Raw genomic sequence first — 72089 nt, forward strand, 5'->3', positions numbered from 1 at the left:
TAGGTAGATAGATAGATAGATAGATAGATAGATAGATAGATAGATAGATAGACAGACAGACAGACAGGCCAAATTCTTTCTAGGGAGACTGTGATGTTGGTAATGAGGTATATGAGTCATGGAAACTCATGTTAATGAGGTAGGTTTGCAAAAGATGGGAACCCACTTGTGAATTTGGGTGCAGGAAAATAGCATTTTAAGGAAATATAGTTCTGCTATAGAGCTAGCAAATGACCTGCTTTGACACTCTAATCATCATAGCTTTGATTTCTGTTCCTAATGGCCTTTTCTACCAGGATAAGTTTTGAATGAATATTGTGAGCATTCAGTTAATTAGTCAGAAGTATGAACAAGGGTCAGTCATTTCTCTTTGAAACCTATTTCTTCCTTTTGCCTCTGAAGAACTGAATAAGATTTTTTTCCTCTAACACCAAGAAAAATCTTCACTTGAAAATAAGCAGTTTATTTAAAAAACAATGAAAGAAAGAAAGAAAGAAAGAAAGAAAGAAAGAAAGAAAGAGAAAAAAATGGGGGGAAAGCAGCTAACTCAGGATTAATACCCCATACATTAGACTATAGGTCAGTATTCTGGCTAAACCCTCCAATTATCTGCTGGGAGGAAAAAAGTTATGTAATTTGCTGCTCATAGTTTTATTAGTTATTACTCTTTTTCTTCCAAGTTGTGTAGACTTATTTTGTTTTGCAAAAAATAAATAAATACCATTTCCTTATGAAAGCCAAATTTTCTTTAAAATAACACAATGAATTGAATGTCCATTTTGCCCAAACTATTAAGACAACCAATTTCTTCTTCAGGATCATAATTTACTTTGGGCTTTATTCCAAACTCATCTGGTTATCTTCCTGATTTCCACCATCCCAGATCCTCACAACATGCAATTTCTTTTTAATTGATGCCATTCCACATCTTCTCATTTCTTGGTCTGACCTTTGTCAATGAGCTCATCATCACAGCTACCAGAAAAATGTGCACACCAAAAGATGCTAAATTATAGTGAGAATTGCCTACTAATGAACTCCCTGAATATTGTCTTTTTGTTTCATAAAGGGCTGGGTAATTCAGACTGACAGTATGTCCTTCAGATTAGGTCATCCCTGGTGATGTGCAAAACCTAGAGAATATTTCCATTGCCTATTTAATTTTTTAGCAAGTTCTGTTTGCTTTATTAATCTTTCAGATATGATCAATTCTTTGATTCACTTAAAGAACCCAGATGAATTTGTGCACATGTTGCCCCAGCAGATAAAGTGGTCATGGTGTTATTTTTATTTATTGAATGTTTATTCTGCCTTTCTTCCTTGGAATTCAAGGTGGCATAGTTTGTTCTGCCGCTCACACATATCCTTACAATAACCCTGAGAAATAGTGACCAGCTGAAAATTATCCAATCAGCTTCATGACTAAATGAAGATTTCATATGTGATCCCTCCAGTCCTATCATAGTATTCCGACAAGCACTTCACAAATTTTGCATGTTTTTGGCAATATACCAAAATTTATGAACACCATGGATTTCCTATCCCTGCCTGATTTTGGTGAGAATGCAAGGTCTAGTATGACATATCACTGAAGTTTCATCATAGATTTCCCTATCCCCAGCTCAGGCACAAGGTATATTCAAAAACTTCAAAGTGCTTCCAAAACAATGTAAATTCAGAAATGAATCATTGCCCTTCACATTGGTAGAAAGATGGGGGCAAGGATGACACTTAATAGTTCTTGAAATAATAGAAAATATACACACCATAATGATAACTAGATCCACCCACCCAGCTACACAGTTGGTACACATGAACTAGGGCTTTGAAGTAACAAGTTACAAATAAGGTATCAACTACATTGGGCAGTTAGGGCAGCAAAGCCATTGTACTTTTATTCCAGAAGTGTTATTGATATCATTTCCAGAGCAAACAGAACTATACCTGACAGTGCTTTACAGTTATCTCATTAGAGTGATGTAGCACTGCAAATTACATCATTGTCCCTACATAATTTCCTTGGCAAGACTTGAAAATGCATAATTCCCAAGGGAAGAAGTGTTCTGTTCCAGTGGCAATCTTGGGAGGAGTGAAATTGGTATCTTTAGGGAAATCCAATTCAATTAATTTATTTTCCTTAAGTGGCAACCAGGAGCATGCAAGCAACCATATTTACACATGTATATTTTGCTATAGATCACACAGCACCATTGAGTTTGTAGTCTTGAAGCTGCATAAATACTTTTCTGTTTGATGATATTAAAGGAGACATGTTATCAAAGGAATTCAAATGCCTTGATGTGAAAATGTTGATGTAGTGTGAACATTCATCATGTGAATTAATGATGGCAACAACAGAAATCTCTGGTCTAGCAAAAGGATCACAAAAGGCACATTTTTGAAATGACTAAGTATATTTTCATAACTGTTTGAGCGTATCCCAATCTCACGGCCATTAAAACTCAGGTATGGCTCAAAAATTATGATAGCCATATGAATGTGTTACATTCCCATCCCAAATATTAGGATGCTATGCAATGTATGGGATGATAACATTTGTTTTTTTATTGACTAAAGCATCTAAATATGATGAAATGTTACATAGTACAATACTTCTTTTGCTTTTTTAGAGTGGAAGAATGAATTGTTGAGTGAATCTTGGGACAAAGTCATCTGCCCTTTTATCTACGCTTTGCAAAACCATTTTTAAGACTAGTCATTGCAATAGAAATAAGAGGGTTCAGAGTGCTTAATTTAAGCTTTGTTTCTTGTAATCAAAGGACAAACACAATGAGATTAAATATTAATGGTTGTTATTTCTGTTACACAGCAAGTGAGGGAAAGAAGTCTTTTGTTGGTGTTTTTCATTTGTGAATTTCATTTGAGTGTAAACATTATCTGCTATGTAAAATTTACTGATGCTTTAATACTTTTTTTTCAGAAATTTCTGTGTATTCTCTCTCCTCCACCCATCCTGTTTAACTCTGTGATAGGGAAATAAATTGCGAAAACATTTGCCAAAACTGTAGGAAAATACAAGAAAGTTCACATAAGCACATAAGTACTCAGCAGATTAAATAATTTATTGCTTCTTGTCAATTCCCTATCTAAAAACTCTTCAGACTTTTTTTTAAAAAAAGCTCCAGAAGTAAAGCAGAATATTTGGTTTCATTTGTGTATGACTTGCTTGTGAGGTGGGATGTGATGTTAAAAATGGGTGCATCCATTCTCCTTTCTTCCTTCCCCAGATTTACTTCCAGATGTGTTGCCATGTTCACATGGTCTTCTTCTGTTTCTCTCCTAGTAGTCTGTTACAGGTTTAAAATACCCCCATTTTATTTAATTTAGGGCCTCAACACTCTGGCATAAAGAGTCTGCCTCAGGGTGGAGTGGCATCCACACGCCAGCCACCCAGACACCACCCGCACACTGTCCCCTTGCTGCCTGCCTGACCAGATGGCAGGTGGCATCATGCCACATCTTTGGTGCATCACTTACATGAGCTGCACCAAAGAAGCAGCAAAAAACCACGGCCATGGCTAGGATGCCCTTTCCGCAGTGCAAAAAGGAGCTACTTTTTGCAGTTATTTTTGGTGCAGTGGAAATGCTAAATCAGGGCCCAGTGTGTAGTTTCCACAGCCCCGATCCATCAACAAAAGAGGTGACTGCAGGCCATGCCTTAGGGGCAGTCTGTTCCTCCCCTAAGTCATATTCCACTTTTTCAGGTGGGTGAAAAACAATGATGGCCAGCAACGGTGTTGGTAGCCACCAGCTCCTCCCCCATCTCTGCATCAGTGAATAGTCCACATGCCAGTGAGATAGTTCCTGCTTCCTCAGTTAAAACAGAGCAATCTGGGATTTATTTTGCTCTAGTTAAGCACTAGAGCACAGCTTGGGGCTATTTTCCTGCTGTTTCAGGCATGTGCATTGTTAGCACAGATGAGTTTCAAAACATGACGGGGTCATTTCCTTCAGTCCATGTGAACAAGCCCTATGTCAACATAAAAGTGAAAAAAGTACATGCAGTTTCCCATTATTGCACCCTGGTCAGCCAAGGCTGAAAACCTGTTTAAATAAGGTCTTTTCCTGCCAGTGAAAAGACAAGAGCATGTGGGTGGATTGAACTTCTTTCAAAAGGGAGTTCCAAAACCTAGGAGAAACCTCCAAGAAGGTTCTCTCCCATATACTCACTAACCAGCAAAGCCCTCTCCTGAAGATCATAAGATGTGAGTCGGTAATCATGGGGGGAAACAGGCTTTCAGACAGTATGGATTTAAAGGTTGGGAACTGTCACCAGAAGGATCAGCTCATGGTTGAATGCCTCCTTATTGGCTGGGTTCTCCCAAGATGCATAAATCAGCAGATTGTCTTTATTTCCTTTCCAAAAGGGTGAAGGGGTAGTAAAAGTGTTTCTCTATCCATTCAAAAGCGAGTGGCAATCTGTATTTGTAAGCAGGAACATTTGAATTCCTAATATCAGATCTTTTATTTCTACATGAAGAGAAACATCTTAAATCAGATCAAAACTAGTTTATGGCAGAGGGGGGAGGCTGAAGGGAGGTGAAGTAGAGGTTTACAGTATCTTTGTGTCTGTATGTTTAAATGAAAGGCAAACAGAATAGTTCGGGAATAAATCAAGTCCTTCAGCCTGTAACACAGCTATTGGTCCTATTAAAGATTCCTGAAAGGGAACACTTGCCAAATTCCAATGTCTTACAACAGCCTTATTTTTAGTAAAATCTAGTTAAAACTCAACTGTGTTTTATGTATCTCTACCTAATTCAATCTGAAGAAAAAAATGTTTCTGCCCTTCTCATGGTGGTGGTATCACTTTCTAGAGGCAGAAAATACCACCTCCCCCAATCATTAAGAAACATTCATTGTCTAACAATGGAACAGAAACAATTTTGGAAAGAAAAATCATACAAACAAACTAAATTTTAACTAAAGTCACTCTTTTATATCAGAGCAAAAACTGACAAGTTTACTTCAATACATGAGAATATCTGCATCTACTTACACTAATTGTGTCAATGAAAATGCATCCATAAATGAGAACTGATTATCATCTTGAGATATGTAACATCTTCAAAGTGTCAATAATCTTATTAAGCAAGGGTAGAAAATACACTTAATGAAACCTAAGCATCTTCAAACTTAAAAGGTGGCTGTTGCAATTAAACAGCTCTACAAGTGTTTACACAAAGTTATCTATAGGGGCTAATTGATAAGACAGGCGTCTGAATTGAAGTATGCCCAAAATGTCCTTTAAGACTGCTTGGGAAGTTTTAAAATAGGTAATGCTCTGCCAGTACTGTATAGGGATAGAGCTGTTATTTCAACATATTGCTTAGCTTGTCACGTAAACCAATTAATGTACATTATTTTGGTTACCCTGGATGAATTAAGGATTTAAACACTTCTAACCAACCATGGCTTATCCTTTCATATGATAAGTGTTCTGAACTATATAACCAATAGCACTTTGCCAAGCTTCTTACAAGACATTGACACTTAAATGCACAGAAACCAGTGGTAGACAGTGTTGAATTCAAATTTTATTGCAACTTTTTAGATTTGACATGATGTTTTATCCTAATGGCCTTTATATTCCTAGTATACACTTTAATTAAACTATAAATAACTATCAGTGGAACTTACATAATTACTAAAGGTATGTTTGAAATGAAATGTACTCACTATAATGCTGTACATGAGCCAATGAAAACATTTGTTATTCTAAAAAGTGCTTCATAGAATTATTTACACAGACACATTTAATCAGTGGGAGTGTACCACTAACTAACAGAAAGAGGTTAATGATTTAAGGAACAGGTAGAATAGAGAAAAATTAACTATAAAACAGATTTTGAAAGCCTGCAGAATCACCGCTGTGAAAAATTTGATTTTTTTTCTTTGTCAGATCCTTGCTGCCAGATACTTTAAACATAACACAAAAGACAAATTTAAATCAGCTTGTGTTGTGCTGATGAATGATACAAGTATTATCCAGTCGGATGGTAGTAAATCCTAAAGTCTCTTTAAGATCAGTGAAAGTTTTCCCAGGTAAATAGATAAGAATATTGAAATACTAAGCTACCACCTCTGCTTGACTTCTCCCATTGTTTCTAGGACACACTCATCTCAGTGCTTATGAAATGGATTTTGAATTTAGATATTTACATAGCAGACCATAGATGTAAAGGATTTATCCCAAGAATATTTGTTTATTTTCAACAGCAGATACAACATTTTAGGATGAATTCCATCCTTTCAATATTATCCCTTAAAATGTTCTTCATTTGGATGAAGTCTTGGTGTGCTAAGGTACCCAAAGTGCATGGGATTTATCATTTCACATGTATAAGATTTTTTTTTAGATTACACCTTTCTGAAATCAAAACAATGAACTTTCTTCTAGATTCAAACTATCAGACAATATTAGCACAAGTATTTTCATTAATACTAGAAAGCAAGGGAACACCATAAGTCTTGTAATATAGACAGAATTTCTTCGCCCTGATTTGATAGCTCTAAACTAACAGAAAAGCTGTATTTTAGCTATGGAAGTGAAATGTTTTTGAACATTTCAGGACATAACAAAGTAGTCACTCTTCACTATTTATAGAATAAAGTTTTCAAAACCAACAGGAGTTAAGGCCAGACTGCATTGCTCTATTTTCAATGGACTTTAATAGGTAAGTGGCTGCAGTGGCTCAAGTGGTTAAGATGCTGACTATGTTTATTGCAAGATTGGCAGGTTGGCAGATCAAGGCCCAGGTGCTGCATGATAGGTTGAGCTCCTGTCACTAGTCCCAACTTCTGCCAACCTAGCAATTCGAAAGCATGCAAATGCAAGTAGATAAATAGGTACCACTTCAGTAGGAAGGTAAACAGCATTCTGTGCAATCATGCTGGTCACATGAGTACAGAGTAGTCTCTGACAACACTGGCTCTTCAGCTTAGTAACAGAGATAAGCACTGCCTCTTATGGTCAGACACAACTTGACAACCTTGTCAATGGAGAATATTTACTTTATTTGATGGGTAAGTATTCATATACTTTAAAGATCTGTGATGAAATTGTAAATTGTTACTCTTTCTACATATTTGCTGTGATCAGCTCAACAACTGGTGGCATTTCTTCTGACAAAACTCTCAATGCATTTCTAGGCTGTTATTTTGGTTATGGTTACACTGCTTCTAATAATAATAATAATAATAATAATAATAATAATAATAAAATGTATTTATTTATACACCGCTTTTCAGCCAAAAGGCTATTGGAGTGGCTTATAAATGGCTAGTTATACATTTCCCTGCCCTCAGGCTTACAATCTAAAGAGACAAGACACAAAAGGAGATGGGAATGGCAGTGGGGAAGGGGAAATTTTGGTAATATCTAGGCTGAATATCCTTTATCAAGAATTCCAAAACCCAAAATTGTCCACATAGGTGGCTGGGATAGTAATACCTATGCTTTCTGATGGTTCAGTTTTCACAAACCTTGTTTTATGCACAAAACTATTTTTTTAAAATATATATATAATGTATAAAATTACCTTTTGGCTACATTTATAAGGTTATACAAAATATACATCAATTTCATGTTTAGATGTGGGTCCCATATTTAGAGTGGGGTTCTAAGATGTCTCATTATGTATTTATGTACGTTTTAGTTTGAATTAGTTTGATTTTATTTTAAGAGGGGTGGGAATGATGGCTTGTGTATGTATATTGTAAGCCACCCTGATTGCATTTCATAGAGGGACAGGGGGGATAAGAAAATCTGAAAATCCAAAACACTTGTAGTTCCAATCCTTTCAGATAAGGGAGACTTATATACCTATAGCCATAGCTACAAATATATCTTAGTGTAAAGAACTTTTCTAATTTTAAAGTTTCTGTTTAAAATCCTAAATGCTTACTAGCAAGAATATCCTGCTGAGTTTAACAGGATTTACTTATCACTAACTATAGTATAAGCTAGCATGGTGTAATGGTTTGAGTGTTGGACTAGAACTCTGGAGACCAGGAAACCAATCCCCACTAAGCCATGAAAACCCACTGGGTGACCTGGGGAAGTTACACTCAACCTCAGAGGATGGCCATGGCAAACCCCTCTGAAGGAACTTGCCATGTAAACACCATGATAGATCCACCTTAGGGTTGCTATAAGTCAGAAACAATTTAAAGGCACAAAACAACAAGATACATTTGAGACGAATGTCTAAATCCAGTTGTTAGTCTCATGTTGAATTTTTCAATTGACTTAATTAAATATATATTGCGTTAATTTACCAAGTTCTCATTAATTCATTGAGTCTGCTATCAATGAGATGAACAACTGGACTGAGCCTCTTGTAATATGCTTGAAGTTTAAGGTAATTTTACTGAAATTTAATATAGGTGCAAATTGTTCCTGTAAACCTGCAATGAAAATATCAGTGCTCTTCCAAATGTATTAGTTGTATAAATATACTCTGAGGATGCGGTTTTAAAATTTTATTTGTTGTTGTTGTTAACTGCCCTTGAGTCAATCTTGAGTCATGGAGACTCTATGGATGAGACATCTCCAAGACTCTTTTCGCTTTTTCCAAAAGCAGGTTAAAAATCCACTGCCCACACGGTCCACTCCCATGGTGGGCTGAATACACATGGCCTGACCACACAGTGTGGTGTTAAACTATGCCACTGGGGTTTGTTGTTGTTGTTGTTGTTGTTGTTGTTGTTCTTGTTGTTGACTCTCCACCATATATGTTCACCATTGCACAGACACACTGCCTGAGACCTCCAAGTACCTCCTATGTCTGCCCAGATGTCATCCCATTGCATGGCCACTCCTTTGATCAGTCACACAATCACATGGGTGATGCTCCACTGTTACAGGGCATAGGTACATCAGTGTGTGAATGACACACTGGCAAAACACCATCTTGGAGGCCTCCCATACATGCCCCTTTCACCTCCCCTTCATTCCATGCCCCCCTGTTGGACTGTCTGGTTTGTGCATATTGTAATTACACCCATTAGAGTTGTCGTACTTTCATTTCATTGCTTTGCTGCAGCTCAACACTCACATTGGGGTGTTTATTTCCAGGAGAGAAGATGCACATTTTCTGCTTTGAATCAGACTATCCCATCTTCTCTTTGGTCCAGTTTTTAGCCCCAGAACGCTTCTTCAGTCTGGTTTCCAGACACTTTTGAGGTGTCATCTAAAAGCCCCACTTTCAAAAGTGTCTAGAAATCACTTTATTTTGCACATCTGTTTCTCCCCAATGTCATGTAAGTCAGCTGATATCTCTGCAGACATGTGGTGGCTTTCACTTGTTTTGACCACAGAACAATTCTCTTGTCTGATTCCCTGAAGCAGGTTGTTATTGCTAGTCTTTTGTGAACTGTTGTCCTTCGAAAAGATGGTGGTGATTTGTCCTTGGTTAAGGTGAATATTACAAAGGACAGTTCTATTAAGTACACTCTCTTTAGGTTTATGAAGCCTTGAAGTATCATCTGAACTAGGTCACTAAGCGGAACTCTTACTATGAAATTAGCAGCTGAAAAAGTTTATTTTTTAAAGGATATATATTTTTAAAATCACATGATTTATCTGGCATATTCTGCTTAAACACCTGCTAAAATATCACTATATACGATATTACCAGTCTTAGGAAGCAGTTCAGCTGTAGAAATTTTCCTTTCTAATAATACACCATCATATTAAAATGCACTTTCACATCTCATTGATGACAATAAAATATCTATGATGATTCAATAGACATACATTATTTTTGCAACAATGATATCACAATTCTACCTGTAAAATATACAGTCCATGTATTAAGTAATTCCGTGGTAATAAATCTACTAGTAGTAGTCAGGAAAACTTTTCCAAGAGCTGGAAATATTTTCATTTCAAACTGAAAGAAAATCATGTCAGTCACTGAGTGATAATATATTGCTCCATACTGACATTGTTGACATAACTGTAAGTAGGGCAGGGATCTGGGAAATCTAGGTTGAATTCCATAGGCCCTGTGCAGACAGGCCTTAAAGGCTAGCTTAGGGGCAGAGCTGGGGCATAGTGTCTACATGTTGAATGCCCTGCCTCTGCCTCTAGGGCTTTGTGATGCCGCGCGCTGCACCGCACAGTGCACAGCAACACAGCAACATGGTGCCCCTCTGGCACTTCGTCCACATGATGCAGTGCCAAAGGAGCACCATAAAGCCACAGCACTGCAGCTATCGCACTCTTTCCAGAGCACGAAAAGGAGCCACTTTTTGTGGCTCCTTTTCTACACCCTGAAAGGCCAGACTGAGGCCAAGCAGTGCGGTTGCAGTGTAGTAAATAAATAAAAAACATCAATAGGAAAAGAAATGATCTCTGAATTCCCAGTGTCATGTGGAAATATTCCACAAAATCAATCTCAGAGCAATGTCATGGCCCCAAAAATAAAAAAGGAAAAAATGGTAGTGTACAGTGAGCCCTCTGTATCCACAGATTCTGTAATCACAGATTCAGTCACCCATGGCATAAAATATATTTTTGAAAAGATATATATTCCCAAAAGCATTGAATTTTTATTTTACCATTTCATATAAGTGAGATCATTTTACTTTGCCACTGTGTTTAATGAGGCTTGTGCAGCCACAGATTTTGGCATATATGAGGGATCCTCAAACCAAATACCAGTGGATGCCAAGGGCCCATTGTGCCATTCTATTTGTTTTTGTTTTTACTTTTTTGGTCTTGGAATGATTCTGTGTCCCCCCCCCACTTTTTTTTTTCTGTTGTTATTTTTAGTTCTTTTGGGAAGAATGATAATTCCATAATTCCTGAGCTGCATGGTGAAAGCCATAATGGAGGAAAGGGCTTTGTGTTGGCCTCTATGAGAGGAGACCAAGGGCTTAGCCCATAGGGCCAAGTGATATCACATGCAGGGGATAATAGGGAGCTTATTTAAGGACTCATTCCCCTTCACACACCTTCCCACTCTCAGTGAAGTCTGAGCATTGTTGGTCATCTCAGGACTAGGTAGGATCCCCCCCTCTATCTCGGGGTTTTCACCTACGCCATACTGTATCTGTTAGGACTTTGACAATTAGGTAGTGTCATTAAATAGGTATCCATCTGGCAGGTAGTTTAGAGGGAACCTGTCAGATTGGTGTACAACATGACATACTAATGTGGTGGAGGGCTGGACTCTGGAGCTGTCTCCATTGGACACAGGAACAGAGGGGATTGTAAAAGAGTCAGCCCTTGGAGCTGATCTGGAAGATTACACTCTCATAAAGTTGTGGAGCTTGGGAGGCAACCCTCCAGGTTGCCATTTCAAAATGACCATCCAAGATAACAACCAAATGCATTGGATTGCCCTTGGGGTCTGATGTTTCACCAAGGAGGGCTGTGGAGGTGTCATAGCTTAATATCTGGGCCTCAACAAAACCTGCACCAGATTGCTCCCCACTTCATTAACTCATCCCCAGGCCTCAAACATTTAAATAGGGGTTGTTGTTTGTTTAAGGTCAATAAAGATGGGTTCTTGTTTAACCCCAATTAATATGCCTCATCTTATTATTTCATGGTTAGTCAACAATGGAGAAACTTGTCCACAATCTGAGCAGCTGTTACAGCAACACAATTCTCCTCTCATATTTTGCCATTCCTCCCTACTTTTTATTATGTGCTCCCACCCATTCAGGGATCATGATGGTCCACACCTATCCAATAGCCATCATAGTCAATGGCAAGGAATGCTGAGAGTTGGTGGCTGACAACAGGTGGAGGGATGTTTTTTTTATCCACCTATTGCAAGTAATGTTCTCATGATGTTCACACTACATCATCATATCACTTGTGCTAGGACCCCTTCCCCCAATAATTAGGAAACAAATAATATTTAGCTAGCTACACTTCAGATTAGTCTTCTGATTGAATTTCCCATTCAAGATAATCAGGGGCTTTAAACCTCCATCTTTGGAGACAGTACAATATTAGAAAACTGTGATGTCAATACACAGACTCGTTAATTGCATTTTCTGAACATAGGCACCAATGGTGCAAGACAGTGTTTGACACACTAGGTTGTAGGTTCCTGCCTAACATAGTGCCTGACACAGGTTGTCAGTATTTAACATTTTGACTTTGACAGTTACACATTTCACCTTAAAGAGAAATGAAAGGAGGTTCTTTCCTTAGAAGATTCTCCTGGAGGAGGAAGGAATCTAGCATGCCTGTTAGCATGCCTGTTATGAACGTGTGCTGGGATGTCTATTATGCAAATTTCAACTATATCAAAAACACTGTGTTGGTAGAGTTTATTTGTACCATGCTATATGTTAACTGCAGCAACAAATCCTATCTCTCTGATCCAAAGTACATGCAAAGGAGAACAAAATTTTTAACACTGAATGGTGAGAAGGAGAACAAATTTGTTAACACTGAATGGTGAGTGTAATGAACTCTTGTCTCTGCCACCTGCAGAATGATCAAAATTGGATGGGTTTGCTGGAGAATTTGTTAAGTTATCTTCCCAGAGTGGTGTTATTTCACCAGGCTAACAATGCAATTTGACTTGTTTGCAATATTTGTTTATGCTAGAAGATGCCATCTGCTTTTGACTAGTACTAGCCACCCCCCCCCCCCGCAAAAAATCTGTTTGTTTTTTTTTCCCCAATTTCCTTTTTCCTCTTTCTGGTTGACCTTCCTTTGCCTCCTGCAGTGGTAAATGGTGTCTTCTGTTTCAGTGGCTTGGTGAGTCTGGCCTGGGTGTGAATCCAAATTTTTAAAAAAGCTATATAAAATACTGAAGCCTACCCCAAATAGGTTCATCTCTTTGGATAGCTCCTTTAAAGTTTGGACAAAAGCTTAGAATGAATTCACACATGGAAGCAAAAAAACTATCATCACTCTCATATGAAGAGCCATACTTTCAAAACATTTCACTGTATGCCTGTGGCCACAACAAATTTCCCTGTAGCCATATATAAAAGAAAGCCTGATGCCCTCTGTCCTGAAAGAGATCTGTAGAGCAAAGGGAATCTGTTACAGGCCAAACAGATTTTAGTGGCAACTCTTTATCCTGTGCATATATCATTACACTATTTATATATCTTCAAGAAGAGACATATAACCTGGTAAAACCTATAGTTCATAGAATATAGAGGTCAAAACTCATGACAGTGTCTTTCCATTTTCCATCTTTTAATAAAAGAAAGAGAAAGGATTGTTTTTATTTCAAAGCTGAGAAGATGGTCCAATGTAATTTTAAATAAAAATTGCAAAGAATAATCTCAGGTCACCTGGTGAGTTAGTACACTAGGATGTATACTAAAAATGGAGTGTACCTTGACAAATGTATTGAATAAAAAGATATGATCTAAACTGCTGATTGGAAAAACAATAAACTGTATGGGTATCAGAAGAGAATAAAACTCTAAGTCAAAACCATGTAATTAGGTGGCTATTAAGCATGCTCCATCACGGGAAGAAGAGACTACATGTAACTCCTCAACAACAGAAAAGTTACTGATAGCCCTGATATGTGGCCCAAAAACATTGATTCTAGTAAGGCTAGAAGATACATGGTTACATGTGATTAATGCAGTTAAGTCATGCTTAATAAGTACTTAAGGTTTAACCCTTGAATGCCTGGGTTACACAGAAGCCTTTTAGAGGTGTACCTTTCCTTAAACAGATGAGATTATCATGGATAATTGGTTAAGGATAAAATGGCTACGAATATGATAAAAGATAAACTCAGAATTTGTAAAAGCTTTTAGGAATTGTCTATAAAATGACTTAACAGTAAGTATGGAAAACTGTATTTAGGAAGAACCTGATTATGATGGAACAAGAAAAATGTTACATGTTACCTGGTTTGGAAGGGTGATATTCTTACATGCATTACCTGCCTATTAAAGAGGTGAATCAAGAAGTATAGTCCCTATGAATGTCCTGAGGAATATGATGTGATGGTTATATGACATAATATAAGTTGCCTTATAGCATAGACTAGAAAGCTGGGCCAAAGCTAACAAAAATAAATTCAATACAGAGAAATGTAAGGTATTTAGGGCGGAAAAACGAAATGCACAAATATAGTATGGGGGACACCTGGCTGAATGAGACTAAGTGTGAAAGGGATCTAGGAGTCCAAGTAGACCACAAGTTAACAGTGTGATGCGGTAGCTAAAAAGGTCAATGCAATTTTAGACTCCATCAATGGAAGTATAGTGTCTAGATCAAGGGAAGTAACAGTGCCACTGTATTCTGCTTTGGTCAGGCCCCACCTGGAATACTGTGGATGGTCCTTGTGGTCTCTTCCAATTCTATAATTCTATGATTCTATGTAATATAATTAGTACACTGGTAAACAGTATAGAAATGTGCTTGCTATTGCTATTGCTAAGGGACACTGTGGTGTAATGATTTGAATGCTGGACTATGACTCTGGAGATCAGGGTTTGATTCCTCACCTCCGCCATGGAAAATCACTTGGTGGCCTTGGATGAGTCACACATTGTCAGCCTCAGAAAACCCCATGATAAGTTCACATTAAGGACACCATAAATTGGAAACAACTTGAAGGCACACATCAACAACAATGCCACATATAACAAAGTTGAAGTGTTCAGGTAAAGCACTAATGGAAATGTGTGTGTGAGAGAGAGATCAATACATGTTTATAATAAATAGACTAAAAGAGTACCAAAAGTATCTGTTCTTCTCATGTAAATATACCAGAACTCCAAGACTTGAAGATGTTTAAGTGGAGTGTTGATGTTAATCTGGCCTGTCTGGTTTAACCATTATCATACGCTGGGTGACCAGAAGTTGATAAAGGTGACTCCAGACAGGACTCAGAAGTAGCTGATAAATGGCAAGGGCCCTCAGTCTCTCAATCTAAAATATATGGGTGTGGAACTATGCCTGTTTCAGATCAGTCTGTATTAAAGTATAGACAGGACAGGAGTGCTCAACTCCTCAAATTACCTGCAGGTTGATTTTGCCACCAGTAGTGCCCTTGACAAATAATTATATTTTATGTTGTGTGTAACACTGCTACAGTAAAGCAGGAAGGATGGGAAGAACATTCAACAATATTATTTTTTAAAACACAACTTGTTTCTTGAGTGCAGGGAAACTGGATGAGGAGAATCCAGGACTGACAAGAAACTTTGCAGTTTGAGATTTATTGTGCACAAAATCTGTACTTTTGGGGGATAGAAATCATACTACTAAATTTCATGCAATGAACAGAATTTTTGGTGCAAAAATAGTTGTATTTCTTTATATTTAAATACCTTTTCTGTACAGAAAATTATTATTTTTCTGCACAAAAAAGTGGATTTTGCACAGAATCAGTTCTGAACCATGTGCAGTATTTGAAAACTCTGTGGCTTTGAAGGCTTTTTCATAACAGGAAGAAAACTGCAAAAAATACAAGTTGCTTACTTTAATAATGAAATTTCCCACACACAAATATTCTTAGAAAATCAGGTTGGGAAAGAGAAAACAAGATGCTATCCTTTCCTCCCTTACGTACTTCATAGTTAATAATGTTGTGTTGGGTCTTTCTCACACACAGCTCTAGTATAATGCATAGGTTTGTGCCTCTAGCTCTAAAATACTGCCAGAAAAGATTAACAAATGGATTCTGCTATTCCATTTGCTCCCATTAACAGCATACCGTACAGTTCTCAGCTGCAGTTTGTCAGTTTGGCATATTTGTGAGTTATTCTCTCCCCTTTTTCAAACAGGCTCACCACATTTGACTCATTAACAAGCATATAATTTTAAAGCTACACAATAGACAAGCAATCTGCTCTGGCAGAAAGGAGATAGAGGACAAGCACTTCAGTTATTTAGCATTGAGAAAATCGAAAATGCTCTCTCTCTCTCTCTCTCTTACACACACACACACACACACACACACACACACACAAAGACACATGCAACTCCCAGAATGATTGTTGCTGGCATAATAAATTCTAGTGCAAAGCTCAATGAAGTACTATAAAGTCCATTCAGATTGTAACAAGAGTATGGAAAAGCTACTGATTTCGTTCAAAGGGAAGGAGACACTATGCCTCCAACAAAGAAAAATGATGTTCAATAAATTCAGCATTTTGTAAGGAACAATCAGTTCCATGATTTTGAACCATTGGTTATGTCTTCCATTAAGCATGCTGCACCATTTATCAAACTGCCACATATTACAGATATTTGAAAATTGATGTTTAAATGGTTTATAACATGGAACTTAGCTTCATGTAGGTCAACACAGATTCACACTCAACTTTTCATTGTCAATATAACTGTATAGGCACTTTCCCACTGCCCCCCATATTCCTGAGCCAGGGTTGTACATACACACAAGGGTGAATCTGAAGTCAAGAGACTTTGGCCAAAATCTTTAGACATTTGTATAGCTCACCAGTTAGATTAGGGTCATATCATTAACTTGTCTCACAGGGTTTTGCAATTACTAGTTTCTATAATGAGATTGATTCTACCATGTAACATAGGATTTTCCAGCTCACAGGGCTGGAGATTCAGTCAAAGTCTTGTGACATTGTGAAACCGTCAGATTAATAAACATCAATACAATTGCTCCTAAGCATGAAGTTATGTGGGCCATGAAGCATGCTGGATGAAGGCTAGAGTGTAAGCTTGATCATTGCCCATCCTGACTGTTAAAATCTTGCAAGAGAAAAACAATTAGTTTTTTCCAAGGGGGTGGTGAACATCTATTTTGAGAGGAGGTGCCTACTGCTTTGAAGGCACAGGTGCACCCTCTTCAGAACAAGACCTGTCTGGATCCCAAGGCATGTGATAACTGCTGTCCCTTTGCTAATATCACCTTATGGAGCATAATGTTTTAGGATGTGGTGGTTGGACAACATCAGATATTTTGGAAAGAAAAACATATTATCTGGACCCATTTCATGACAATGAAATTGCCTCAGTTCTTCTGAGTGATGACCTATTCTAGGTGAAAAATATGGAGGGTATCTCTCTAGATCTCTCAGCAGATTAATAGACAAAAAAATATAACAAAGGAACATCACTGTTAATTAAACATATTATCTTGATGCTTGACCAAGGTGTGAGAATTTTTAACTTTACATCATTTGCAAATGAAATGACTGAGTAAGAACTTCAAAGGAAAATTTGATGCTGAGGGTTACATACTTTATGTAAACAGTCATTCAGACAGGATGCTGATATTAATTCTGCTTCCATAAAAACAACAAGCTGTTTGGTTTAAAACTTATCACTGATCATCATGTTACCCTTTTTCTTTGAGTCTCTGGAGTGATCTGTCTGTGCATGCAGAGAAATTGCATGTGGAATAAATGAAATCTTATCCATATTTGGCTAGGGAAATCAGTCCCACCGTGCTTATCTTTACAATATAATTCTCTTCTTCCCCTTTTAGCTCCCATACAGAAACTAAACTCTGTGTGGAAATCCCTGAACTGGGAGCGTATGTCACTAACAGTCCTTTCTTTACACCAAAGAAAATTTCACAATGAGTATTCCTTGTGAGTAAACATTACAAAAAACTGTATGAATGCTGATCTACTCATAATAAACCCTTTGTCTTACTTCTGAGTATACATATTTAGGGTTGTATTATATTATAATGGAAAGCAGAGCCACCTAGGCAAGTCAAATTATCTCAGCCTCAGAAGAAGGCAAAGGCAATCCAATTCTGAACTTATCTTGCCATGAAACCCCCTCCCCCATTTAAAAGGCAAATTGTTGCAAAGGTCAGATTGTATATAGTTCTACTTGCAAGCAAATTTGGATCATGCTAATAGAATATGCACGCTAATGGAAATAAGGCACTGACAATCCTATACATGCTTACCTGAGTTCAATGGGATTTACATCCAGTGTGTTTTAATTTGTTGTTGTTAATCTCCTCCATTTTTCCCAGTCTGGGACTCAAGATAGTTTATCAATGGCCTGAGACAGATGGGCCTAAAGGGGCGTGGTGGCAGCGATACTAGGGTTCCGGACTATGCAGCAACCACATGTAATATGTAATGACGGCAGCCTTATGGCGGCAGCCCATCCACATGGCTGCCATTTTCATATAATGGACGCATAGCATCTGCATGTCACAGTGCACTCATGACGTAACCTGGGCGCCAGTAAAAGAACCCAGAAAAACCAGGTTCTTTTAACTCCAGAGGGATGTCATGGGGTCTAGCAGCTGCGGCGTCCCTCCAGAGTTAAAATGGGTGCCTGCAGACTGCCAGTTTTGGGCAGTCTGTACCAGGCCAAAGTTCAAACAGACTGTGATAAAAGATTAACAGATACAGCTAAAAAACACCAAACAACAACAGCAACAACAACAACTTGAGAACTTTATGATGGAGCCCATAACTCTATCCTGTGGCAGTGAGTTCCACACTAACTGTATGCTGTGAAAAGTCAAAGGAATTCATGGACGGCATCCATAGTTTTTTGTGGATTTTTCAGGCTATTTGGCCATGTTCTAGAAGAGTTTATTTCTGACATTTCACCAGTAAATGTAGCTGGCATCTTCAGAGATTCTTCATTCACTGAAGATGCCAGCCATAGTTGCTGGTGAAACATCAGAAACAAACTCATGTAGAACATGGCCACATAGCCCAACCCCCCCCCCCCAAAAAAAAAACAACCACTATGTATGCTGTGACGATGTGCTAACTCTCAGCAACTGTTGGCACAGCAACAGAGGCCAGCCTGGTCCTTTATCCTAATGGCAGTTTCAGAGGGTGAGACTGCATTTGTCTGAAGCTGCAAAGAATGTCAGAATGGAATGTTGAATGAGTTGAAAAGGATGGGGCTTCTGAGAAGACTAGTCCCCAGGGCTTGCTTACTTGCTTGCAGTTCACCCCCTCCCCATGAATCAAATATGTGTGTTCCATTCTGAGAAGATAGGCACAACCTAGGAAAGGTCCTTTTCTTTTTTTTTCTGCACAGCCACTGAGCCAGGAGACTCTAAGAATTGTAGTTTAAAAAAGTAATGTTTCCCAAGCCATGCTAGCTGAGAGATACTAAGAGTTTCAGTCCCCAAAAGTAACTTTTCCAAAAAAGATAACCCTTCATGACATGCTAGTTAGGGAATTCTTAAAGCTGCAATGCAAAAAAAGTTAACACAGGGAATTATGTTTATTACAATCCAAAAACAAAACAAAATAAAACAAACAGAGCAGTGGCGCTGGGCAAGTGAAAAGGCAGCCATCCATCCCTGCTTAAAACCTACTGAAAACCAGCAGCAAAAGATGAGTTTTTCAAATTTGGGTTAGAGGAAGGAAGCCCTAAATCAGGTGTAGGCATTGTGAAGACAACCTGGGCCCAATTCAAGAGTTTGGCCCTTTGTGGGCAGGATACAATGTGTCTGGTGGGAACTAAGGTAAAATAACCATGTAGACAAGACCTTACTTCCATTAGTTCCTTAGTTCCATAAACTTCCCAGTTGCACTTTTGTAGGGGACACTATTTACGGCTGTTCTTTGGGATGATTTAGAAGCTACAGCTGGTACGAAGTGCAACAGCAACATTGCTGGCCAGAGTATAATGTAGATAATGTATAACACTAGTCTTAAACAAGTTGCATTGGATGTTAATTTGCTTTCCATGTGAATTCAAGGTCCTGATGATGACATTTAATTGAAAATAGCCAGCATGGTGTAACTATGCCAGCAAGGTTGACATAGAACCTTTACAGACCGGCGTTATACACTGACATGGGAGCGGCATGGGGGCATTCCGTATGCACACCAGCCACCCCACGCTGCCCCATGCCAGCATCATGCTGCACTTCCAACAGTATGGCAGAGGTGTCATGGCACTCCACTGGGACAGTGTTTAAATGTGCTGTGCCAAAGGAGAGCCAAAAAACCACCACCATGGCAGCCTTTCCACAGCACGAAAAGGAGCCACTTTTTTCAGCTTCTTTTTATGCTGCAGAAAGGCCAGATTGACACTGCAGCATGTAGTTCCCACAGCCTGGATCCAGCTGCAAGCCACTCCAAAGAGGTGGTGTGTTGAGCTCCTGTGACCTTGGAGACCAGGGTTTGAACTCCCGTTAAGCAATGGAAACCCACTGGGTCACTTTGACAAGTCACATGCTCTCAGCCTCAGAGGAAGGCAAGGGCAAACTCCCTCTTAGGCTCAAAACATACGGGCAAAATGATGTGGCTTCAGGCCCCATGGGGGCATGCCATTTACATGATGCATGCCCCAAACACAGCCTAAAGCCATGCTGAGGCTCTGCCAAAGAAGAAGAATCGGCAGCCTGTTTCAGGACCATGGTGGCAGCTTAGGTTAAGACTGGGCCTGCGTGGTTGCCATGATTGCAGCATGAATGGCAATGGAGCAGTCTTCATGCAGTCCTTTTGGACCATCTGCTTCGGGCTTAAATAAATCCCCATGATAGGTTTCCGTTATTGCTGGCATAAGTCAGGCCCGATTTAGACAGGCCTTTGTGGTGCCCCCGTCACGTGCTAGGGGTTGGCTGAGGATGCACTGTCCATATTGGCCTCACCCCTAGCATGTGACGGGGGCATCAAAATGGCGGCGCCCTGTACACACAGGCACTGCCATTTTGGCGCGATGGATGCATAGCATCTGCACATCGCATTGCGCTTGCAACATCATGAGTGCACCATTTGCGCACTCGGGCATTGCAAGCGTGACGCAAAAAGAACCCGCTTTTTGTGGGTTCTTTTTCCGCTGCTGGGAAGACTCGCCGTTTGGCAGCTGAGGCTTCCTGCCGGCGGAAATGGAGGTGGCAGCAGACCGCCCTTTTTGGGTGGTCTGTATCTCGCCTCAAGTGACTTGAAGGTACACCCAAGACTAAGACCACTAGAAGAACTGAGGTCTGAGGCAAGCACCCTGTCTCCGACCAGTGAGGGAAATGGGAAGACATGGGAGGGTGGTGCCATGATTATGGAATGCACAACCCTTGGAGGTAGAAGTTAACAGGTTTATTCAGAAATTCTTTGCACATCAATCTGAGCATTGGTGTGTAGCAGGGATTGGTTGAAATCCATGGCAGTTTTGAGGTAAACGGACTGAAATTAGAAGTCCAAAGTTTGATGAGTGGAATTGCATTCCAGCAGTATGACAGATTTTGACCACTACCACCCCTTCAGATTTCACTCAGGTTAAGTTATCAGACAATTTCTTTGTATGGAATCTTTTTGGTAATTAACCTGTTGTATTAAGTTAACAGGAAAGAACTGTTCACTCGACAATGATAATAATAGCAACAAAACCACTTTTACATTTTCTGACCTAAATTTCACACAAATAATTTCTCCTCCAAGAAGTTCCATGCCTGCAAATTTAATCTAATTCTAATGAAAGAGGAATTACAGGGTTTTTTTTAGATTTATAATGACAGTCAACAGAAAGTATGAACCTTCAGTTTTTTAATTCTAGACTTAGGTTCCAGAGAGAAAACCAGAAGGAATAGAATACTCATTCTGATGTCTAAACCATGCATTATAGAAGAGATTTCTGTCAATAACCTTCTGAATAGATTATGTCTGTTGTAAAAATTACATGAAATAAATGCAGCATTTTCCCAAATGAATTTTTACTTGTATTAAGCATATATTACCTTTTTATCTTGGCAGTCATTACTACTAACTCTTCTTCGTTACATATGAGAAAAATACTGTCCTTTGCTAAGTACAGGGCTAGCAAGAAAACTAAAATGTAAATAGTAAGTCATTAAGTTTTTACAGTTCAGAATGCCTGTTCAAAGAAAACACACTTTTTGCAAATCAGTTATTCCTACACTGTATTCAAATACCTAATTTGAACACAGCAAGGCAGGAGAAGCACTTATTATTTGATACCTAGGTAATTAAGGAGGAATCCCCAATTTCTATTAATATATGTATGAAAATTTACAGATTTAATGATCAATGAGACAATTGTATTAATGGCAAGAACATTACAAGGGAAATGATGCTCACTGTTCAGAAGCTAATAGTCTGTTGGTCTTCAAGATACAGATCTTCACTATATTAGATCTCCTATCTTTTAAGCATGGGACAATATAGGTTTATTTTGTAATTTACCAAATACTGGTAATTTAGAAGTAGTGGTTTCCCCCCCTTGATGTATGAGGAAAAATGCTAAATATATTTTCATATCAATTTGAAATGAAATATTCTCATATTTCCTAAATGAGGCAGGGTTCAAGATTCATATATTTCCAGGTTTACATGGAGAAATAATGCAGGCACAAAGCAGGAAGTAAGTGTCAAGGTGTGAACTGCTGAACTGAAAAACACATACAGAGACACAATTTGGTAAAGATAAATTAGATGGTATATTGAAATAATGGCATACACTTGAAAAAAATGTGTTAAAATGTACATAATTTTTTATAGAAAATATACAGTAAACAAAATCTCATAAATTATTTAAATAAGCATGGGAAGGAAATACAAGAAGGATTCTAAAAAATGCAACAAAATAAAAGCTATCAATGGATCATATCTCTTATGAGTGTGAGAAAACAAAATTAGGGTTATGGAATTTGGATTATCTGGACTAATTATGGCCCAGTACAGATGGACCTTTAAGCATGTATGGAATGGGTGCTAGGGTTGCCTCGGGGAATCACTTACAGATGCCCTGCAACCCTAGTACATATTCGTACATCAAAATGGCAGCGCCCTGTACACACAGGTGCTGCCATTTTGACACGACGGACGCAGTGCACTCAGGCGTCACAAGTGTGCCAGAAAAAGAACCCACTTTTTGCGGGTTCTTTTTTTGCCAGCGGGAAACCACATGGTTTATCTGCTGCAATTTCCCGCCGGCGGAATAGGAGGCACCGGCAGACCGCCCTTTTTAGACGTTCTGTATCCCATGTTAGATTTACCTAGAGGACTATTTTTATTCCCAGTAACAATCACCCCTCAAAAAATTCTGAAACAACTCATTTTTTTAATCACTGCGTGGTTGCTGAAAGGACTTTGCATATAGTCACAGGAGTTCACTTCCAGGATGTACGTTTCATGTGCCTTTCTATTCAGTTCTTTGCTTTGGAGAGCTTTTTATTTGCTCTTTCTGCTACATTGCTTGCTGAGCAGCACATGGATTTGTTAGATTATATGGATAATTATCCAGGCAGTGACATGTAGACATTTAGATAGTGACCTAGAATCAACGCATATTAATCTCCGCCATAACAAGAAAAGATTTATTGTCATTTAGAAATTATAGATTTATGGGCAGGTTTATATCTATAGTTCAGTTTCATCTCTGTGTTTTTTAATGAACAGATTAAAAGATCAGATCCATTATTATTGTGTTTCAACCCAAATTCTTCCAAGTGTACAAATAACTGAAAAAGAAATGAAAATTATTATTTCTCTTCTACAAAATTGACAGACACAAATATTAGCACTATCAGTGTCTAGTTACATCCAAGATTATTTTGCAGTTACATTCTGCAAACACATAGACATTGACTGGGCAGTAGGACAATAGTCAAGTTTGCTCTAGGTTAGCATGGTGCAATTGTCACTCACATCTGCTCATAAGTTACCAAACTGTCATCATTTTTGGCAAGTATTTACAGAATACATGGTGCATGAAATCAAAATCAGGCCATCTCTCTTTGTGGACCACAAACTGTGTGGAAATGGCAAAGAAGAATGCAAACCAGATTTTATTATACAGATTGTTGCAAGGCAATTACTGTTTCTACAGATAAACTGTAGAATATTAAACCTCTTTTGTGTACCTATCATTAAATATCATCCTACACTGAGCAGATGATCAGTGTAGTAATGCCCATTTTATCAGAACCAATGCAAAACCCTGAATAGTCAGTGACATATCTCTGCCTTGTACACCTTAGTTAACTATAACTCTAGGTTGATTAGTAGAATGTCTAATTCGCCTGCTTCCCAAGAATACATCCAAATGAATGTCTCCATAAATACTTACCCAATACCCTAGTAAAAGGTCCTTTCTCTATCAGTGATCAAAAACACTACTTGATTATGAAGTGAAGGTAGGTGATTATCAAAAGAAGACATTCTCATTGACAATGTCCCAGTTGGAGAATGATTTCCCCAAGGCAACTGGAACTCTTTAAGTGAAAACAAGTGGTTGTTAAAAAATATCTTAATTTTTTAAAAAAGCACAATATTTATGTATTTATTGTACATATATCCTGCCTTCCTCCAAAAATGGGAGCTTAAAATAATTTTAAAGATTCAATTAAAACAATAATTTTCAAAGGAAAAGCGGAATTAAATTTCAACATTATTAAAACAGTTAAAACACTAAAAACATAAAATACACACAGAGAGAGAGAGAGAGCACCACTTCACACACTGCAACTCTATAGTTAAAATTCAAAAGCCTGCCTAAATAACACATCTTCTCCTGCCAGAAGAAAGACAGGAGGGATGTTGCCAACTAGACCTCCCATGGAAGGAAATTTCACAGCCTGGGAGTAGTCATGAAGAAGGCTATCTCCTGAGTCCTCAGCAACTATGCCTGTGACGGTGGTGGGACTTCAGAAAGCCCTCCCCTGCAAATCTCAACACACATGGGGACTTAAAAGGTCAAAAACAGCACTTTCAATTCTGCCCAGAAATAGACCAGTAGCAAAGCAGCCATTTCAACAGGGATGGAGGGGGGAGCATTACATGATTTCTGTACTCAGGCCTGGCCAACAGCCTGGCTGCAACATTTTGAACTGAAGTTTCCAAATGGTTTCCAAAGGCAGCCTCATGTAGTGTACGTTACAGTAGTGCACATGGGAGGTCATCAAGGCATATATCACCATAGCCAAATCTGATTTCTTAATGAATGGGCATAGCTGGCACACTAGTTTTAGCTGTGCAAATGCACTTATGGCCACAGCTGAAACCTGGGCATCCTGGCTCAGATCCAAATATTGCAATAGCAATAGCAATAGCAAGTACATTTCTATATCACTTATCAGTGCACTTAAGCACTCCCTAAGCAGTTTACAAATTGTAAGCTAATTGCCCCCAACAAGCTGGGTATTCATTTTAGTGACCTCAGAAGGGTGCAAGCCTGAGTCAAGCTTTAGTCCCTTGGCTAGGATAGAACTCGCAACCTTATGGTTTGTGAGTGAGTGGCTGCAGTACAGGCATTTAACCACTGCGCTACAAGGACTCCTATTGCAGTACTAAATATGAATATTTATTATTACCAAATACAGAGAGCTAACAACAACAACAACAACAACAACAACAACAACAATAATAATAGGATTTATTTATATACTGCCCAATCACTGGGAATCCGGGCGGCTTACAACAGAGGGGATAATAGACGGTTCCCTGCCCTCAGGCTTACAATCTAAAAAGACATGACACAAAAGGAGAAGGCAATCATGGAGGGGGGGAGGGGAGCTTCATTAAACTTACTATTTTTGTTTCATATTATTGCTTGGGAGATAGGATGATGAGGGCAACACAATATAACTGCAGAGATTCAGGGCTTAGATATGGCTGCTGTCTCAATGTCGTAGGATGTGGCATAGCCCAAAGGGCATCATAACATATTAGCATAAATATGCATTTCCCTCATATGGGAGAGTCCTACATTGATTTTCTATAGGATGTATTACACTGTTTTAAATTATTATGGCAAGTCATTTCTTATTTCAAGACACTGCTAGCTGCTACATCAAAAGGATAAACAAAAGTGATTGTTCTTCTAACTTTATGCAGGTATTCACAGGACAAAGTATAATTGACAACTTATGTTTGATCACAGCCCTTTTAATTAGGAACATATTGCATCTGCTTAACATTGCTAGTGTTTGGGTACAAAAGATTTTCAGTGTCAATTAATCTCGTAATATCCCTAAGCAAGCTGGAATTGTTGAAGAAGATGGAAATTGGCTGATGAATGTATTGGTCACTTCAGAGGCATGTTCAAATCTATCTTCTTGCTGTCCTAATGAATATGGAAACCTGCCCAGTGTGTGATTGGATTTTAATGACTACAAGGTCAGGGACTTTGCAAGGTGTGAATCTGCTTGCAAGGTCGTAAGTGGCAAGCAGTGCATGGATCTGAAAATAAACAAGGAGCTGTCAGGGATATTAGCTTTTTTGTAGAAAACCCCATGGGATGAAAAGGTTAACAGGTGATTGCATTGTAACTTGTTTTGAAACTCAAAATAAGCTTGAAAGGTACGTGCATTATCCTTCATTATCCTTTGCATGAGAAATAGTGGTGATTTAAAATGCAAGCAGTGTTTGATTATAATAGCACCTTAGCTTATCACAAGACTGCATTTATCACTACGCTAACCAGTCCACTGACAGCACAATTTTCTGCAAGCCTACTCAAAAGTAAAAGCCACTGTGTCCAATGGGTTTTACTTGCAGGTAAGTGAGTACACAATTGCACTCTGTATCTACGAATAGGGTCACCTTTGAACTAACAGGTACCTGGTACAAACTGCCTGGGGGTGGGAAGAAAACATCTGCCTCCAACAGATAATCCAAGCTACAAATTACTCACAAAAATGCAGGTCATGTGCATTGCTACCCTAAATTAATTTGATTTTCAATGAGGAATAATTCAGATTGTTGGAAAAGAATAATAGGAAATGAGTTTAGAAATATTAAGGAAAATATTAATAGGTTGTCAGAAGGAGTATGAATTATTGTGGAACAATGCACAGAGGAGAAAAACCACTAAAAGGAAATAAGGGAAGATGTATAAACTAGTTCCTCCACCCCCACAAAGAACCTATTATTTTCTGCATATTAATATTTTTTTTAAAAAAATCATTACTAATGCTGGAGTCTGAGCAATAGAAGGAGCTGGGTTCTGGTTGCTCCTATCCTAACAGGCTAGTTTTAACCTCTAATCATTTATACACTTACTTTGAAGTAAATTTTACTGGCCTAAAAACCCAATTGTTGGTCCAACATAAAGTAGTCTACATTTACACAACAGAATTAATACATATTTACATTGTGTTAACTGTCATGGCTCCATCCTATGGAATCCTGGGGTTTATAGTTGGTTCTGGTACCAGATCTCTCTGACAGAGGATGCCAAATAACTCAAAAAACTGTAAACCCCAGAATTCCATAGCATTGAGCCATGGCAGTTAAAGTATTGTCAAACTGCATCATTTCTGCAGTGCAGATGCAGCCTAGGTTTTCCTTTCCCTGCTGATATGTGGTTTATTCATTCTCAACGTGACCATTGGCAACTAAGTGGTTACAGAGTTTAGGATTATTCAGTAAACTGCATTATGGGAACTGTATGGGAGTGTATCAAGTAGGTCATATGTACATAAAATACCAAAGGCTGAGTTGTACTATTATATTGAAGGAGAATTCTGTTTCATGCTGCTTTGGAAAATCTGTGTTCATGTTCTAGTGCTTCCTTTCACATCTGAAATATGTTTTCACTGTTTTGTACACTGTGCTTTCATGTTCTGATGTTTCATGAGGTGAATATGCAAAATACAGCATGTGTAGAACAAAGGTCAGTGTTTGATTTCCAAATAAAAAGTCCTTGGGAACCTTGTGCTCTTCACCCTCTGAAACATTCCTACTATTATACCCTTAGGGTCTGCCCTTTGCATCTTGAAACTGTACTTCCTCAACAATAAAGTATTAATGTTCTATTAATATGATGGCAGACAAGGGCACAATGACACATTTTTATTCATATTTTTATTTATGTACAAAGGACTGTTTTTCAATAAGATCTTGATACTCATTGAAGGAGAGATATCTTTACAATTAATGGGTGGCATACTAACAGAGCAAACCAATTGATGATTATGCAGAAATAAAGTCTAACGCATTATATAGGGCTTATTATGGAGTCATATGTAAGAATATTTAGGAATGTAACCTACATATTTTTCAGTTTTAGCTAATATTTTTAAAGGCTGATGTGTTCATTCTGGATCCAACAAGCAGATTATAAAGTTTAGGAAAGATGAAGAACAAGTTCTTACATGCAGTTTTGACACTCAATAGCCAGAGTGTCAAGAGATACATTGCTTGCAATGATGAGCTATCACAGACTTATAACCACATGATTTCATATAATCCAGCACCAACTGAAATACAGTATTTTGCAGCACAGAAAGCTCACTGAGGTGGCAAGTTCAGAAAGCTCACTGGGGTTATTTAAGTGTAGAGTCATCAAGCCATAAATGAATGAGAAAAGCATATTTATTTAGCAATTTTTATTCCCCATATTTGTATCTCATACCTTTTAAATTACATTCACCATTCACAAGGGGCCAAATTTTCATATAGATTTAGTTGGAAACAGTTCATGATCCTACCAACAGCTTCTTGTTACTTCCTTAAAATTTCAGTCCTATTCTAATTTACCATGAAAATGAATCCAATGGGACTTCACTCTGGAATGAGCTTGTGGAAACAAAGAACTTTACTCCTGAATAAATATGTAAAAGGGTGGTGCTAAAAATTGGGTAAATGGGAAGCTCCAGCCAAATAAACTAGGGTTATCAATATGCAGAGGCATCTAGTAGCACCTTTGAGACTAACTAAAGGAAAGAAGCTGGCAGCATGAGCTTTGGATGCATAGGGTGAAATGGAGAGTCCAGAGACATGTCTATATAAACCAATTTTGTGTGAGAATGTAAGCTGAAATCCAAAGCTTTGTGGGTATGGAGATGAGGTGGCAAGTTCAGTTTTAACAATAGTTATTGGGGGGGACAAAGGCAGGAGGAAGCATGTAGCCTTAAGTCAAGGAGAGTAGATAACCATAAGAATGAGTATTGGCATGTAATGTGGGAACCAGACATAAGATGTGATAAACTGGCCAAGGGACCTCATGAGAACAATGAATTGATAGCACTGAAATGTGTTTAGTGTCATTTAGGCTTATGATAATTTAAAGGTATACAATTACTTTTGCTAGTTGTTTATGTCACAACTATTGCAATGTCATTCAGTGATATACAGGAATTACAATTTATGAGTAAAATTAGTCCAAAAATATCACTATCTATCTATCTATCTATCTATCTATCTATCTATCTATCTATTTTTGTTTTCTTAAACCTATCTTTTCACTCTCTCCTTTGACCTTCCTTAGTAATTTTTCCAAGTTTGTGATGTTTTATGCTAGTTATTTTCAATGGGGCTTGAGCATATGCAGTATTTCCCTTACGCAGAGGAGTCTGGAATGGATCCCCAGTGTAAGGGAAGGGCCCGCTATAGTATGGTGTCTTTGCATATCTTAAATTGCTGGTGTTTCTTCCTCCTATCTTCATGCTCTTTGTATGATATTGTAGGTCAGAACGTTTTGGATTTTGGAGTATTTCGGATTTTGGAATTCCAGATAAGGTATACTCAACCTGTATTGTAAATATGTTTAGGGCCCTGTTTGCACTAGCCAGGATACTGCACTGGCCAGAATGTCCTGACCCCAGAACTACCCTGATTTCCCCTCATTATCTGGCCCTATGTTCCTCTGCTAGATCAGGTATCTCCAGGGACAGCCTGATGTATCCGCCATCACCATGCAATGCTTACATCTGAGGCCAGAACAAGGCACCCAGTGATGTCTGCATGCATGGACACTTTGATCTAACCTTAGTGACTGGTGACACTAAGGAAGGGGGGAATAGGCCTTTTGCTGTAGCTATTACTAAATGGTGGGTTACCTTTGCAAAGGATGAGGTAGTAAGGAGACTTGTATATGTTAATGTGAATCCAAGAAGATGGCCATTAAGTTTTAAAAATTAAAAGGAACATATCATGAAACAAAATCTTTCCAAATTATGACAGATATTTTTTTCTGGAGTACACTAAAATATGCAGAGGCTGTAGGACTTTGCACACCTGCTCACTGAGTCAGGCGATATTAAGTTGCATTTTAGCAATTCAAAAGTTATGCAGTGGCATTCCTGAAGTGGGTAACACTCGGTGCAGAGGGGAAGGACTTCCAGGAGGCAGGACTTTCAGTGGGACTTCTGGCCACGGGTCACATGGGAGAACCTGTGCGGGTCCAGGGGGTAGCCACATGGACCAGAGTAGCAGCTATGCAGCCTCAAGGAATACCCACACAGGCCCAAGCAGCTCCTGCAGTGGTGCTAAGCAACCCCTGTCCAGGCTTAGCACCCACAAAGGACAGAGAGCCAACTGGGTGTCACCCCCTTTTTCTGGTCCGCACCTCCCCCCCCCCCCCCCCCCGCTAGTGGTGTTATATGGCTTGTATAGGAATGTTTTATCTCTGACCAAATTAAAAGCCAAGTTATGTCAGATAATGCACTTCATGTAATTTGACCTCAAGTGAACAATACTCTGAGAAAGTTGTAGCAGTGATGACTACCCTCAGAAGACCTATGCAAGCATTATTTTGTTCTCTGTTACTAACCTGTGTTGCTCCACTGGTAAGATTTTAGCCTGATTCTGAAGAATTGACATTAAGCACAGGGTTTCCATCTTTAATTATTTTTCTGTGAAACACAGAGACGCATCGAACAAAGTGACCACACCAGCTATCAGCTCCCCACTCTCAGAATGTTTCTGGTCTGCAACTTAATCCATAGCCCTAGGCACATGTTACATGATGAAGGACAAATGAGGGATTACATGTAGCACTGTTTACCAAAGTTTTGCTATTTCTTATCTACATCATTGCCATCACGATGATTTGAAAAACCTCCAGTATGTGTATGTATGTATGTGTATGTGTGGTGGTCTACTGTACTTGTGGAAGTTTCTAGGCAATTTATAATCCTAGGTTTATCAGGATGCTTAACTACCCAAAGAGCTTCTATGAGTTCAGCAGCCTTACCACTGCAGATGTTATACTGTATGTGTGTTTTGAAAGCAATGTTTGGCTAGAAGGAATAACTTTCCTCCTTGACACTTTCACCACAAAGGGGATATTAAAGAAGGTTATAATGAAGGAAATTGGCAAGCTCAAATCTGTTCAGAAGACAGATAGGAATATGGTAAAAAGTCTGGAAACCAAGACCTATGAAGAATGGCTTAGAGAGCTGGTTATGGAGGGGAAAAAAGAAGATTGAGAGGTAACATGATAGACATCTTTAAACTTCTGAAGAGATGTAATGTAGAAGATGGAAGAAGTTTGGTTTTGGTTTTTCCTTAGACTATGACACATGGCAGTGAATTTGAACTGCAAAGAAAAAAATTTGGAAAGAATACCCTGACTGTAAGAGTTGTTTGACAATTGAATGGACTGACATAAAGGCTGGTGGAGTCTCCGTCACTGGAGGTATTTAAACAGTGGTTCTTGGGGGCCATCTCTGGCATACAAATATACATGTATTTTTCTGCATGGCAAAGCGTTGGACTAGATGGTCCTTATGGTTCCTTCCAGCTCTATGATGCTATGGTTCTACTATATCCATAAGAAGAACACATGTACAGAGTTTTTTCTTCAGTTTTTTTTAAAGACTAAAGAAACACAATTATACCTTCTTGCTTCTTTGGGATCTGAATTCCAACATTTATTTCATCTTGCAGGCAACAATGCCAGACTTCACAGCAAACAGAAAATAAGTGGAAACACTACATATAACAATAATAAAGAAACATGGAAATTATTTACAACTGCTGTGTGCCTATATATTGTTGCACACACACAAATATACACACACATGCACACATACAACCCTGAAAACTACAGTGAAGCTTGATCTTTTTTGTCTGTTATTTTCTTTACATTGTTCCAGTACAATCTCTCCTGTGAGCAATCCATTGTGACCTTCATATCTGAAAGAAAAACAGTTCATTATCTAGTTAAAAGGAAAGTATTTTCCCCCTTTCTACCATGAATACTGCATAGATGTGTTAAGGACAATCCACAGAATTTTGTCCACTGGAAATGGCATTTTATACCTGTTGTTCCAGAATAATAGGAGACTCTGCAGAGAGATTCATTGTAGTGCCACATTGTAATTGCCACTGCAAGCTAATTAAACATCCACCCTTCTCCCTTGTAATGGTCACAATGCCTTTTAAAAACATTAAGCCAGGCTTGCTTTCCTATCTGACTTCAGCCAGAAAATACTAATGTAGCTGTCAGAAGGAAACCCATAAAGGCAAAGAGAAGTGCCAAAATCTATGATAGCGATGAACAGCAGCAGCAACAGTTCCTTCTGGATATGTGTAGTATCTCTGTGCTTTAAAGGAATGCTTCCTGTTTCATCAGCAGTATGAATTATTAACAAGTACACAAACATTACAGAAAACAAGTAATATTATTTCATTTTAGCCCAATGAGAATTATTTTATTAGCTAAGTTTTGGTTCCTGTAGAATCAAATGAAAATTTTATATCTACAAATTCAATAAAGTTGATTGCAAAACAAAAGCTTTCTATTCTTGTCAGGTTTTCCTTGAATGAAAGGAGGACAGGGCCTTTGTTCCATTACATGTAACACTGAACAAATAATTTATATATTTAATGACACAAATTTATGTACACACTCTTCAACTGAAAGTTCCCAGGGTGGGGTCACTTCCTCCCCAATAAACCAATAAAACTCAAGCAAATCATTACATATCAAAGAAAAGGTCCAATAGCAACAGATTAAAAAAAATACAGGTGGATGCTGCTGCTTCTGCTACAGTATTGTGACATAAGCCACCAGAATGCCTGCTGGATGTGTTTATAGGAGTCCCCTTAGGTTCCATGGACAGAAGGAATTTGAGTCATGATCAGCTCAGATGTCCCCTTCAGATCCAAGAGCATTTTATAGAAGGAAAAAGGCAGTGTCTTCCTTGGCCAGGAGCCATAGAAGCTGCCTTCCTTCTGGATAGTAATTAAGATTTTTAATCATGCATTTGGAAACAGTGCAATAATTACAAAGAAAGTGAAGAGATTCTGTGATGACAAGAAACTCTTAAATGGTACTGAAGTTGCTAGCAATTGAAAAGTAAATTTAATAGGACTTTCTCACTACAGTACATGATGCCATTAGCTAAAGAGTGAGCAATGTTTCTGTGGAACAGCAGGGTGCTTTGTATGTGGTTCGATAAAAATATATAAGTGCTGCTTCAATGCAAGAAACCATCCTCATAAAAGAAAGAAACACCAGAAAATCTAGCTCTTTCAAGATGCCCTGCCTTTGTCCTTTAAAATAAAAATCAAGTATTGTTTATGAGACATAGAAAGAAAATAAAGTATCTGACAATACTGTACAGAAAAGCTACATAAAATTCCCCTACTGTTCACTAGCAGGAGAAAAAAAAACATGTTGTAGCACAGAGACCTATGATGGTATCATAGAGACTAATGGTGGCCTGTACTGCCTTATTTGTTTTATTTTTATTCCACATTTCTCTCAAGTTGGGACTCAAAGTGTCTTGCAAAACACACACACACACACACTAAAACAACACTTTAAAATAATCCAATTAAAACAGTAAAACATTTTAAAACATACAAAATTTAAAATATACAATGTTAAAAATAATCTAAATCAACCTCTCATCTCCCGATAAAACCAGGCCTGCATGATTTTAAAAAGCTTGCTGGAATAAAGATGTCTTTGCTTCCCGGCAAAAGGCCAGCAGGGAGGAAGCCAGCCTAGCCTCCCAAGGAAGGGAGTTCCAGAGAGTGGGAGCAGCCACTGAGAAGGCTCTCTTTCATGTTCTCACCAAATGAGCCCAGGATGGTGGTGGGACTGAGAGAAAGCCTTCTCCTGTGGATCTTAGGGCTGTAGGTAGTTTGTATGGGAAGATATGTTCTCTCAAATAGTCTGGATTGAGGACACTTTCAACCTGTGTTGCTGGTTATGCCTATTCATGAGCGAACTGTTCAGGCCAACATGTAAATACCTATGGATACAGTACTAAAATCATGACAGTGCTATGTGAAGGGATGAAGAGTGCTGCCTCTCCTCCTCTGGTTTCCATTTTCAGTTAACAATAGTTAACAATTCATTCAAATTGTGGCAGTATGTGGTTAGCTTTGACCAGTTTTAAATTATGGTTTCTGATCTGGATTGATTCCCAGTTCAAATATAACAAAAACTGTGGTTTGTTGAAACTAGAAAAGATAACTATACAGATGTTCTATAAAGGAGAAGAGGAGACAAGGATCATAAATATTATGATAAAGTCTAGTTTAATGCTACACCCAATTGATTTGATTTAAATCCTGATTTCCATAGCTTCTCTGAAAGTCTCAGTCTTAGAGGCTAATGGGATGAACAGACTGCCCTTTTCAACACTGGATAAGGGCCATGGCAACTACATGCCATGGCCCCAATCTGGCCTTTCTGCAGTACAAAAAGGAGCCACAAAAAGTGGCTTCTTTCTGTGCTGTAGAAAGGGTGCCATAACTGCTGGCACCATAGCTTTTCAGCACTCCTTTGGTGCTGTGTCACCTGGACGCAGTGCCAGAAGAGCACTGCCTGCTGTGTGGCGGAGCACATGACATCATGCCAGCATGGGGGCAGACGCCATGCCCCCACTCCACCATGATGCTGGCCTTTATGGCCAATCTGTCAAGGCCCTTAAAGAACTTATTAAAGTGCTAGTGATCTATTTAATAAACATATTTAGTAGAAATACAGAATTATTTAATATAACTTTAATACATATTCATTGATGTAAACTTCATTAGAAGGCAGGTACACACTAATCAAATTTTCTGATTGCTTTCACATTATTTTTCAATTTATTAAAAATGCATTTATGTTCAGACCTCTCTTTGTTTCATTCTATTCCTTTCCCCCAAATTCTCTATGCATTCATCTTCCTTATCTTTGTGCTTAGAAAGAGGCAAGACCTGGAGAATAAACAAGAGAGCATATACTTCATGCATACAAGCTGCAGAATAAAACTGAAAGCTGTGAATATTCAGCTAGGTTGTGGTTGTTTCAAATAATCCATTTAAGGTACATTTAACAACCTAAACTTTAAGTAACTTTAACTTTTTGATATTAACTATCAACATGCCACTAAGAAAATTGGTGTGGGCAATAAAGGAAAATGCTGGAGAGACTGGATTTTCACATAAATATTTAGGGTGTAAGGATGAGGGACATAAATCTGACATGGCAACAGATATAATTGCTATGAAACCCTCATTAAATTCTGCTATGAGGTTAAGGGAAATTATGTGCTTTGTTTCAAAATTTTCATTTTTTTCAAGATCATTTCATTTTTCAAGATGCTCATTTTGTGTCTAAAGAAAAATTTCTCTGCTTGCTGATCAAATTTTAATAGTAGCCTTCTTTATATATTCTGGACCATTTCTAATGATTCGTTAGTGACAATGGAGTATAATTTACTCACATTATGCATCTTTTAGTTAATCTGTGCCATTATTAAGTGTAATGCTTTCTATGCATGTTAAAGCTGCTGAAAATCATTTCAAATTATACAGAAAATCTCCTCTCAATTGGAATCTTTGAGGAAGTGCATAGTCATCAAAACCCATCTTTGTTACCACTTTCATAGCCACTGCATGTGTTAATGCAATACAAATTAGGACTGCATAATACTATTGAAAATATCCAGCTTTGTTGTGGCTTTATTATGCCAAACACAGCTAATAAAAACATCACCTTTTCAACTATTCATTAAGATCTTCAGCTCTCTATAAGTCCCTCATTTCTGTGTTTTTCTGGACAGAGAGATAAGAACCAAATAGTGGAATGATGGAAATTTACTACACAGAAATGCCTTTAAAATTTAATAATTATACCACACAGAAGGTCTATACTCCATGCTGAATACTGAAAAAGCAGCAATATTTGTCTGATTGTCTGTGTCCTAAATGATAGAAAACTATCCTTATTAAAGAATGTCATATAGAAATATGTGTATATTTATTGTATTTTATTTTGAATCTGAAAGTTACAATTTGAATACTGTTTCCTAGGCAAACATTTTAAAGGAGGAAAATGCCACATGTATAATTGGAATGAATCAACACCTCAGAATTCCCATCACTGTACATTAAATAATCAGGAAGCAGTCTTAGATTCAATATTCAAAATTTATGATCTTATGATCCCAAAGATTCCATTCCAGGATATACAGTCAGCTGTCCTTATCCACGGATTTGTTATCCACGGATTGAAAATATTGCAAAAAAAGTATAAATTCCAAATAGCAAATCTTGATTTTCCATTTTATATAAGGGACACCATTTTGCTCTGACATTATATTTAATGGGACTTGAGCATCCACAGATTTTGTTATCATGGAGGATCCTGGAACCAAATCCCAGTGGATAACAAGGTCTCACTGTATTAGCTGACTCCCACTGATTCAATATCCTGCTTCCTGGGTCTTGTCCTTTGGGGGCAAATGTGTATGAATATTGTGTTGTTTGTTTCTGTTTACTGCATGTGGTTTTTAAAATATCCAAACAATATTTCTGTTTCAAGGATACAGATGCAACATTTTATTCCCATTCTCAAGTGGGTTTCTTTTTAATCCCAAGATATCTGGAAAAGTCATATGAATTTTCTTCTTTTCTCCTCTTTTTCTTTCTGTTACCTCCCTGCTAGACTTATACAACCAGACTAACCCCCTAAGACTTATAAGGCCTCCTTAGACTTATAAAGTCACCACAGTTATAAGAACGAAAGAAAGACCCCCACAGATCATAGAATCACTTCAGTGTAATTTGTCCAGTTTAGAGGCAGAACCCTAATACAGATCCAAGAAATTGGTATAAACCGCCCCACAAAAGAACAGAATGGGTGGGCATGGGGGTGAAAATAAGCAGTGTGACCTAGCGAAATGAAAGGTGCTGTAACTCAAGAATCCACACTACTTTACTGCCTCTAGTCTTTTAGAGCCCACATCTGGTAGAAAGTTCTGCATCATCCATATTGCTGATGCTAGAGCGCCAGTGTTATGAAACATAAAAGTTAATAGAAAGGAGGTTTTCTTCTAGACCTGGCCCTGTTGGTCTCTCTCACATTTTATATCAAAATATGAACACAGAGACTCTGCTCTGGGTGACCTAGAATTGACCCCGCTGTAAAAGCCAAGGCTCCTAGCAAGATCTGCAGAATACATTCTCAGTGGTGCTAGCAAAGGGAAAGGGGCACTCCTGATAGGATTAGTAGAGTCCTCAGGACAATCCTTTTGTATCTGGAGGGAGACAATGGATTTGGCCAAAGCCAAGTAATTGCCAGCAGCCAAAAAGACTAAGGAGTTGCAAGTGTGAAATCTAGCCCTTTTTGTTGGGGTGTAGAGAGATGCGCTGTTTCCACTATGACCACGTGCAGAGTTGATCCACGCAGGTAGGATGCCACGAAAAGGCTCTTGGAGAGGTGTCTGCAAAGGCTTCAGCAGAGAAGGAAAAATTCCTCCCACACAAGCTCACCAGCCTTGAGCTCCCAGCTTGCAGAAATAAACACTGCTGGACAACAAGGCTCTCACTCAAAGAAGAGGGCTTTAATTCACTTGTTCCAAGCTGTTTACAGTTATCGCACAGAGTACCAGATAGCCGTCTGGATACTCACAGCTCTATATACAAATAGACAAAGTGCTCCGCCAGTCACCAACCACAACAACCCAACACCGGAGATAATCACCATCTCCCTTTTATTGGTGGTCTTGTGTGAAGTCATGTGGTGTCATGCCACCAATGAAACCTTGCTGGTTTCATCCCCAGGGCAGGTTGCATCATACCATATCCCATGATGCACCCCTTGACTGACTTCACCTGCTGTGCATGTTGCATTAGATGTCCCATGATGCACAGCTCCCAAATGCTGACTCATGCACACCTGCTACTTGAACTGTGGTTACCTCTATTCCAGTTCCACCTAGTGGTCACATCCATGTCATTTCCAGGCCAAGTGTGCCACATGGTCTTGACACTTTTGTCCTCTGATATGCAAGCCAGGCACTGGCACATTTGCACTATTTTCTTCACTTGGCACACATTCTTCCAAACCCTTAATCCTTTTAACTTCAAGTTTCTGCCCCCTAAGCAATTTGTTTGGTATAAATATTAGTACCAGACTAGCCCTCTTTGGGTCATGTCCAGTAGCAGACACTCTGTTGGTTTACTCAACTAGGAATTCAGTACATCTGCCAATCCCACATGCTGTGGGAGATAATAATAATAATAATAATAATAATAATAATAATAATAATAAGTTTTATTTATAGACCGCTATTCCACAATGATCATAGCGGTGTACAGTAAAAATTGCAATACAATACAAAAAATTGCAAGGCCTCTCTCCCCCTCAAGATGGTGGTCGGGGGGAGGGCTCTTAGTCTTTCCAGGCCAGGCCTCTTCTCTCCCCCTCAAGATGGTGGTCGGGGGGAGGGCTCTTAGTCTTTCCAGGCCAGGCCTCGTCTCTCCCCCTCAAGATGGTGGTCGGGGGGGAGGGCTCTTAGTCTTTCCAGGCCAGGCCTCTTCTCTCCCACTCAAGATGGCAGTCGGGAGGAGGGCTCTTAGTCTTTCCAGGCCAGGCCTCGTCTCTCCCCCTCAAGATGGTGGTCGGGGGGAGGGCTCTTGATATTGATTCCTCTCTCATCATCCCTGACTCTCAGCAACTGGAACCAAGATCTGTCTAGGTTATGTATCTCCCTTAGCACAGCCTCGTTCGTATTCACCACTACCATCTTTGTTTCCTAGCTGGTGTGTGTGTGTGTGTGTGTGTGTGTGTGTGTGTTTGATTAATTCCCTTTAATAAAATTCAAGTCTTATCTGTAAACCTGTCTCTGGAGCTCTTTGAATTTGGACTCTGTATAGGTCTGATCTAGGCTGATCCTTAGATCAGAGTTACCCGGTCATACTATATCTCTCAGTTGAGCTAAGTACTAAATTCCCTTACAAGCATAACAAGCATGGGTGTCCTCCCCGGACCAACAGAATTTTGGGTAACAGAGGAATATTGAAAATCTAGTCCCCTCTTAATCCTAACAAGGGGGATAGGAGGTAGAATTTACCCCTGTCTAATAACTGATGTAAATAATGGCTACAATTGAAAAGAAAAGAAAATGACTTCTTTCTTTAATACCCTCCCACTTCCACTCTGCAAGGATAAGCCTATGTTCTGATGCTCCAGTATAAGAGCTCTCCAAAATCAAAGTTATCACTGTCCATTTCAAAATTTGATTTTGGACAGATGCTATTTTATAGCTGAAATAGCTAGTCTTCAAATATTTGATATCTGTTCCTTTTCTATCATTGATTTAGATGATGGAGTGGAAGGAATCCTTATCAGATTTGTGGATGATACAAAACTGAGAGAGATAGCTAACACATTGGAGGAAAAGAACAGAAGTCAAAACGAGCTTGATGATAAACTAAAAAACTAGGCTGAAATTAATAAAATGAAATTCAACAGAGACAAAGGCAAAATTGTACATTTAGGGCACAAAAACCAAATGCATAGGTATAGGATGGGGGATACTTGGATCAGTACTACTACATGTGAAAAGGACCTTGGAATTATTGTTGAACATAAATTTAACATGAATCAACAGTGTGATGCTGCAGCAAAGAAGGCAAATATTATCTTAGCCTGAATTAAGAGAAGCATTATTTCCATATTGAGAGAAGTACCATATATACTCATGTATAAGTCGACTTCACGTATATGTTGAGGGAAGGTTTCAGGGTCAAAATCCTGGATTTTGCTAGGACCCATGGATAAGTTGAGGGTAATACTTAGGGGGCCATAAGGAAGGTTGAAAAGGGGGAAATACCACTTCTGACCCTACGTCTCCTTCTCTGGACCTCTAGGAAGCAAGTGGATTTAAATGGAGAATTGTTTCCCTAGGAAGCAAGGTCTTGCAAAAAGGACTGGAGAGTTTTCCCCATAGGAAGCAAAGGCTTGCAAACGGACCAGGCAAGTGGATTTAAATGGGGAGTTTTCCCCATAGGAAGCAAAGTCTTACAAAGGGAACAGGCAAGTGCTTTTCAAAGGGGAGTTTCTCCAACAGGATAGGAACCAAAGGCTTGCAAATGGACTGGAGGGGGAAGGAATTCAATAGAAATTGGGGCATCAGACTTGCTTGCTATAGGACCTTGCTAAGCATTACTGGTGCATAGCCCTTCTATAAGTCTACCCAAGATTTTAGGGGCAATTTTGGGGCATACATTTCTCAAGAATAGTCCCAGTATATTCTGGGTGCCACATTTAGTTTGGGTCCCTTATTTTAAGAAGGATATATACAAGTTGGAGGGAATTCAGAGAAAGACAATGAACGATGGTAAGAGGTATGAATAATAATAATAATAATAATAATAATAATAATAATAATTAGAGGTTGAAGGAGCTGGCCATATTCAGCTTGGTGAAGAGCAAACTGGCACAATAAAAAGTCTTGCTTTCAATGGGAATGGTGTGTGCGTGCATGTGTTTGTGTATGTCCATGTGGCAAAAGCCCATTAAATCCTGTTTTTACTGACCCAGATGAAATTGTTGCCTCATCAGTACTAAGAAGTTTTGTTTTCAATGGGAATAGTGTGCTGGTGTGTACATGCAGTGAAAGCCCTTTAAATCCCCTTTCTTCTGCCCAAAACAGATTGCTTCCTCAGCACTAAGAAGTCCTGAGTTCATTAGGAATGGGGAAGGGTGCAGTGAAACCAATTTAAATACCCTGCTTTCTGAATTACCCCTGAATGACCTATGTCACATACTTCAATAATGTGTTAACTGGGATTGACAACTATACACAGAATTTTCATATTCATTAAAAGCAGCGACAGAAGCATGGATTGACTACAGGATACCTGCTCCCCAGCCACAATCCCACTTCTATCCCATTACTGAAAAAATGTGCAATAATCTGCTAAATCTAATGTTTTAAGTCACAGAGGGTACATTTCAATTGAATATTAAAAGGAACGTCTTGACATTGAGAGCAGTTCAGCAGTGGAACCAATTGCGTAGAGAACTTGTGAGGTCTCCTTCTCTAGATGTGTTCAAAAGGAAGCCGAAGGAGAACCAACAGGGTTCTAGTTGGAGATCCTGCACTTAGCATTGAATTTGACAACATGTCCCATGAGACCCCTTACAATTCTATGATTCTATGATGAACTATATTTTAATTTTATTTTAAATAGTTTATTTTTGTTTTAAATATTTATAGCCTGTCTTCTGCAATAAGCAATACTGAGAAAAAGTAATCACCAGGAACACAGTTCACACAGATAAAATCAACCATAGTGATAACTAAAATATTCCAACAAATATGTTAAACAAAATAATGGCCTGGAGACTGAAAAAAATTAATATACAATCCCAATTTTCAAAAAAGGAGACAAAATACTGCAGCAACTATAAGACCATAACACTAATTTCCCATGCAAGCAAAAGTATGCTCAAAATTCTGCAGCATAGACTCCAAGTATATATGGAGATAAAAAGCCCAGAGGTGCAAGTGGGGTTCAGGAAAAGCAGAGGTGCTAAGGACGACATTGCAAACACACAATGGTTAAAAGAGCATACCAAGAAATTCCAGAAGAAAATCAGTGTGTGTTTTATAGGCTATAGCAGTGATGGCAAACCTTTTATTGACTGAGTGCCCAACTCAATGTTGTTCCAGCACCGGGTGTCACTTGGTGCTGGGGGGGGGGGGAATTCCAGGGGGCAGGACTTCCAGGGGTGGGGCCTTCCTAGAGACAGAGACTTCTGAGGGTTGTATTTCCTCAGAGATAGTTAAAGGCATGGGAGGGTAGGGGAAGAAAAGGAGTAGGTGTGGGTCTATTTCTCCTCTTCCCCTGCCATCCCATGCCTTTAACTGTCTCTGTGTGCCCTCAGAGATGTCTTCGTATGCCAGAGAGGGCACACATGCCATAAGTTCACCACCACAGGACTATGGCAAAACCTTTGACTGCATAGATCACAAAAAGCTATGTAACAGTCTTAAAGACATGGGAATGCCACTTCATTTGACAGCCCTGATGAGAAATCTGTATGCAGGACAAGGGGCCAGGGTCAGAACAGAACATGGAGAAATAGAATGGTTCCCAATGGCAAAGGATCAAGCAAGGCTGCATTCTAACACTCTACATGTTCAATTTGTATGCAGAAAATATCATATGAAGAGCAGACTTAGACACAGAAAATGGGGGAATGAAGATAAAAGAAAGGAACATCATCAGTCTAAGATATGCAGATAACACCATACTACTAGCAGAAAACATCATAGACTTGGAATAATTACTAAGGAAGATCAAGAAAGAAAGTGCAAAGGCAGGCTTACTGCTGAATACACACACACACACACACACACACACACACACACACACACACACCTTTGAGGAACTACATAAATTCAACCTAGATAATGAAGAAATCAAAAGAGCTAAAGACTTCCCCTACCTTGTATCAAACACTGAACAGAATAGAGACTGCAGTCAAGATAAAAGAAGACTAGGAAGGGCAGATATGAAAGAACTAAACAAGATCTTAAAGTGCAAAGATGTACAACTGAACACTAAAGTTAGAAACACCCAAGACATTATATCCCCTATTACATATATGGATATGAGAACTGGACAGTGAAGAAACTCAACAGAAAGAAAACCAACTCATTTGAGTTGTGATGCTGAAGAAGAGTCTTGAGGATACCGTGGACATCCAAAAAGGCAAACAATGGGTCCTTGAACAGACCAAGCCTGAACTCTCAGTGGAAGCGAAGATGACCAGACTGAGGCTGGTGTACTTCGGTCACATCATGAGAAGGTATATCTCTCTAGAAATGGAATGGCCTAGCTGCCTAGTAGCTGGTCCCAACCCATCATAATTCTGATTAACAAAAAGGGTGATAAAACTGTATGGTAGATTTCTAAACAACAGACTCACGGATTGGGTAGAGGATGAAAAAATCCTTGGGGATGAACAAGCTGGTTTCAGAAAAGGCAAGTCAACTATTGACCATTGTATAGTTCTAAGCCATCTTGCTGAGAAATATACTAGAGCTAATAGTCATAGTTTATTTGTTGCCTTTATGGATCTGAAATCAGCTTTCGATTTGATATCAAGAGACAAAATCTGGGACAAACTTCTTGCTTTCACAATTGATAAAAGACTACTTGGCCTAATCATGAAGTTATACAGTAACACCACTGTAAGAGTAAGGTACGGATTACAGGGAAACCTAACTAGCTCCATCACTGCAGTAAGAGGGGTACTGCGAGAGTGCATTCTTACACCCACCCTCTTTAACTTATATCTTAGTGATCTTCCTTCAGTGATTTTCTCAGACACCTTCCACCCCCCAAAATTAGCTTCAGTCAGCATCCCTTTACTCTTATATACTGATGATGCTGTACTATTATCTTTCTATCAAAAGCAGTGAGAGCTTTCATTGAGTATTGTGGAAATAACCAGTTAGATATTAATTACAATAAATCTAAAATAATTTTTTCCCCTAAGAAATGCTCCATATTCAACTGGAAGATTGCTGACCATTAAACAGATCAAGTAAGGCAATTTAGATACTTAGGAATTACATTCAATGCATCAGGTACCTGGAAAGCACACGGGGCAATTTCTATTCAGAATGCTGCAAATAGCAACATGGCAATTGTCCATTTCTTCTACACTAAAGGCAGGCAACGGATACCATCTGCTCTAAAGATCTTCAGGGCTAAGGTTCTGCCACAGCTTTTGTTTAGTATCCCAGTGTGGATTTTAGGTTTTACATCATCTGTAGAAAGAGTCCTTTCTGCATTTCTCGGGAAAATCTTTTCCATGCCAAACTGTGTTCCAACAGTAGCCCTACGTCTTGAGGTTGGATGCTCATCAGTGGACTGCCTCGTGTGGAAATGAACCTTAGGTTATTTCCTGAAATTTATTTTTTCAGGACCTGGGACTAGATACACCTATTTAATATATAGAGACCCATACACCACCGATCTGATTAAATTGGTGACAGAAAAATTCCAGAAATTGGATCTCTCTCACGACTTTTTAGGTACTCTGAACTGGCCTAAGGCAAAACAGGTTCTTATACAACACATTAAAGACACTGACGGGTTACACACCACCATTAAAGTACGCGCGGAGCGCGTACTAGGGTTAGGGAGGTGCGGTGCTTCCGCACCTCCCTAACCCTAATACGCGCTCTGCGCGTAAAAAATGACGGCGGCCGTTCCAAACAGCCGCCGCCATTTTTACATAGCGGACGCTGTGCTTCCGCACGTGTTGCAGCGGCTATGACGCCGTGAGTGCACCAGCGACACTTCGCGACTTCATAGCCGCGCCACGAGAAGGAGCTCCATTTTGGAGCTCCTTTTTTGCTCCTCGAGGGAGTCGTGCAGTTTGGCTGCTGCAATTCCCTCGCGGAGCAAACAGCAGTGCCGGGAGACCGGCAGTTTGTAACCCACCACAGATATGCAATTCTCAGCATCTGCCGCATTCTCTACCTGCGCCCCAAATGGTTTGGAACTGTGCTTTAACCCAAAGGGGAAAAAATATTTGGAAAATTTAACAATCTCCAAATATCGGTTGGCATTCAGCAAAGGCTGGTTCAACGTAATTCCTTCAGCTATGCTAGAGGGATGTTTCCATTGAATGGAATATAAGGATAGAATTTGTCCATGTGGAGAGTGCCAACCAGAATCCATATCTCACATTCTTCTTTATTGTATATTTTATAAGGATGATAGACTACGATTAATTACCCCTTTATTAAATAGACATCCAGGCAGAACCTCTGAATGGTACCTGAAGTTTTTATTGGCAGATGAGGACAAAAAGATTACAGAGGAAATCGCAAAGTTTATTTTCTCTGCTATAAAAATTTGTAAAGTCATGTGCTATAAAGGCGAGGAGTGATGTTCTCTTCTTGCTCAAACACTTATGGAAAATTGGGGTGAGTTGGATTATGAAGTGGCGAGTCTGTTAACAAAACCCTTGTTATAATGTATTTTACATGTTTGTTTATAGACTGTGTATGTACTACTCTTGCTGTTATTTAATTTGTTGTTGTTTTATACTGCCTATGGTTTGTTAACTGAAATAAAGGCATACATTCATTCATTCTAGAAATAGAAGGTATATCTCACTAGACAATAATGCTAGGGAATGTAGAGAGCAGCAGAAAGAGAGGAAAATCACCTGGCAGATAGATTCAATCAGAGAGGTCACGGGCATAAATTTGTAGGACCTAAGCAGAGCAGTAAGAAGTAGGGGTCTTGGAGATGTCTCATCCACAGGTTCACCATGAGTTAGGGCCAACTCAAAAACAGTTAAAACAGCAAAACCTTTTTACTCCAGACAAGGGCAGTGATTCTTTAATCCAATTTAAATCAATAGGATGTGATAATCATTATGATTAATCTAAGTCTTCTTGATTCATATAAGTTTAAATGGGGTTAGTCTGACCATGCCCCCCCCCTTTTTTTTTTTTTTTTTGTAGAGCATTCTTTAACACAGAAAAAACACTATTCTCAAAAATTATACCTGGTAGTATTTTATATCTAAAAAAACAGGATATGTAAAATAATCTGCAGTGTATCTGCACAGTTTCCTATCATTCAACTGCCATGGCTTTATGCTTTGGTAATCTGAGTTTTATAATTCATTGAGTTACTTAATATAAGCTTCTCTAGTGTAATGATTTGCAGCCTTGGCTTCTTCAGATTTTTTGGATTCCTTAGATACCAGCAGTTGCCCCAAATGGTCTATTGGCTCAAAATCTACTGATACAAAGCTTCCAATCAGACAAGCTGTTCCAGCCTTGCATGGACTCATTCTGGCACTGGAGAGCTCCAACTGACTTTAGTGGAAAGTATGGGGGGGGAGTAAATTCTGTCCCTCACAACACCTGGCATGGCCAGCATGAGTAGATCAAGCTTAGGAAAGAGCAGGAGTTGTATTCTCTTAGCCAACACGATTAGGGACTGTTCTGTCCATTTTAAACAGGTCATTAAAAACTTGAAACTGATATACCATATTTATAGTATAAATTTGTTTTCCCCACTGTGAGTGTGGGGATAAAATATGCCATGCATTGGCTGGAACTTTTCTTCTAATATTCTTTGTTCTCTAACATGATGTACTAGAAACACCCTTAATGCCACAAATCTCTTTTCAGTTACACCCAAGAGGTGAAGTTAAGCCATGCACTCTGACTTTAGAGGTTATGAGTATTACTTATTAAGTCCACCAAACCCCTTATATCTCTATTGTTGAGGACAGGCACTACTTTTTGTGATAGAAATCACTGACAAAATTATGCAATATTCCTGAGAGGCTGAAAAGAACAAGTAAGAAGGATTTAAAACTGCATATAGCAGTCTGTATACTGCTGGAAGGGGGAAAATGACCTTCAGAATGACACAGAAGTAGAAAAGAATGTAAAAGATTCAGTGCTGTGGAAGAATGATGGAGGCCAGATCAGTAACTCAGAAAAAGTGACTGAGTGCAAAATCCAGATAGGATATATATTAGCCTGACTCAATAGGCAGGTGATGGGATGGGTAAACAGTGTTAAGTGGAAGGGAACGATTTCACATATGTTATTGGATTCTTTCCCAGTTGATTGGAAAACCCTGAGGGGGAGTAGCCAGGAATTTGGAATTGAACAGGCAGGGTTAAAAACTACCATTTGTTCTCTAAACATATTCAATTCCGACTGCCCAGTCTTATTAACCAGCTTGTCTGCACATAACTGTTCTCATTAAATTGCCCCAGTATTCAATTAAACTGTTTGTCTATTACTGTTTTTGTGGGGGAGTGGGAAGAGAGAGAGAGAGCGATAGCAAGGGCAAACAAGTAGCAGCACACATTTCCTCAGTGATGACCTCTTAAATTAAAGCATCTAGAAGGGAGTGTTCTTTTTGTTTTGTTTTTTAAAAAAATCAAAATCTAATTTATGTGGAGAAAATCCCACAAGCAATAGGATAAAATCTTTATCATTACATTTAACACTTTAAAGGACTTTGGAAATGTTCACTCAAGTAAAAGTGTGCACAATTTGCCTGTTTAGATGGAAGGAATGAAAATCTCAGCCATTTTGTGTATGGTTTTGGGAATTGTAAAATGATTACTATTTGTTTTTTGAAACTGCTTTGACCAGGAGAATCAAAAGTACAGAAGAAGGTGAAAAGTTCAGCCCAGCATTTAAGAGGAAATTTAGCTTTAAGGGGAAATGAGTTAACTGGAGGGTTAAAAGTGCAGCCTGTTGGGAGGTTAAAACATCATTCTAGGAACTTAGCAATTCACTAGGCAAATAAGATCCCAAGAGGGTAAAGTGTTCAGTCTAGCAAGTTAGCAATTAAAAAGAGAAGAAACTGAAGCAGAAGAAACTGGAAACACTCTGTAAAACCTGATGTAAAAAAGAGACAGGATCTTAAAATGTATTAAAAATGGATTTCTTCCAGCAATCAGTCTGTTATTTCTTGGAATAATTCTTGCAATTTTGCTCCTTTTTGCATCGGGGAAACACTGCCTTTTCCACCACCACCACAGCTTTTTTGCACTCCTGCAGCATGTGGCAGCAGAGCAGCATAATGAAAGCTTCGGGATGACATCAGGGTGTGCATTGTGCATACGCCATGCCCTCATGCCACCAGGAAGCCAGCGTATTGTACCAATCTGTACCAGCCCTGAGACTCTGAAAGACCATGGTTCAAATTTCTATTCAGTCATGGAAACCCACTGGGTGGCCTTGGACAAATCACACACAAGGGGCAATGTCAGTGCCTTTCTGCACAAATCTTGGAAGAAAATCCTTTGATATATTCACTTTAGTGTCACTATAAGTAAGGAATTATTTGAAAGGATAAAAAAGTGAAGGGGAAAAATAAGTTAAACACAAAAGCAAGGTAAAAGTCTAGAAGAAAGGGGGCAGTCAAAAGTGAAATTGGAATATTTTAAGAGAAAGAAGGCAGGCTGGAATCCTGCAGACAGACTAGATGGGGAAAAGTGAGCGAAAAATTGGAAAGGTCTCTTTGCTAAATATTGGCTGAGTTAAAGAAACAGGCTGCATTCAGACTCATGAAAAAAATGAGAAAGTCCCAGGTTTTGTTCCTGTTCTTTCTGATATTATTTAATTTTGGTTTATCTCAGAATATTTTCCGTCACTTCCTAGTACAACCACAGACTTTTTACACTAGCTCCCCAGCTCTGTTTATTTTAACCCAGTATAAATTCAGAAAGAAAAGGAACAAAACCTGGGACTTTTCAATCATAATATGTCAATAATCTAAAATGCGTCTAACAGAATACATGGGATTAGAATACTTTATTTAATGTCAGAAGACCCTGACAATGCAAACAACAAGATTACCATTTTAAATACAAAAGAAATAAACAGGAAATAAAAGCATTAATGTAGAATAAAGGAAGTAAAATACACAACAATGTGAATATATAAAATCAGGGAATGTTAGGAGCAACATAGTTAGACTTTTGTTAAGCTGCCCCCTGTTGACACAGTGTGATTGAATTGTTCTTATGATACATTACCAGTACCCTGGCTGATTTTTAATACTTCACTCTCTCTGGTGTTAATGACTATTGAGAGGAACATAGTGACTGATAAAGAAACATTCAAACATATATCTTCTAACAAAATTTTAACATAAAACATTTTTGAGTGACCTGGCAAGCAGCTCAGTAGGGGAGAGATCAGTTGTTTACGACTCTGGTTGTAGAAGTTGCAAGATAATAAAACATGTGACATTGTTTCGACTGCATAAGACCTTAGTGAATAATTATTGAAGACAAAGCTACCAAAGCAATGTGAACATTGTAAATATTAGACTTCTAGGTGTGAATGGTTTTCAGTCTCTCCTTCTCTGCATTTGGGGTCTGAAGGAAAATTTCATTTGGGGACACAATTCTTATTTTGAAAGAATTGTTTTTGTTAAAATGTACATTGTACAAACTGGTGTGTGTGTGTGTGTGCAGGTGTGCTGCAGTCAGAAAGATGGCAGAGGTGCTATTGTAGTATTAAGAGCTTAGAAATTAACTTTGAAAAGAATAAAATGTTTTAACTTCTATAGGGATGGACCACTAGGATGATAATTAAAAGAAAACCCCACTGTAAACGGAATATTTTCATCCTCCAGACTGCAAAAATCTCTAGCTAATAAAGCATTACAAACAAAAGCTTTATTTTTACTCTGAAATGGTTTTGGCATTATACTATAGTCTGCCCTTGAAGAAGGACCATTGTTTGAAATGTTTCAATCCAATACAAGATTTATTTATTTTTCTTCTCAGCTCCAGGAGTTGCCTCCCCTGTTTTTGCTTTTTCCTTTTCTTGTTATAAAACTTCTGTTTAATATTTAAAATATATTTCAAAAGAATAAAGAGGGGGGGGGTAATATGTTTCAAAAGACTTAGGGTCAGAACAGATGGACCTTTAAAGCCACTGTCTGGGTAGCTTGGGAGCACGGCATTTATATGCTGCATGCTCTGAAGCCACCTGGATATCAGGCAGCAACCCAGATGTGGGAGGCTTCAAGATGCTCTGGCACCATAGTGTTTACACACTGCACACCACTGGAGCACCCTGAAGACAGCTTTTGGGCTTCTGCAGGGCCAGAAAGCTAACTTTTTCCAGCCCAGAAAGGAGCTGAACTTTCCTTGCAACGATTGAAGAACTCTATAGAGAGCTCTGTTTCCATGATGATTAATGAGCGCTCCCAGCATTCAAACAGAGAGGCTTATTTTTCCTTTTAGGAACTTTTGGAGGGCAATTTACCAGCGATGCAGGCAAGTGTGAAAATCTTCATTGAGTGCCAGGAATGCCCAAGTATAGAAGGGAGAAAGAATTACAGTGAAATCATACTAGCCCAGGTCATACACATGAAATATGGGAAGATATATAGGCGCAGTATAGACTGCTGAAAAACGGCAGCCTGCCGGTGCATGTTTTTCCCCTGAAGGAAAGCCGCAGCCGCCAAACTCTGCGACTTCCCTACGAAGGAAAAAGAACCCAAGAAAAGCGGGTTGTTTTTAAGCCACAGGGGCAGCGTAACAAGTGTGCCACTGGCACACTCGTTATGTAAGCACCACGTGGCAATGTGTGGATGACACATGGTGCTTACATAACAATGGCGTCGCCCATGTACACAGGGTGCCACCATTGTTACGCTGTCCTTCCGTACTAGGCTTAAGGTTGTTGCACGGTCACTAACCCTAGTTTTGGCCCTGGTACACCGCTTATTGGCGGTATGTACTGCGCCATAGAAAGTCCTAAAACAATGCTGAATCAGATTGCAGTCTGCAGTGCAGAACTAATGCAATTTGTCACTGTTATAATTGTAATGGCTCAGTGCTATGGAATTCTGGAATTTGTAGTTTTGTGAGATATTTAGCCTTTTTGTCAAGATAGCTCTGATGCCACAATAAACTACAAATCCCAGGATTTCATGGGGTGGATTATGACAGTTGTAGTGGTGTCAAATTGTATTAACATTGCAATGTGGTGGCAGCAGCCTGTAACAAGAGGTTAGTAGTCATGATAACCAAAGGCAATTAGAACAAGGCATATCACTTAAGCTAATCCAGGGGTCAAGAATCCAAAGAAATTAAAGAACACGTATACACTGTGACACAGGTAGAATGGACTATTTTGTGCAACAAGAACTCCTAGCTGCTGCCCTGTAGCCATTGGATCAGAAAATGCCAGTTGGTTACTTACTCAACATTTTCCTTTAAGCTTTTGCAAAATGCACTGACTCCTTAAACACTATTCCTTTTCCCATCAGTACACTATAAATGTTTGGGGTGTCTCCTTGATAGCCCTCATTTCTGCCTGAAGTTGGCAACCATCTTTCTGAAAACCTTCATCAGCTGTATCTGGTGCTAGATACCCAGATTCTGGGAGGCAGCTTTTTTGATTTCTCTGTGTCATATTCCTAAAATTCCACAGTATGAGTTATGACAACCCCCCCCCCCCAAAGGCTTCAAACTGTCTTGATTATGCTATTTTTAAAAAAGAACCTTTGCTATGCTGCCAAGTGACATACTAGTTTGTAAGACATTACATTAGAGTACTGTACAAAAACAATAAGTTAAAAGCTTTTTTTCTTAAACATGTATTCTTCTCCTTTCCTAAGCCCCTGCTCATAATATACGACCCTATAGATTCCCCCCCCCCCTTTTTGACATAAGAGTAGGGATTAAACCTTTGCTTACTTTGTTCTCTCAAGTAGAAATGATGAATTTCAATGGTTTTCTTCATGCTGGGTGAGAGTAGAAGAGTTTTTGTGTAATTTAAAATGATTTTAGGCATTTGTGGCCTTTCCCCTGAAATTTTTGTCCTGTTTCCCTTCCTTGTTTAATTAACCTTTTTACTGAGGTAAAATTATGTTAATATACTCTCTCACACACGCAGCCACATTGTAGAGTTTCTTACAGCACAACATGTCTTGTGATCGACCTTGAAGCACTAATTTGCTTGTTCTCTGTTGTGCCAAGTCCTCTGCCAATATCAAATAAGTGTGAAAAATACATTGTCATTTCTGCTACATTTGGATGTGTCGCCTTTTAAGCTTAATAATAAATATTAATTTAAACCAGCATATGATAATGAATCAGTCAGGAAACAATACAAAGTGAGGACTCTTCACACACACACACAATCTCCATAGAAGCAGTCCCAAACAGCCCTAAATACATAAACCTTAATATTTGAACAAAGAATTGTTCATATTGCTGGCAAAAATATCTCCATTTTCAGTAGCTTGGCAATGTACTGAAAGCATTATAACCATGTTATAACCATGTTAATTGCTTCTGTCTTTTTCTACAATTTAGTGGTTAGTTTTATTTTGTCCATGTAAAAAAATGCCCAAGTAAGACTGAGACTCATTGAAAACAAATTCTGTTACTGAAATAAGCCCTTAAATTGTTGATAAAATACACTTACTTTTTGGTGTCAGAGGCCTAATGTCATCCATTCACATATAGTTCAATGTGCAGTATGTGTTGCAAACTGTTTGTCATTACAAAACAATATTAAGCATTGCTCAGCTATAGAACTGTACCGCTGTGCTGTGAAAAGACTTCTACAGAGCTCCTTTAGACCTGTAAATACTCAATTACCAGATATGGCAATAAGATTTTTTAAAAAAAATCTGTAAGAAACAGTAGGAAAAAGCAAAGACAGAAAGGATAAGCAGGAAAGGAGTAATGAAATAGAACATTACCTATGCTGCTGTGAGACATGATACTGTGAGAATCTAACAAGTGATGAGGTCAACTTCTAGCAGATAGTCAGACCTATTGTGATCAAAGGGAAATTGCCACACATATTCTCAGCAATCACAGTTGTAGACAGAAATGTTACTAAGGACTGGCATAAATCTAGGCATGGTGGCTGAAAAAACTAACAGAGGGAATAAATGAAGTAAAAATAGAAACACCAGAAGGAATTAATGTATACAAAAACCTGCTAGTGCCCAGTGTAAGGCTGGAAAACATATGAAATGGAGAAACTGGGGAGATGAGTGGGAAGATTCAGAGAGAGAGAGAGAGAGAGAGAGAGATCCAGAATATATTTTGCAGTTTATTCTTGCTAGGAAGGACAAAAAGTATTGGCAAAGGCAATTTTTATCTCTCAAGTTAAGGTATAAGTTTCATCAGCAGATATGGGGTAGAGGGACAAATCATAGTGCCTGAAGCAAGTGAGCATATGGGGGAAGGGTGTGTGCAGCAAGAGGGGAGAGAAGCTAAATAATGTGTCCTTGCCTTGATCCCAGTCCTGTTGGAACACATGACATCCCACTCCTCCCAGTATAAAAAGATTTTATTCCGATGCCTAGGACATTATAACTTTTGTAATAGAACAGAGGAAAAAAGCCTTCATGGTGGTACAGTGGTTAAATACCAGGACTGCAGTCACAATGCTGTGAGTTTGATCCCAGGGCTCCAAGGTTGACTCAGCCTTTCATCCTTTCATAGGTCAGTAAAATGAGTACCCAGCTTGTTGTAGGCAATTGGCTTACAGATTGTAAACCACTTAGAGTGTGCTGAATTCAATATTAAGCAGTAAAGAAATGTAAATGTCATTGCTATTAAAGAAAAACTCCATTTTAGCCTGCTGCTTTTGAGAAGACCTTTGCAAAAGAAGGTTTTTAAAGATCTTCAAATTGGGATCACAACAGAATCAAGCTGGGGATGGAAGAAGAATGGGGCCAGGTTGGTGCTGGTCACAGATTAGGTGTTAATTTGTTTGTTCCTGTCACATGAGTGTAGCTCCCTTGTTTGCACTGAAATTTGGAAATTGGTGATGTTGCCTTCTTTCACCTCTCTCTTCTTTATGAGCGTCACTTTACAGAAATCCAAGTAAGCAGTCAGAACAAAATGAAAAACAAGGCTATTTGGTTAACTGAATATATTAATATGCTCATACATTGTGGCAACCCCCTCCCCCCAAAAAAATCTTCTATAGTCATGTGGATAGACATAGAGTGATGTAGCAAACACATGCACATAGTAGAAACACCTCCCTTGCACCAATGTGGATATGTAATGACGGTCCTTTTTGGCTTTCCAAACTGGTTTGGATTAAAACATATGTGTGTGGACGTAAAGGGGTCAGACAGGGATAGGGATACTACACAGTGGAGTTGGGATACAACCCTTGTGTAGATTCATCCACAGACCATACCCTACTATATGTATTAGGTATTTCTATAATTCTTCTTACCAGTTTTTTAAAAAATGAATACAAGTCACAACAAGCTGTACGTCTGAAAACAGGTGTACAAAACACTATTTAACTTTCTTTTTCTACTATCTGTGTCATATCACCCCCTATACATGAAGGAAATAAATAAAGAGATCCATTCTTGTTCAAATGTACTGAATGTGTTTCTTATATTCAAAAATGTACCCATAACTGTTAGAATGAGAAGTTCTTGTACACTTCAGTCTTAACTTACATTCTTTCTTTAGTGTAAATTTACAAGATAGATTTTAAAAAGGTCATAAGGTATGATTGAAGTAGACAAGGACTTCTCGTTCCAGTGCTTATAACACTGGACACTGTGTTGTAAGCTTATAAGCACTGGACTACCAGTGGACAAAGCTACATTTTCTGAAAACAGGAGTAGTTAGCTGTATCAACCAAATATAATCCATTCAATTGTAAGCTGATAAATTCTAACAATTTATTTAATACAAGTTGAGAACCCCTTATTTAAAAACCTGAAATCCAAAATATTCCAAAATCTGAAACTTTTGGAACACCAACATTATGTACAAGTATGTCTACAGTATACACAAACGTTGTTTCATGCACATAATAATTAAAAATGTTGCATAATATTACCTTTAGGTTATATGTATAAGATAAGGTGTGTAAGGTGTATAAACTGACATGGCACTGTTATAAGCACTGGACTACAACTCTGGAGACCAGGGTTTGATTCCCACCTCAGCCCTGAAACCGACTGGGTGACCTTGGGCAAGTTACATGCTCTAAGCCCCAGGGGGAAGCAATGGAAAACCTCCTCTGCACAAATCTTGCCAAGAAAACCCCATGACAGGTTCGCTTTAGGGTCACCATGACTCAGAAATGGCTTGAAGGCAAACAACAACAAAAACAAATATATGTATAATGTGTGTATAATACATAAATGAACTTCATGTTTAGATGTGACTCCCATCTCCAGGATATTTAATTGTATATATGCAAATATTCCAAAATCCAAACAAACCCAACATCCAAAACAATTCTGGCCCCAAGCCTTTCAGATAAGTAAGATTCAACCTGTGCAGAAGGCCCTTGCTTTTCAGCACCCTATTATCTGACAACTTACTCTTTTAATTATTGCAAATTAAGGGAAAGATACATTAATCTGACAAGGGATCCATTCTTTCAACAGGTCTTGCTGTTTACAGAGACTTGCTTGGTATTGATCAAGCACAAGCATGCTGCTAGAGAAGTGCTGAGGGGGGAGGGAGAGGACACCAAATCAACTGAGAGATTTTTGCCAGCAGCGCAATTTGAATCATTTCCAGTCACTAAAAATTATTCACACTCCATGCATTTTAACCATAGGCAAAATGTTTCTGCAAGTTTACTATGTACAGCTAAAGACTATCTTTTTATATATTATTCTTTTTTTCTATTGGTATTGACAATATTTTTAGTATCTGTTATACATAGATCTACTATCCATAGCCATGTGAACAATTTTTTTCTTTATGAACTTTACCTTTAAGAGAGAGAGACAGAAAGAGTTCTTGAGGCAATTTGTGCCAGCCTGACCTTGTACTAGGGCTGAACTAGGGTGGATCATTCACATGCTCCAAGCCCTAGTTACACCACCCCACCACCATCATGTCACATGCCCATCGATACGGCATGCACCATGATGATGTCCGTGGTGCATAGCACTGAAATGGTGCTGGCCAGAAGGCAAACACACCTGTGACGCCCTTTCCAGAAAGCTCCTCAAACAGCTTATTTTAGGGAGCAGGTTGGTGCTGCAGAGTGCGGCTGCTGCGGCACACACTCAGGGAAGGAAGGGTCAGCTTCCAGCCATCCATCTGTACTTCCCCTTAGTTTCCCTTGCTAGCTTTTCTCCTAGGATATTATTGTTATTGCATATACTCTGCCATTAATCTTTTGACTTTACATAAAACTGTCAGCAGTAGGCGGGATATTAATTAAATACAGGCATGCATACTGTAGCTTCTATACCGCCGCCTCGGAGGACGCCGCAAAGAAAGGGGCAGCTTCCGCACGGGCGGCCCAAACCGCGGCTTTGTTTTTCTTTTGCCGCATGAGAAGTGCGCAGCTGCGGCAGTCTAGCACCAGCCGGCAATTTCCCTTTTGCCGGCTGCGGAATGCGCATGTGCACATTTAAAGCGCCCAGGCCCCTTTAAACTTTTTTTTCCGCCCTACCCAAGAACAAAGGTGGCCTCCTGCCAGCTGGTGATCAGCTGATGTTGGCATCCTTGCCCGCTTGCACATTGCGAGTGCCACCACTGGCATCATGGATGCCTCCTCTCCTTTGTTCCCTGTGGTCTTCCTGAAGCTGCAATCTATAGCCACAGCTGTCACCGGTGCCACCGCCGTCTTCTCCGCCTCCTCTGCCCCCTCCGCCCCCTCCGCCTCCATTGCCGCTGCAATGGAGGTCCCATCATCCACCACCATAACAGCTGTAGACTTGGATGACAGCAGCAGTGATTATGATGATGACACAGAACAGCGCACAGCAGTGGCTGCCATAGCGCTTCATCAGGCTACTGTTGGCGGTGCCATGGCCCTGGCCAGAGTGGCACGCCTCCGCCGATGCTGGAAGGTCCCTGCATCGCAAGACTTGTGGGACAACTTTGTCTCAACCATATGGTCTGACGAGCAATGGAGGCATTTCTTCCGAATGCCCCGTGCCCTCTTCCACAGACTAGTGGGCATCCTGCGCCCAGAACTGGAGAAGGCAGACACAGTGATGAGGAAAGCCATCCCGGTGGAGAAGAGAGTGGCCATTGGTGTCTTTTCACTGGCACACAAGTCCAGCTACATTGTGACGGGGGCGCTGTTTGGGACTGGCATTGCCACCGTGGGGGAGATTGTGGTGGAGTTTGCCCTGGCCATGGAGAAGCTGCTGCTGTCACGGACTGTGTACCTGGGGAACGCACGTGAGGTAGGGACAGCCAGACCACCTTCCCTTTCATCTTTGGCAGCTCTGTGATATTCTGTGTCAAGTGTCACCCCCTCACTGTACATTTGCTGTTCTTGCTATGGTGCAGTTGCGCATGTGTAAAAGAGTTGTCATCTCAATTCCTCTGTTTCTCTCCCTTCCTTTCCCCCACAGATTATGGATGCCTTTGGTCGGCGCGGCTTCCCACAAGTGGTTGGCCTCATGGACGGGTGCCACTGCCTGATCATACCACCCTTGGGGCTGAGGAATGCCTATGTCAACAGAAAGGGCTCCTATTCTGTCATCCTGCAAGGGACATGTGACCACACAGGAAGATTTGTGGACGTGGAGCTCGGATGGCATGGGTCAGCCCACGATGCCAGGGTGGCATGGAATTCTCTCATCTACGAGGCCATGGAGGCTGGCATCTATGTGCAAGGGAACCCCAGCATCAACATCAGAGGCCAGCAGATCGGGCCCCTGATACTGGCTGACTGTGCCTACCCCATTCAGAAGTGGCTCATGACACCTTTCAAGACCCCCCAGACTCCCAAACAGAAGCTCTTCAACAAGAAGTTGAATCGCGTGAGGGGGGCCATGGAGAGATCGTTTGGCAGATTGAAGGCGAGATGGCGCTGTCTCACTGCCCCACTCCTGGTGGCAGAGGAGAACGTGGTGCCCATCCTGGCATCATGTGTCATTCTGCACAACATCTGTGAGACCAAGGGCAGGGTCCTGGATGAGGGCATGCGATATAGGCGCCGTTTTGTGCTGCCCACCTTGGGAGCAATCACGGAGGATGAAGAGAATGCCAAGAAGGCAGCAGGGGAGGATGTGAGGGATGCCCTGGCAGATTTTTTTCTGACAAGGAGAATCTGAAGCATGGCTCCTGTGCCATCATCTGTGATGTCAGAGTGCATTGTCCTGTAATAGCATAAGCACATGAATAAATGTATCCCATTATCCACAGTTTGAGTCTGCCCATCATTCCTGATCTGTGCTGTGGGCATGTTTTGCCACGTGCCTGAGGGGGACACACACAAACACACACACACAAAAGGTCTCCTGGCGCCTGTTTTCCTGGGTGAAAAAGATACATCAGCTCCAACTGCCAATTGCCCCTTTGACAATGTATCAATCCCCCTCAAATTCAAGCTTTCCTAATGGCCCATTTGAATGTATCAATAGGGTACCCAGAGGGCATCTATTGGGGGAGAGATTCAAACTGCCCCTCTGAAAGCTTTCATTAGCCTAGGACCACCTTGGCCTAACGGCCCTGAGCTGCAGGTGCCCATATATACCCGTGCGCAACTGTGCAAGACCCCAGGACGGCTATCAACATGGCAGCGCCACGCAGGAGGGTCCCGGTCCGAATTGCCTACTGGTCCGATGAGGAGGTCAGGATCCTCCTGGACTCCCTGATGCCGCAGGCAGCCGCTCGAAGGGTGATGGCCTGCACGAACAAGCCCAACCGGGGGCATTTTCTCCAGGCATCCCGTGCCCTCAAAGAGCGAGGGTTTCGAAGAAAGATGCATCAGTGCAGAGTAAAGTTTAAAACTCTGAAGGCATCTTTCTTCGAAACCCTCGAAGACTTCGGGGAGCACCCCCTGGTTGACAGGCGGCCACCATTCTTTGAGCGGCTGAAGGACCTGTGGATCAGGGGAGATCGGCCCAGACCAGAAGATCGCCGTCCTCCAGGTAAGTCAGAGCTCTTGCCATGCCCTGTCCTCCCCTCCTTGACCCTTCCCTTGCCCTCCTCTCCTTCCTGCATGGTGCCAATGCCATCCCTCCTCTTCCCTTCTGCAGGCGTGCGGCCGAGGTGGAGGCGGAGGGAGGGAGGGCACCGTGCCAGGTCGCCCTCTCCACCATCCTCGGGGGACGAGGATGTCCCCGAGGGTGGGCCACAGCCAGGACCAGCTGCTGTGGCCCCTCCGCAGCCAGAGCAGGCTCCTCTGGCGGAAGGTAGGTCCCTAGGGTGAGGGGTGGGGGTTGCCTGACTGCAGCCCCCACGACACTTGTGCCCTCGTCTGCCATGCCAGCATGGTAACTTGGGCCTTTCCTTCCCCTTTGGCAGGGCTTCATGTCCTTGCTGCTGCCGCCGCCGCGCAGGAAGAGGAGCCTGGGCCGAGCCGCCGCCTGCCAGGGGAGCCAGGGAACTTGGCCCTCGATGCCAAGGCCCTGGATCGAGTCCTCCAAGCCCGGCAGCAAGGTAAGTGCGGAGGTGAACCCAGGGAAGGGAGCGGGGGCACCCAGAAACCCTGCCTGTGGGAGTGGGTGATGGGCTCCAGAGGCTGATCCTAACCATCCTCTTTCTTTTCCCCCCACAGAGAACCGGACGGAGCGGAGGTTCTGCGCGCTGGAGGAGAAGGTGGACAAGCTGGCGGAGGAGGAGAGACTCTGCAAGAGATCCTCCGCCGGCTGCCCGCCCACCGCCTCCTCCCCCTCCCTGAAGCAGTTTCCCTCCCCTGCCCCCTCTGCCATCCCCCCTTCACCACCCCCCTTCACCCTACCCCTTCCCTTTGTACATATGTAAATACAAAAGTTTTTAATTATTGTTAATAAAAATGTTTATTTTTTAAAAAAAATTGTGTGGTTCATTATGCGCAACTGCGGCAGTGTGGCTGTGAGTGTGAATGTGACAGCTTAGGCGTAACTGTGCAGTCTAAAGCTAGGCAGGAGTGCTGTGAGGTAGCAATGTCCAAACTCTATCCTTCCAGGCGTTTGGACTTCATCTCCCAGAATCCCAGACCACAGGGCAAGGTGGCTGGGGATTCTGGGAGATGAAGTCCAAACACCTGGAAGGACAGAGTTTGGACATTGCTGGTTTGGGGACCAGTGAGCCAGGCATGGTGGGAGGAGAGAACAGGAAGGCTAGAATAGATTAGATAGGGCTGGGAGGGAACACATACCCTGGGAGGCGAAATGATGTCTTTATGGGACATCATGGGACCTAGTGCCTTGTCAGTGCTCCCTGCCCCTTGATCCCAGGCCCCCTCTAGTTGCCCTTTGCCTTTGGGGGCGAGTTGTGGGCGGTGGGACTGCCACTGAGTCACTGAAGAGGCTGGAGGATGGCCCAGCAAGAGGCTGCTGAGCCGGTTCCACCTCCATGGCAACTCCTTGCTCCTCAGCTGGAAGGATTGCTCTTGCTGGGGGCTCCTGCTGCCCTACTCCTTCCTCCACGACCCTGGGGACAGCCCTGCCTCTTCCACCCTGCTCCCTACGTACCCTTCTGCGTCTCGGGCCACCCTGCCCTCCCCTCATGATCTCCAGCATTTGCCCCATCAGAACAGTCTGCGCTTCCAAGGTGGTGTTGAGTCACCTCTGCTCCTGGTCTGACCTGTCTATTGATCTCTCCTGGTTCTGAACGGCCCTCTCTTGAACTTCCACTGCCCTCACTTGAATTTCTAGGTTCCTCTCTTGAAATCCCAGTGCCCTCACTTGAACTTCTAGTGTCCTCTCTTGAACTCCGAGTGTCCTCTCTTGAAATCCTAGTGCCGTCTCTTGAAATCCCAGTGCCCTTTCCATGAGCTCCCTGTGGGACTGTCTGCCCCTTTCCCTGTCCTCAAAGGCTCGCTGCCCCTGCTGCATCAGTGCTGCCATGTGCTCTTCTGAGCAAGCCTTGAGCTGATCCACAGCTGCCACAGTTTTAGTAGCTGCTGACGGACGCACCCTTTTCTTCTTGGTGGCAAGTCGCTCCTCTGCTGACATGGCAGCTATGGGATTAGCTGGAGGTGGTTCTCCTTCTTCTTCTTCTGCTTCAGTTCGTCCTCCTACTATTGGGCATACAAGCAGAGAGTCATAGAAGCCTACAGTTAGCAGAGACCCTGAGGGCCATCTAGTCCAACCCCATTCTGCCATGCAGGAACTCTCACTCAAAGCTGTGGCAAAGGGTAGAGCTTCAAACTAAGGGCGTGGGGAAAGGAGAGATTTACATGCAAGGGAGGGGTGCCTTAGGAATGTGGGACACATGCAGCACATGACCATGCCAGGGACACTTAAAAGCCTAATTCCACAGCAACCTTGCAAACATTCCAGCACAGTAAGCACTGAAAGATACATGCCACAATTGCGCAGTTGAGCCATGCAGATATAAACATAAATATAGGGTTTACCTTGCATATTCTCTTCGGCTTCACTGCCATCGCTGGCGGGTGCACTGGCCTGGGAGAGAGGTGAGCGGTCACGGTAGCTGCTGGTCGTGGATGAGGATCCAGCACGAGATGGTGGTCTCCTTCTGGAGCTCCCGGCCCCAGCAGACATTCGTCTGAGCAGGGCGCGGGGGTCCAGAGGTCTCTGGCTGCTGGAGGAATCGCCCGAGTCGGGGTGTTCCTCCTCCTCCTGCTCCTCATCTGTATGACAAGGGACAAGGGTCATCTCTACCCTGTGCCCACCCCGGGGCCACATCTTCCCCTTCCCCCATTTCCCCCTCCCTTCCCCCCAGGGGCCATGGCACATCTTACCCTGAGGGGGCATCAAAAGATCTTGGGCACATTCAAGGTCTGGGGTCTCGTCCTCGTCCTCCACCGCCACAGGCTCCACTCTCGCTGGCTGGCCCGCCGGGACCCTCACACGCTCCCCACTGGTGGCTAGTCTGTTGGGTCTGATGCTTCCATCACTTTTAATGAAAGCATGCAGCTCCTTGTAAAAGGGCAGGGGGGTGCCCTTCTTAGTACCTCTGGCCTGGGCATCTCTGTATTGTTTGTATTGAGATTTTAGTGACTTGCATTTTCGGCGACACTCCTCCAAAGTTCTGTTGTGGCCCTTGGCTCTCATGGCTTCTTCCACTTCTCGATATGTGTCAGCATTCAGGTAGGACTGCTCCACTTTTTGCAGAATGTTTGGCTGTGACCATGTAGCTATGAGGTCAGCTGTCTCCGCATGAGACCAAGACGTCCCCCTGCCTTTTTTCGGGGTGCTTGTGGATGGCTGTGCCATCCTGCCTGGTGCCAAAGGGGAGCCGCTGCACAGCTGTGCCAGGAGCAGCCGAACTGTGCCCGTTCCCAGGTGAAAATGGCGCAGGAATGTGTGTCACTTTAAATTCCAAACTTTCCCTTATCACTTTCTACAACCAAAACATCCGCCGGCAAAACTTACAACTTCCCGCGATTCCAGCAACGCATGCGCACATGGAGCTCTAGGGTTAGGGTTACGAGACTTAAAATGTGCCGCAGCTGTGCCGCAGCTTCCACACCTGCATGGCAGCGGACGCTGCAATTAAAGCCTGACTGCAAACCACGCATGTCCCGGACCCCGACCCATTATGTGACGCAGCTGACACGGAGCTTTTAAACGGGCAACTTATTTTTGCGGCGTGGCAATTCTGGCGTACCGGTGCAGCAGCTCACAGACGGAGATGCGCACGTACGCCGCATATCAAAAAGAAGCGGAAAAAAGCAGCACCTTTTTAATGCCGCTTCTTCCCGCTTGGAGCGTGCGGGCGGCGCGTTCATGACGGCATTCAGGTAAGGGCCGTCTGAAGGCTCTACCTTCATGACGTCATGAATACACCCCTTTTTGCCCGTCTGTATCCCACCTCTAATTCAGTACTGTAGGCATGGTTGAAAAAGCAGGGCTTCAAAGTCACACTTTCATAAGACTAATCACAGAACTCCTTTGGCGAAGTGGATAAATCTCTGAGTTTGTTTTCAACTCTTGGAAAGTTATTTTAAAACCCATGGCTAGAATTCACTGAGCTTAAATGGATTGTAGAACTCCTTTTAAGGTAAAAATAAAATCAAGTTTCTGCTGTTTCTCTTGTGTGCCTCAAGTCAAGTCTGACTTATTATTACCTTAACGCTAAGCGCATGGGGTTTCCTTGGCAAGGTTTGTTTAGAGGGGTTTGCCTTTGCCTTCTTCAGTGTCCTTTTCTCATATTGTACTAGCAGGCAGAGTGCCAGAAGTTTAGAAGCTGGAGGAGCCAGTAGGATCCATGACCAAACATCCAAGGTCAACAGGAGTTGGGGATATCTCTCCTACCTCTTCCTCATGGTGAGCACTCAAGTGGCTGTCAGGCAGAGCTAAAGGAAGGCACAGGTGTGGTAACTCGGCTTTATCTTCAGAAGCTGAACTCTCAAGGGTGGGGAGATGATACTCTGAGGCTCAGAGTGCATAGAATCATAGAACTGGAAGAGATTGCAAGGGCCATCCAGTCCAACCCCCTGCCATGCAGGAAATCTCAATCAAAGCATCCCCGACAGATGGCCATCCAGCCTCTGTTTAAAGACCTTTAAGGAAGGAGACTCCACTACACTCTGAGGGAGTGTGTTCTACTGTCGAACAGCCTTTACTGTCAGGAAGTTCCTCCTAATGTTGAGGTGGAATCTCTTTTCCTGGAGCTTGCATCCATTGTTCTGGGTCCTAGTCTCTGGAGCAGCAGAAAACAAGCTTGCTCCCTCCTCAATATGACATCCCTTCAAATATTTAAACAGGGCTATCATATCACTTCTTAAAGTTCTCTTCTCCAACTAGTATATTGAATTGTGCCTGGAAACAAACTAGTAGCTGGGAAAGATTTTGCAATATGACAGTTATAAGTTTCCTGAATCAGCCCCAGACAACACTCTGGCTGCCTTGCACTGGAATTGATGAAGTTTCTGGACAGTGTCCAAAGTCAGTCTCTTATACAGTGCATTACAGTAATCCAAATGGAATATGTAAAGATATGTGTTACAATGGCCAGATTTAGAAACGAAAGTATATTGTGATTGGTGGAAATATCTGGCATATTTCAAATGCACTTCTGACCACTGTGAAACCTGAACATCCAAGCTCATGTGACAACCTGAGATTTCAGGTGTGATGCAAGCCCATCCAACACAGTCAGAACCCCTGCTCCCTGATCTGCCTTTTGAATGATCTGGAACACTTATGTCTTCTCCAGATTAAGCTTCATTTTTTTACCCTCTTCTAGTCCATTACTGACATTAGTCACCAGTTTAATATGAAAACAACTTCCTTGGAACCTGGCAGAAGGAGAGATGGAGCTGAATGTAATCAGAATAGTGGCAACACTAAACACACAAACTTTAGACAACTATTAAATATTACTTTAAACAGCACAAAAGTGATAAAAATGAGTCTAGAGAGACCCCATAGGCAGACGGTGAGGGTATCAATAAAAAATACTCCAGTACCATGTTCTGTGTGCACCTATAAGAAGGACTGGAGCCAGTATAGAAGGATGTTTCCAAATTCTATCTCAGAGAGACAACGCAGAAGAATATCATTGCTGGAAATAGGTTTAATTAAGAGCAGGCTTGGATAAAGGAAGGAGGAGTGAAGATAGGAGGAAGGAGTATGAACAATCTAAGGGCCAAAACACACTGTGGAAATAATCCAGTTTGAGACCAGTTTAACTGCCCTGGCTCAGTGCTAGGGAATTCTGGGAACTGTAGATCTGTGAGACATTTGGCCTTCTGTCAAGAGCTCAGGTGCTACAATAAACTGCAGTTCCCAGGATTCCCTAGCACTGAGTTAAAGCAATCTCAAACTGGATTATTTCTCCTGTGTGTTTTGGCCGTAAAATATGCAGATGACACAGCACTACTAGCAGAAGACATTACAGACTTGGAACAACTACTAATGAAGTCAAAGAAGAAAAATCAAAGATAGACTAACAGCCTAACATAAAGAAAACAAAAAGATAACATGGAAGCTCTACACAAATTCAGCCTAGACAATGAAGAAATCAAAAATTTGGTTTATTTTCTTGTAAGATTCTACCGGCTTTGTAAATTTCTTCATAAACATAAACGTAAAATGGGAAATTAAACTCTAACATGGGAGGAAGCAAAACTGACATATTCACCCATCCATAATATCTCTACAAGAGTGTGGTCCAAGAGTCAGAGGATCTAGTTACCGGCTTAGGAAGATAAAGAATGAAAAGGTTAGGATGTAAAGTACACCTAGAAGCAGATTTTTTTTTATAGGCAATGAGTCATTCAAAGAAAGATGTTTAACTCTGCACAGAGTGTACGTGGAGAGATCTTGTAGCACCTTTGAGACTAACTGAAACAAAGAAAATGGCAGCATGAGCTTTTGTAGACTTCAGTCTACTTCCTCAGATGCATTTGGTGGAGTGGAAGCCAAGTACAGACATATATATATACACACACACACACATGTGCCATGGGAATATGAGGAAGTCAATTCAAATTACAAATTTGCAGGTCCGATTTTAACAATGGTCAGTCGTTAAAATTGGACCTGCAATTTAATTTGTTATTTGAATTGACATCCTTACGTACCAATGTTGTGTGTGTGTGTGTGTGTGTGTGTGTGTGTGTGTGTGTATCTGGCTTCCACTCCACCAAATGCATCTGAGAAAGTAGACTGAAGTCCACAAAAGCTAATGCTGCCATTTTTTTCCTTCAGTTAGTCTCAAAGGTGCTACAAGATATCTCTACATACTAATTCTACAGACTAACATGGCTATATCTTTGAATTCTTCATAGAGTATGTTATAGTAAACCAGTGGGGCATGATCAAGGCACCATGTAGATGCTTACCTATATATATGTATGTTTTAGTACTCACTAAAAAGTCATGCTTGAAATGCAACACAGAAACAAGACAGATGGGAGTTTCTCAAAAGGGAGATACTGAAGGCACAATTTCAAACAGTTTCATTGAGGAAGAAAAATGGGAGATGTCTCAAGAAACCAGGATGGATGACTAAGGAACTTTTAAGTGAGCTAAATTTGAAATGAAACATGTATAAGAAATGGAAAAAGGGGGAAATCATGACAAAGGAATTCAAAGAAATAGCAGGCATGTGTAGGGATAAAGTCAGAAAAGCTAAAGTGCAGAATGTGCTCAGGCTTGCTAAAGAGGTTAAGAACAACAAAAAAGGTAACAGTAGGGCCACTGTGTGGAGAAGATGGCAAAATGCTAACAGGGGAAGAGAAAAGGCAGAATTACTCAACACCTTTGCTTCAGTGTTCTCAGAAAAGGAAAAGGGTACTCAACCTGAGGATAATGGAGCAGAGGACAGAATAAGGGAATTTCAGCACAGAATAAGTAAAGAGATAGTACAGGAATACCTGGTTAATCTAAATGAATATAAGTCTCTAGGACCAGATGATTTACATCCAAGAGTATTAAAAGATCTGGCAAATGTAATATCAGAGCCATTGGCAATAATCTTTGAGAACTCCTGGAGAACAGGAGAATCCCCAACAGACTGGAGGAGGGCAAACTTTGTTCCCATCTTCAAAAAGGAGAAAAAGGAGGATCCCAACAATTATTGTCCAGTTAGTCTGACATCAATACCAGGAAAGATTCTAGAGCAGATCATTAAACAGGAAGTCTGTGAACATCTAGAAGGCAATTCCATAATCCCAAAAAGTCAACATGGATTTCATGCCAGACAAATCTAATCTCTTTTTTTGATAAAATTACCATCTTGGTAGATGATGTGGGCTAGACAAAGTAACTGTTCCATGGATTTGTACTTGGTTGACTGGTTGAATGCAAAGGGTGCTCAACAATAGCTCCTTTTCATCCTAGAGAGAAGTGACCAGTGGGGTCCCTCAAGGGCTCTGTCCTGGGCCCAGTGCTATTCAACATCTTTATCAATGACTTGGAGGATAAAATTGGGGGCATACTTATCAAATTTGCAGGTGACACCAAACTAGGAGGAGTAGCTAATACCCCAGAGGACAGGATCAAACTTCAGAATAACTTTAATAGATTAGAAAGCTGGGCCAAATCTAACAAAATGAATTTCAACACAGAGAAATGCAAGGTACTTCACTTAGGGTGGAAAAATGAAATGTATAGATATAGGATGGGTGACACCTGGCTGAACGAGACTACCTGTGAAAGGGATCTGGGAGTCCAAGTAGACCACAAACTGAACATGAGTCAATAGTGCAATGAGGCAGCTAACAAGGCCAATGCAATTTTAGGCTGCATCAATAGAAGTATAGTGTCTAGATCAAGGGAAGTAATAGTGCAACTCTATTCTGCTCTGGTCAGGCCCCACCTAGTATTCTGTGACCAGTTCAGGCCACCACAATTCAAAAAGGATATTGAGAAACTGGAGCGTGTCCACAGGAGGGTGACTAAAATGGTGAAGAGTCTGGAAACCATGCCCTTTGAGGAACGACTTAGGGAGCTGAGGATGTTTAGCCTGGAGAAGAGAAGTTTAAGAGGTGATCTGATAGCCCTGTTTAAATACTTGAAGGGATGTCATATTGAGGAGGGAGCTAGCTTTTTTTCTGCTGCTCCAGAGACTAGGACCCGGAGCAATAGATCCAAGCTACAGGAAAAGAGATTTGACCTAAACATTAGAAGGAACTTCCTGATAGTAAGGGCTGTTCAACAGTGGAACACACTTCCTCGGAGTGTAGTGGAGTACTTTCCTTAGAGGTCTTTAAACAGAGGCTGGATGGCCATCTGTCAGGGATGCTTTGATTGAGATTTCCTGCATGGCAAAGAATTGGACTGGATGGCCCTTGCGGTCTTTTCCAAATGTATGATTCTATGAGTCTAACAACAGAGATGAGTTCATGCTTTCTAAAAATAAGATGTCTTTGGGAAAAGTAACTTTGAGAGTCTACATCTCTTTTTGGTAGAAAGGAGAAAATGCACTATGAGATGTCTAAAAGAGAAAGGGGGGGAATTTTGTGCATAATTTGGCAAATTCTCCTAAAATTTCATTTTTATTTGTCAGACTGGATCTCTTTGCCCATATGTTGGATAAAGCGTTATAGGAACATTTCATCTATGTATTTTAAATGATTATCTCTCCCCCTACTCTTTTCAGAAAATCTCTACTGTCCCTTTAGGGATGAAAAACACACCAGAAACAATGAAAATTCAATCCAGTAATGCCAGGCATTGAAGTAACGTTTTTTTTTTTTTTTATGTTTTGATTCAGTGGAAGGGTAAATATAATTGCAGTAGTTTGCTATTTTATTTGAACTCAATCCGTGGATAGAGAGTTTTAATTCTACAACCAGCATCTAAAATATGCCATCAACACAACAAACCATATTAGAGTCAATAAGTTTCTTTTTTTCTTTTTTCAGCTGATGAGATTCCAGGTTAAGCAGAAAAAGTGTAAAATCTCTTTCATTTCAAATCCAGTCACAAGAATACTTGCTATATTTACTTCTCAGAAGAAATATCTTCCTTAAATCCTTTCACAGTAGCTCCTTTGAACATAGTAGCAGGTCTGAAATGCCCTGTGATTTAAATCCAAGTACTATACAAAGAAATCTTCAAAAACTGAATTCTATTTAACTGAGCATTAGAAGCATTTCCACCACCCTAAACATCTGAACTGGAAAGAGAAATCTGCAAGCGTTTGTAATATCTCAATTCTATAACCATGCTGGCTGTTAATCTCTAATCTTCTTTGCCCAACTTTTCTTTTTGAAAACTTATATGTTTAGCTTAGCTGTAGCTCCTGTACATTTTAAATATGATAAAGCTTACAGGTGTATAAATTTAACCTAGAGAGTCACCATGGAGCTGTTGCCCTTTCATCCTATACCTATTGCATGGACTAATCCTGGCAGACCATAGCTTGAATAGATTTGGATAATGGCATCATGCAATGGAGAATTCTTTCTTCATTATCATTGTGCATATGCATTGTGAGCTAAAATTTGAATGTGAAGTACGGCCTGTACCCAGGCCAGTAGTTCAAGTTTTGCATAGAGAATTTAACAAATAGAACATGGGCCCTCTTCTTTCTCCTTAAACACATCTAAATATGCCACTTTTCCTATGTGGTATATTCCATGTCCATAGTCAGTAAATGAAATCTGGTGTTGTGGATGATGCTTCTATCAGAGTGTTAAAAAAGCAACAAGTATTGGCAAATGTTGGATATGAGTGTAGATTATGCATTATGTAGATTTAAGTTTAAATGTCACAGTGCAAAGGCAATTAGAAGGAAGCACACCTCACTTTCCTCTTCTGAACATATCTTTAGAACTCCAGACTATTTGTGCTGTTGCACCCCTATAGATTTTTTAAAAAGCAAATCACTTTCTAAATATTTGCTTGCAATATATTTCAGTGACACTGCTTGACTTCTGGGAGGCCTCAATAAAATGAGATGTGTTGTCTCACAAGGTTATTTCCAGGGGAAAAATGTTAAATAAAATCAATAAATGATGTGACCCAGAGGCAAAACAAACTGTTCATTTCACCCATGAGCTTGCATGCACAGTTTATAAAGTTTCAGCCACTTGTCTAGCAAGTTTCAGCACAAATATGAATAATTCAACTGGACATAGTATGGCAAGTGAAGCTAAAGAAAACATTACATTTGTACCCTTGATATATCAGAACTTGTAAAGTCCCAAATGCAAAGTAGCCAAAATAAAAGTAGAGATTATATGAACACCTTTTTTGTGTAGCATTTTAGAAAACAACAGGAAACATTATTTTTCTTTTGAACTCTATCTCTTCTAAATTGTTTTTTTAAAATATTTTTATTGATTTTCTCCATATAGTTACATTTATAATATATATTTTTTGTACATACATTGTTATTTGCTTTCAGAACTCTATGCTGTTAGAGTTACTGAATACAAATGTTATTTCATTCTTCCCGAAACTTACATTTTCCACTACAACCATCTCATTAATAAATTTTCCATTCCAGGGATATTCCTAAAAGAAAAAACGTCAAACATTCCTAAATTTCTAATGAGGTGAATATCATAGGTGTTATTCCCTATATTCAATCCAATATTTTATTACAGGGAGCCATTCTATTTCTCTTTTTTCCTTTTTTTCATTATTTATTAAAGCTGTCAAAGTATCCATGTCTTTATACTCTATTATTTTATCTAACCAGTCTTCTATTGTCGGCGTATTTTCTGTCTTCCAAGTTCTTGCTATTAAGATTCTAGCCGCCGTGATTAGATAAAGGATGACTCTCCAGGAAGATTTTTCCAGTTTTTCTCCCAAAAAGGAGGTCATATTTAGTAAGTAAAGTTCCGGGGATAAAGGATATTGTGTGTTGAATATTTCTTGAATGCTTTTGTGGATTTTATACCAAAATTTTTTAATTTTTTGACATGACCACCACATGTGATAATAGGAGCCTTTTTCTATCTGACATTTCCAACATCTCACTTCCTTTAGGTTGTAACAATTAGCTATCCTAACCGGTGTGTAATACCATCTGTTTGCTATTTTAATGTAGTTTTCTCTAAGATCTTGAGATGCAGTGAACTTGTAGGACCTTTTCCAGGATTGTTCCCAATTCTCAAAAGCTATATCATGTCCCATTTCTTGTGCCCATTTAATCATATATGTGGTGACTGTCTCTTGTTCTAATTCTCTCCTTAAAAATAATGTGTATAATTTGGATATCTTTCCTTTATCTCTCTCGCGTAATATTTTGTCTAGTTCATTAGTTTCTTTCTCGTAGCCTTCCCTGTTTTGATCTTTTTTAAATCTTTGTGTTATTTGTAAATATTCAAACCATGTTATCCTTTTCCCATTCTCTTCCAGAGAGTTTTTTGACTTTAATCTTACATTACCATCTCTTTCCTTTATCCATAAATCTTTATATGTAATCCATCTGTCTTTCTCTTTTCTTCCCAATATGCCAAAGGCTTCGTCTATTGAAACCCATTCAGGGATTCCTCTATAAAATTTCCCCTTTATTGTGTTCCATTTTTTAAGTAATGTTTTCCTTATGATGTGTTTGTTTACATCCTTATCTTTAATTTCTTTTGAGTACCATAAGTGAGCATGCCATCCCTTTTTCATGTTATATGCTTCCAAGTTAAGCAATTTTGAATCATTCAACAATATCCATTCTTGAATCCATAATGTGCTGCATGCTCTATAGTATAATTTTAAGTCTGGTAGCGCACATCCTCCCAAGTCCCTTTCTTTCTTCAGAATTTTAGATTGAATTCGGGCTTTTTTCCCTTTCCATACAAAAGTAAGTATTCGTTTTTCCCAACATTTAAACATATTATCATTCATAACAATTGGCAAATTTAAAAATAAAAACATGAATTTTGGGAGTACATTCATTTTTATCGTGGCTATTCTGCCAAGTAATGACAAGTTATATTTATTCCAATTTTTTAGGTCTTTCTCTATTTGTTGCCAAGTTAATTTGTAATTATTTTTAAACAGATCAGCATTGTTTTCTGTTAACCAAATTCCCAGATATTTTATTTTCTTTTCTATTTTTATGCCTGATCTGATTGTCAATTCTTCTTTCTCTTTTGTACTCAAATTTTTTTTCAATATTGAGGTTTTGCTTTTGTTGATTTTTATTCCTGAATAGATTCCAAATTCATTCACTACTTTCAACAAATGTTCTATATTTGTCAGGGGGTCTTCTAATGTGATAATCATATCATCGGCATATGCCTTTATTCTGTGTTCTTCCCCCTTTATTTTTGTGCCTCTTATTTCTTTATTTTCCCTTATTGTATTATTAAGAACTTCTAAGGTTGTAATGAACAGTAATGGAGACAGGGGACATCCCTGCCTCGTACCTTTATTTACTGTGATGTTCGCCGTCATTTCTCCATTGATTATTATTTGGGATTTTTGTTGTTTATATATTTGCTCAATATTTTTTATAAAAAAAGTCCCAATTTCCATTCTCTTAAGTACACTTAACAAAAATTGCCAGTTGACATTATCGAACGCTTTTTCCGCGTCGAGGGAAATGATTGCCATTTTTTTTATTTTTGTATGTGTTGTAATATTCTACGATATCTAGGATGTTCCTTATGTTATATCTCATCTGTCTTTTGGGCAAAAACCCATTCTGATCTTTGTGTATGATTTCTGATAATACTTGTCTGAGTCTATTACTTAATATCCAGGTATAGAGTTTGTAATCTAGATTTAGGAGAGCGATAGGTCTATAATTTTTTATCTCTCTTTTATCCTTCCCCTCTTTTGGGATTACTACCACATCTGCATATTCCCATGAGATCGGTTTGCCATCTTTTGCTATATTATTAAACGTTTCACTTAATATTTCACATAATTCTAATTTGAACACTTTATAAAATATTGCTGTATACCCATCCGGGCCTGGAGATTTTCCATTTTTTTGAGCATTAATTGCCATTAGGACTTCTTCTTTGGAAAAAGGCTTATTTAACTTTTCTTGTTGGTCTTTAGAAATTTTATTTACATTCTTTTTATCCAGATATTCTTTCATTTTCTTTAAGTGTTCCTCTTTTTTCTCTTCCCGATCTTCTTTAAATATTTTTTCAAAATATTCATAAAATGCTTTTTTAATTATATTTTGTTTGGTAGCTGCTTTCCCTTTATAAATAACTTCTACTATCATGTTTTTCTCTTTTTCTCTTTTTAGTTTTTGGGCAAGCCATCTTCCTGTTTTATTTGCCTGATCAAATTGTTTTTGTTTTATCCATTTTAATTTTTTTTGCTAATTCTTCCATTTTTTGTTCTTGTATCTTATGTTTAAGTAAGTCATATTCTTTTTTCAATTTCCTCTCTTTTAGATTCCTATTTATTTTTTCTTCTAAGTCTTTTAGCTTCTGTATAGTTTCCATTTC

Source organism: Sceloporus occidentalis, unplaced genomic scaffold, assembly GCF_023333645.1.
Source record: "Sceloporus occidentalis isolate IW3139 unplaced genomic scaffold, rSceOcc1.0.p SCAF_2, whole genome shotgun sequence".
Lineage (NCBI taxonomy): Eukaryota > Metazoa > Chordata > Lepidosauria > Squamata > Phrynosomatidae > Sceloporus > Sceloporus occidentalis.